The 54,414-nt window shown below is 44.5% G+C and overlaps 18 non-coding genes across 18 annotated transcripts; 11 read left to right on the top strand and 7 right to left on the bottom strand.

Annotated features, from left to right (window-relative positions):
• Window positions 1-11,864: 11,864 nt before the first annotated feature.
• trnai-aau (transfer RNA isoleucine (anticodon AAU)) lies at window positions 11,865-11,938 on the bottom strand. Its single transcript has one exon. It is a non-coding gene; the product is annotated as a tRNA-Ile (tRNA).
• Window positions 11,939-16,261: 4,323 nt separating this feature from the next.
• Window positions 16,262-16,343, bottom strand: trnas-gcu (transfer RNA serine (anticodon GCU)). The gene has a single exon. It is a non-coding gene; the product is annotated as a tRNA-Ser (tRNA).
• Window positions 16,344-24,363: 8,020 nt separating this feature from the next.
• Window positions 24,364-24,437, top strand: trnai-aau (transfer RNA isoleucine (anticodon AAU)). The gene has a single exon. It is a non-coding gene; the product is annotated as a tRNA-Ile (tRNA).
• A 1,270-nt stretch (window positions 24,438-25,707) lies between these two features.
• trnas-aga (transfer RNA serine (anticodon AGA)) lies at window positions 25,708-25,789 on the top strand. Its single transcript has one exon. It is a non-coding gene; the product is annotated as a tRNA-Ser (tRNA).
• Window positions 25,790-26,002: 213 nt separating this feature from the next.
• Window positions 26,003-26,073, top strand: trnag-gcc (transfer RNA glycine (anticodon GCC)). The gene has a single exon. It is a non-coding gene; the product is annotated as a tRNA-Gly (tRNA).
• Window positions 26,074-26,632: 559 nt separating this feature from the next.
• trnai-aau (transfer RNA isoleucine (anticodon AAU)) lies at window positions 26,633-26,706 on the top strand. The gene has a single exon. It is a non-coding gene; the product is annotated as a tRNA-Ile (tRNA).
• Window positions 26,707-27,976: 1,270 nt separating this feature from the next.
• Window positions 27,977-28,058, top strand: trnas-aga (transfer RNA serine (anticodon AGA)). Its single transcript has one exon. It is a non-coding gene; the product is annotated as a tRNA-Ser (tRNA).
• A 213-nt stretch (window positions 28,059-28,271) lies between these two features.
• trnag-gcc (transfer RNA glycine (anticodon GCC)) lies at window positions 28,272-28,342 on the top strand. The gene has a single exon. It is a non-coding gene; the product is annotated as a tRNA-Gly (tRNA).
• Window positions 28,343-28,901: 559 nt separating this feature from the next.
• trnai-aau (transfer RNA isoleucine (anticodon AAU)) lies at window positions 28,902-28,975 on the top strand. Its single transcript has one exon. It is a non-coding gene; the product is annotated as a tRNA-Ile (tRNA).
• A 1,799-nt stretch (window positions 28,976-30,774) lies between these two features.
• trnav-aac (transfer RNA valine (anticodon AAC)) lies at window positions 30,775-30,847 on the top strand. Its single transcript has one exon. It is a non-coding gene; the product is annotated as a tRNA-Val (tRNA).
• Window positions 30,848-31,421: 574 nt separating this feature from the next.
• On the bottom strand, window positions 31,422-31,493 carry trnah-gug (transfer RNA histidin (anticodon GUG)). Its single transcript has one exon. It is a non-coding gene; the product is annotated as a tRNA-His (tRNA).
• A 201-nt stretch (window positions 31,494-31,694) lies between these two features.
• trnae-uuc (transfer RNA glutamic acid (anticodon UUC)) lies at window positions 31,695-31,766 on the top strand. The gene has a single exon. It is a non-coding gene; the product is annotated as a tRNA-Glu (tRNA).
• Window positions 31,767-38,937: 7,171 nt separating this feature from the next.
• Window positions 38,938-39,019, bottom strand: trnas-gcu (transfer RNA serine (anticodon GCU)). The gene has a single exon. It is a non-coding gene; the product is annotated as a tRNA-Ser (tRNA).
• Window positions 39,020-40,212: 1,193 nt separating this feature from the next.
• Window positions 40,213-40,354, top strand: LOC148637123 (U4 spliceosomal RNA). The gene has a single exon (XR_015931647.1). It is a non-coding gene; the product is annotated as a U4 spliceosomal RNA (small nuclear RNA).
• A 6,444-nt stretch (window positions 40,355-46,798) lies between these two features.
• On the bottom strand, window positions 46,799-46,872 carry trnan-guu (transfer RNA asparagine (anticodon GUU)). The gene has a single exon. It is a non-coding gene; the product is annotated as a tRNA-Asn (tRNA).
• Window positions 46,873-47,998: 1,126 nt separating this feature from the next.
• Window positions 47,999-48,071, top strand: trnar-ucg (transfer RNA arginine (anticodon UCG)). The gene has a single exon. It is a non-coding gene; the product is annotated as a tRNA-Arg (tRNA).
• A 1,546-nt stretch (window positions 48,072-49,617) lies between these two features.
• trnas-uga (transfer RNA serine (anticodon UGA)) lies at window positions 49,618-49,699 on the bottom strand. Its single transcript has one exon. It is a non-coding gene; the product is annotated as a tRNA-Ser (tRNA).
• A 4,550-nt stretch (window positions 49,700-54,249) lies between these two features.
• On the bottom strand, window positions 54,250-54,323 carry trnai-aau (transfer RNA isoleucine (anticodon AAU)). The gene has a single exon. It is a non-coding gene; the product is annotated as a tRNA-Ile (tRNA).
• Between the last annotated feature and the right edge of the window lie 91 nt (window positions 54,324-54,414).

The following is a 54,414-nucleotide window of genomic DNA, read 5'->3' as shown; positions in this document are numbered from 1 at the left end:
GACAGTGAACTAGCTATCCCAGTACTGGGGCAGCTCCCCGAACCCCTAGCAAGGGAAGGGGGGAGTGAGCAGGTGTCCTACACCCAAGCCCAGCGAACGATTGTAAACATGCCGATAGAGGGATTCCTCAATCAGGAAGTGTGCAGGGTGGACCTGAACAGTGAGAATGGGGTAACAATCCCAGATCACTCAGGTGCTCCAGATGACCACTCAGCCGAGGGTCAGGCATGCTCCACCGCTGCACCGCCCCCTGCAGGGTTCCTAGAGCACAGGCATGAACAAATCGAAAAAGCAGATGCCCTGGAAAAGGAGGAGCAGCATCAGCAGCTGCGTCAGATCTCCCCATATTTCCAGGATGTTGGTGCCCAAGATGCCACAGGGCATACTGAGAAAGACACCATGTACACGCTGCGCCAGCTTAGAAAGGCGACAGTCATTCAGAAGGAGATGACTGGGATCAGCCACCCGAAAAGACTTTTGGGAGGACTGATTGCTGCCGCCACTGTTGCACGTTTGCTTTTTTCTGGTAGGTTTGTGTGCTACTGGCACTCTCACCCTGACTGCCCCAAGAAGGCAGGGGTCAGAGATGCCGGAGGGTAGTGACAGACTGTATCGACAGCAGCAAAAGTTGGAAAGCTTAGGGAAAACCCTACAGGCAATTTCCTATGCAACAGGGTTAAACCTTATTCCCCAACCAGTGGACATGATTGTTGGTGTTATACAGTGGGTTTATGCTTGTGTGCAACAGGCCAGAATGTTGACACAAGACCTATTAAGGGAGCTTAGTGCCACTGTAGCCAGTCTAACCACGGCACGATTCCCAACCCACTTGATTCCACTCTTCTCAGTAGAGGAGTATGTGACATTAACCCCATCGCTCATAGCTCACCCAGAAGGCAATCCAAGATTGAATTTGGTTCCAAATCTTGAGATGGGTATGGCTACCAAAGCTATCCATTGGCTGTGTCTAAACGATTCACCAATGAAGGGTGTAAAGCTACTATCGAGCAGAGGGAGGTTAATGAACCCCATGAAGAGCAGGTAGGAAGTAAATGGCTGGTCAGCACACCACATTTAACTGACACTATGACTTGTGACAGGCATGATACAGCTACCACAATGCAGCTACCTAATCAAACAGTTTTCCTGCAAGTTCCCGAGGAGGCCATAGTACAGCATGGTAACTTAACACTGTACGGTCTGGAACCAGACAACATAAGACCAAACTTGAGGTCATGGATGCCTTCAGGTGCCACACTATTGAATTGGATAGAAATCCAAGAAACAGTAAGCCCTGAAGAGGTACAGGTAGTTAGTTTGCTTTAATGGAACAAACCTCCAAACCACCCTAGCAGATACCCAACACAGGTGTTGTGGTTTATCGCGGGGCTGGGAACAGGAACTGGTTATATTTTAACACTGCTGCTGGGAAGCTGGATCATGACTGACAGTGTACTCTGAATGCTGTACTCTTGCATCAAAATGTAATCTGGGTAGCATGAATGAGTCAAAGGTAGCATGTCAAAAGAAAGGAAGTGATTTCTCCCCAAATATCTACTACAGAGGTATCAGATATTGACAGTGAACTTCCTGATGTGTAATTCCTAGACCTAGATAATGTCTCCTACCGTGTTTATACATACTCCAGATGTTATTCATCCTGTTTGTATCCAACACTGGTTCCGGTATGAATTCTCGAGGAGTAATGTGGACATTTAAGATTAATGTTCTAATGGCAAGGGACATCACTTAACTCTGTTTTGTTTTGAAGGCAACAACGCCTCAGGACCTCGTGACCTTCAAAAAGGGGGGATATGTAGCGGCGAGGCTTATTAATAAGGCAGAATTAAGTGTTCTGAGCCTTCCCAAATGAGGCCCCATTTCTCTGTTCATCTCTGTGGTGCAGCCACAGAGAAACTGTTCTGCAGGGTGATTTAAGGTCCTAGGACAGCTCCCAAAGGGGGATGCACTTAGCTAAGCCTGGCTATCATGATCAATGGTCATCCATTGGCGCCTATCTGTCTAGGGAGTGCCAGTTGGACATCTGGACTGCATTACTAAGTGTCAGGACTAAGTGACTCATATCTCACCTTGATCAATCAATCAGGGACTGGTAGGGCCGAGTAACCCACGTGGGACTCTGATGCCTATGGAACTTTCAGCCAATCAATGAGCTGAAGTTCCTCCAGGTAAAAACAGGCAACACAGAGAGCCTGTGAGATTCAGTAAGATTCAGAAGGGAGGATTCAGAGGATTCTGTGGACAATTCTAAAGGGAATTCAAAGGAGAATTCCAGAGCAGGACGGCCCAGGAGCAGAAGGCTCCCAAGGGCAGGACATTCTCGCAGCACGCCTCCTGACCATCCTGAGACTCAGCCCGGACAACCACGGAACGGCCAGTGTGTCCGAGTGCCAGAACTTTCCTTTGTTCTAAGAGTCTAGAGCGGAGGTTGCCAGAGAATAACCAGAGGATCCACCCGAGGTTAGCACCAGCAGCAGGCCTGCCTTGTGAACAGGTCGGAACTGTGGACAGCTGAATCACTATTCAGAACTAGCTCTTCATCAGAAACGAACCGGTCCTCTTCCTGACTTGCTCGGACCCACAGTCATCTTTTCTCCTGTGCACAAACTTTGCTAGTTAAAGCCAACACTAACTAGCCGGTCAGTGAGCATCAGCAGCGCACCGTCGCAAGCCGCACAGCACAGCCTGGCACGGAGCCAGAGAGCGCGGATTGGACAGCAACAGCCTGCAACTGTTTCTTTGTGCCCGCAGGAAGATCTGAATCCCCAAAGATTGGATGAGTATTCAACTTCAATGCATTACAGCTCGAGAATTCAATTGTTATCCCAACCAGTTGATATCAATTTAATTCCTAAGAGTTATGTACTTGTTTGAGTATCTAATGTAGAAGTTATAACCAAGTTCATTAACGAAACGGTCTTAATGAAATATATACTGAACGTATGTCCTCTTGATATGTGTAACACTTCGTAACTGACTGAATATATATCTTTTGTATTCTGATAACGCTCTCGATAAGATCTGTTAGGTTTACATGCATATTTTATGTATTAATAAATGTATCCTCGTGTATTAGTACCTGTGTGTGCGCGTTGTTTGAGTTATGTCGCATGGTTGGATTCTAAAGCCATCAAAAGAATCAACTTTGTGATTTACTGCTACAATTAATAATTGTCTCAGTAAATGCCCAAACCCTACAGAACTGGTGCCTTCAGAGAGCCACTACATTTAATTTTGCTATGGCAACATTACATATTTGGCGTCCCTGAGCCGGTTTTCTTACATTATTTGGCGTCCCTGGGTGGGCGTGGCAAGACTGAAATGAGTCAACCAAGCGGAATAATTCAATATAAAACGCCGCTGGTTTCATACACAACAATACGGTGTGCTGAAAGCCGAAAGAAAAAAAAGTTCCCCTTGCTCTTTAAGCAGTGCTTGATTGTTTTGTGATCTTTTGCGATCTACCGGGTTGATTGCATACTTGATCTTGTGGTTTTCTGTGGTAAAACTATGATTTCGTACTTAAAAGTAATACTCTTTAAGTTTAACGATGGTTGCTAAAAGGTCTGAATTCGAGTCGCTATTTAGCACTCTCTCTAGCAGCGACAGGTCTGACCACGATCTCTTCCATATCTCCGTCAGCGGAGAAGCTAGAAGGATAAATCTCCATTCTCTGAGAGAGCTAGCGAAGGACATAGAGAGATTTGACCCCGCAGTGTCAGAGAATAATATCGAGAGTTATATTCAGGACCTCAGGTATACCCTGCAGTATCTGCCAAACGCCACAGAACAGGAGAAAGTGTTTCTGGTCAGGAAAACTACCAGCAGAGCTGTACATGAGTGGATGGCTAGGCAGAAGAAAGAAGTCTGTAATGATTTTGAGAAGCTTTGTCAAGCACTTATTGAAGAATAAAGTGCGTTTATTGACCCGACTGCTGCGATAGCCGCCGCTCTTAACATTAAGCACGAGAGAGCAGAGTCCCCTCGCGAATATTACGAGAGACTTAGACGAACTTATTTTGCAGGGCGAAATGATGAGGGTTGCGAAGAGAACACACATTTCAAGGGTTTATTCATTGCGAATCTCCACCCGTCAGTCAGAAAGATGATCTTAATGCATACAGATGCACAGACCATGAAAATGACTGATATTAAGAGATTCGTGCAGAAAGCCTGGGAGTATGATGTCCAAAGTCGCTCTGAGCAAAAAGCTGTTAAAGTGACTGTGTTTGCCGTCAGAGCCAGCAGGGTTAATTCCCCCCTGCTCGAAGGAGCACAGGCTCCTGAGCTGGCTAAGCCCCGTTCCAAAGCATGCACACAGGACTGCACCCAGCGTCCTAAGTGCCATGAGAACACCGGGGGAGGGAAAGGGCTAGATAAAGCTGAACAAAAGGATTCAGTAGCCGCCCACCTGGCCAGGCTTGAACAAGCTTTATTAGGACAGGGACAACCGCTCCCCAAGGCTGCCGGAAGCGTGAATGAGCTGATACTCTCCACTGGAGGAGGCGGAGACCCGCCCCCTCTCCCTCCCTCAGTCTATCTGATTGAGCGGAAGGGTTCCTGCCTGGATGAATTCAGCCACTCCCAAGTCAGTGCTGACTCCACCCCTGAAGTCACAGAGCAGGCAGTAAAACACAGAGGAAAAGCAAGTAGCTTTTACCTCAAAGCTGCCATGGGAGATGTCTTACACAGTGAGACACTGATTGACACTGAGGTTGAAAGGTGTTTGATGTCACACGGCAAGCTCAAACGGGTTGAAAAAGAAAAGGGCATGCGACTCAGAGAGGAACCTTTGGTGGATCACCAGAAAGGCAAAGTGTGGAAACAGGTCAAGGCTCCTAAGCCTTCTGTACAGAAGGAAAGGGGGGCCAAGAGGCAGACTGTGCTCACACAGTGCCCACCGAACACATAAGCCTATGTGGAGATTCCTTCTGTTCCCTCTGGACAAGAAATAAAAATATTTCCTTGTTCCCCGGATATACAGGGAAGTCGTGTCCCGGCCAAGGTCCCAACAGCCTCCATGCCACAGGAGCGGTGCTCCAAGCAGCCGCCTGATCCACCAGGTAAAGCACACACCTTTTACATCCCTAAAGAGGAGCAGATCTCCCCACCTGGCGATGAAAAGGAGCTTTCCCTGTGCACCCTGGCACCCAAGAGGGGTCAGGAACACCACCCTGCAGTGGTGGAAGGGATCCAGATGGCAGGAGAGCAGGTTGGTGATGTAGCCCTCACCCTTAGCCCTGAGAGGTCCTCTATTAGTGAGGATCTGCTTGAGCAGCTGTCACAGGGCCACCGCCAGGTGCCCCTGGTGCAACATTCACAGGTTAGACAGGAGGCCCAGCTGGACGCTGAGACTACTGCACTGTGGACACACCTGATCCCAGATGCCGATTCCCTCTGCTGTGACCCAGGGAACCTGCAGTCAGGTAACATTATTTCTCACAACTACCAGGTAGTGAGTGAGACTGACCTGATTGTTCCTGCCTCAACGGCAGGGTTGCCAACACACCCAGTCCCCCAGAAGGGACAGGGAATGAAAGCCGAGCCGGGTTTCTTACAGCCACCAGCTCAGTCTGTCAGTCTGAGTCTGACCAACAGTGGTTCAGCCAGACTGGAGCTGGATGGTCAAGTCACCCGCCTGCCAGTGCAGGACATCGCAAAGAGGGGTGTCAGAATCCCCGCCTGCACTGACATGGGCCTGGTGAGTGATAGTAAGTTCAAAGACAGTGAACTAGCTATCCCAGTACTGGGGCAGCTCCCCGAACCCCTAGCAAGGGAAGGGGGGAGTGAGCAGGTGTCCTACACCCAAGCCCAGCGAACGATTGTAAACATGCCGATAGAGGGATTCCTCAATCAGGAAGTGTGCAGGGTGGACCTGAACAGTGAGAATGGGGTAACAATCCCAGATCACTCAGGTGCTCCAGATGACCACTCAGCCGAGGGTCAGGCATGCTCCACCGCTGCACCGCCCCCTGCAGGGTTCCTAGAGCACAGGCATGAACAAATCGAAAAAGCAGATGCCCTGGAAAAGGAGGAGCAGCATCAGCAGCTGCGTCAGATCTCCCCATATTTCCAGGATGTTGGTGCCCAAGATGCCACAGGGCATACTGAGAAAGACACCATGTACACGCTGCGCCAGCTTAGAAAGGCGACAGTCATTCAGAAGGAGATGACTGGGATCAGCCACCCGAAAAGACTTTTGGGAGGACTGATTGCTGCCGCCACTGTTGCACGTTTGCTTTTTTCTGGTAGGTTTGTGTGCTACTGGCACTCTCACCCTGACTGCCCCAAGAAGGCAGGGGTCAGAGATGCCGGAGGGTAGTGACAGACTGTATCGACAGCAGCAAAAGTTGGAAAGCTTAGGGAAAACCCTACAGGCAATTTCCTATGCAACAGGGTTAAACCTTATTCCCCAACCAGTGGACATGATTGTTGGTGTTATACAGTGGGTTTATGCTTGTGTGCAACAGGCCAGAATGTTGACACAAGACCTATTAAGGGAGCTTAGTGCCACTGTAGCCAGTCTAACCACGGCACGATTCCCAACCCACTTGATTCCACTCTTCTCAGTAGAGGAGTATGTGACATTAACCCCATCGCTCATAGCTCACCCAGAAGGCAATCCAAGATTGAATTTGGTTCCAAATCTTGAGATGGGTATGGCTACCAAAGCTATCCATTGGCTGTGTCTAAACGATTCACCAATGAAGGGTGTAAAGCTACTATCGAGCAGAGGGAGGTTAATGAACCCCATGAAGAGCAGGTAGGAAGTAAATGGCTGGTCAGCACACCACATTTAACTGACACTATGACTTGTGACAGGCATGATACAGCTACCACAATGCAGCTACCTAATCAAACAGTTTTCCTGCAAGTTCCCGAGGAGGCCATAGTACAGCATGGTAACTTAACACTGTACGGTCTGGAACCAGACAACATAAGACCAAACTTGAGGTCATGGATGCCTTCAGGTGCCACACTATTGAATTGGATAGAAATCCAAGAAACAGTAAGCCCTGAAGAGGTACAGGTAGTTAGTTTGCTTTAATGGAACAAACCTCCAAACCACCCTAGCAGATACCCAACACAGGTGTTGTGGTTTATCGCGGGGCTGGGAACAGGAACTGGTTATATTTTAACACTGCTGCTGGGAAGCTGGATCATGACTGACAGTGTACTCTGAATGCTGTACTCTTGCATCAAAATGTAATCTGGGTAGCATGAATGAGTCAAAGGTAGCATGTCAAAAGAAAGGAAGTGATTTCTCCCCAAATATCTACTACAGAGGTATCAGATATTGACAGTGAACTTCCTGATGTGTAATTCCTAGACCTAGATAATGTCTCCTACCGTGTTTATACATACTCCAGATGTTATTCATCCTGTTTGTATCCAACACTGGTTCCGGTATGAATTCTCGAGGAGTAATGTGGACATTTAAGATTAATGTTCTAATGGCAAGGGACATCACTTAACTCTGTTTTGTTTTGAAGGCAACAACGCCTCAGGACCTCGTGACCTTCAAAAAGGGGGGATATGTAGCGGCGAGGCTTATTAATAAGGCAGAATTAAGTGTTCTGAGCCTTCCCAAATGAGGCCCCATTTCTCTGTTCATCTCTGTGGTGCAGCCACAGAGAAACTGTTCTGCAGGGTGATTTAAGGTCCTAGGACAGCTCCCAAAGGGGGATGCACTTAGCTAAGCCTGGCTATCATGATCAATGGTCATCCATTGGCGCCTATCTGTCTAGGGAGTGCCAGTTGGACATCTGGACTGCATTACTAAGTGTCAGGACTAAGTGACTCATATCTCACCTTGATCAATCAATCAGGGACTGGTAGGGCCGAGTAACCCACGTGGGACTCTGATGCCTATGGAACTTTCAGCCAATCAATGAGCTGAAGTTCCTCCAGGTAAAAACAGGCAACACAGAGAGCCTGTGAGATTCAGTAAGATTCAGAAGGGAGGATTCAGAGGATTCTGTGGACAATTCTAAAGGGAATTCAAAGGAGAATTCCAGAGCAGGACGGCCCAGGAGCAGAAGGCTCCCAAGGGCAGGACATTCTCGCAGCACGCCTCCTGACCATCCTGAGACTCAGCCCGGACAACCACGGAACGGCCAGTGTGTCCGAGTGCCAGAACTTTCCTTTGTTCTAAGAGTCTAGAGCGGAGGTTGCCAGAGAATAACCAGAGGATCCACCCGAGGTTAGCACCAGCAGCAGGCCTGCCTTGTGAACAGGTCGGAACTGTGGACAGCTGAATCACTATTCAGAACTAGCTCTTCATCAGAAACGAACCGGTCCTCTTCCTGACTTGCTGGGACCCACAGTCATCTTTTCTCCTGTGCACAAACTTTGCTAGTTAAAGCCCACAGTGAGCATCAGCAGCGCACCGTCGCAAGCCGCACAGCACAGCCTGGCACGGAGCCAGAGAGCGCGGATTGGACAGCAACAGCCTGCAACTGTTTCTTTGTGCCCGCAGGAAGATCTGAATCCCCAAAGATTGGATGAGTATTCAACTTCACTGCATTACAGCTCGAGAATTCAATTGTTATCCCAACCAGTTGATATCAATTTAATTCCTAAGAGTTATGTACTTGTTTGAGTATCTAATGTAGAAGTTATAACCAAGTTCATTAACGAAACGGTCTTAATGAATGATATACTGAACGTATGTCCTCTTGATATGTGTAACACTTCGTAACTGACTGAATATATATCTTTTGTATTCTGATAACCCTCTCGATAAGATCTGTTAGGTTTACATGCATATTTTATGTATTAATAAATGTATCCTCGTGTATTAGTACCTGTGTGTGCGCGTTGTTTGAGTTATGTCACATGGTTGGATTCTAAAGCCATCAAAAGAATCAACTTTGTGATTTACTGCTACAATTAATAATTGTCTCAGTAAATGCCCAAACCCTACAGAACTGGTGCCTTCAGAGAGCCACTACATTTAATTTTGCTATGGCAACATTACATATTTGGCGTCCCTGAGCCGGTTTTCTTACATGTGAAAATAACATTTTAGCATCATATTATTACATACAGGTCTCTAGCTTCAACACAGTGATATATATATATACTCAGTGATTTATTGGTACATGCCCAGGTCAATAATCAGAATGAGGATTTATTTCCAGACGGGCTACAGGTAGTGTTGTGAAATACTTCAACACACTGGATCGCAGTTTTAGACCCCCTGCACTCTTACTCCTTAAAAACCAAAGAAATGAAGATATGTAGCAATCACATTGCAACAGGGCTGACAGTGACTTAATGCTTATACTAGTGGACTTCTGGTACCTTTAGGGTACGGTGTTCCCTGAAGGGCTCTCAAACCCCGCATTTCAGATGCCTAGCTGTATCGCTGATGTGTTGCACCTCAGAATCACTTTTAAACCTTACCTCTGGTATCTTTAATCCCTATTGCTCAACGCATGGTGAAAGTATTGCATAAATGTGTCTGAAAATGAGCAATGGGCACCTGAGAGACTCATTTGCCTGTTTCACAAATGATCATATTTGACTATAGATTCTGTTTGGGATTCAGTTGTGCATTCTGACAGCAATCGCTTTCAAAAAACGATACATTCTGGATGAGGTCAAGGTGCAGGAACACTGTATTTAGGATGTGTTTGCACTTATTCTGTGTCTCTAGCTTCAACACAGCGATATATGTATATGCTCAGTGATTTTTTGGTACATGCCCAGGGCAATAATCATTATGAGGATTTATTTCCAGATGTGCTAGGGGTAGTGTTGTGAAATACTTCAACACACTGGATCGCAGGTTTAAACCGCCTGCACTCTTACTCCTTAAAAACCAACAAATGCAGATATGTAGCAATCATATTGTAGCAGACACTCATTTGCCTGTTTCACAAATGATCATAATTTACTAGAGATTCTGTTTGGGATCCGGATGTGCATTCTGACAGCAATCTCCTTATCGCGGCTTTGCCCTTCTTGCCTCTTTGGACAATATCTCCATCTTGTGGTCGTTGTTGGTAATGTCTAGACAACATCTCCATCTTGTGGTCGTTGTTGGTAATGTCTTCTTATGCCCTTTTTTATTTTAATTCTCTATTAGTTGATTCTAGAATCTCTACAATGGAGATGAAAACATCAGTTTTATAGCAGACAATATGACATTATTTATAGTCCAATTAGAAACTTATTACCCTGTTTTTAACATAATAACAAATTAAAATTGATTAAAACTAAGTTTGGAACACCAGGGAACATAACAAATGATTTTTAGGAAAACCATGAGGTTCTCTGTGTCCGATGCCTGCAAGGGGAGAAAGCTAGAATCCTTTGATTTTTTCAAAATTTGAAAATAAACATCATATAACAACAGCTTTCATTCCTAGGAGTGAAAAATAACCATTTTTGAAGACATAGTAGTTTCTAAAACACTACAATAAAGTTAAAAACATCAGTTTTATATTACATTATTTTTAGTGAAATTAGTCATTTTTTGCACTATTTTTAATAAAATATCTAATTAAAAGTGATTAAAATTAAGTTTGGAACAACAAGGAACACAAAAAAAAAAGATTTTCAGGAAAACCATGAGGTCCTCTGTGCCCGATGCCTGCAAGGGGAGAAAGCTAGAATCCTAAAAAAAAGTTATCAATTCTAGAGCCTAAGAGGAAAACAAGACAAATGTATATCTCCAAATAATTTTATGTGCTTCAGAAGAGCCCAGGAAAGTTTTTTGCATACATGAAACCACGCCCGTTTGCACATAAGCAGACATGGTTGCACACACGACTGCATGAAAGCACACGTGCAAGCGAAGTCATCCTGTTGAGCATTTGAAAAGCCGCACCACGCCGCACTTGAAATAGCTCTTACATTAGTGATAGATGCAGGAATCGCCTTTTTATTTACGCTCTTACCAACGCGATGGAAAGCAAAACAAAGCAAAGCAGAGCAAAACAAAACGAACAAACGAAAACCCTCACGTCCCGCACTTGCATATAACGCCGTTACGTGCCCAAGAGGTATTCTACGTCATCCTAGCACTGCACCCCGGGGCGTAAGGTATATGGGAACGAGCACACGCCACGAATCGTCTCGAATCACTCCCTACAGCTGTAAGGCGCCTTGAAGCCTGCACCCCCAACATTCTTCTTTGCGCATCTGTGAAAGGTAAACTCTTGAGCAAACTCTGAACCAGCTCTAAGGAAACTAATCTGATTAGACGTTACTTTGACTCATCTTTTTACTCTCAGTGCTGGATTGCTCAAACTCCAGCTAGGGTTAGGTTTAACATTCCCACACTACTTAGACACTTTGTTTACGCTCAGTGCTGGATTTTGGGAACTTCAGGAGGAGTGGGAATTTTCTCCTATCTGTCAATTCTGTTTTGTTTTGGAGACTCTTGGCTGCCTATATTGTACAGTGCAGCGTGAAGGAAACATTTTCCAAAACTGTGTCAGCTCAGAAGTTGTAAGAAAACCTCTCCAGCTGCTTTACCTCTCTTCATTTTTGTCATTTAATGTGACAATCGATGTATAACTGGAGCCTCACATATGCAAATGGTGAGGCTCCAGTTCGACACCACTTTACAGTATATGACAAAAGCATGGCAGACTGTGCCGGACCAGCTGGTAACTTCCGCTTATTTTGACCATATTAAACATTGGAAATCTTCCCACTTGCATTTGTGACACTTGATTTTGGCTCCACCTAAGACACTCTTAAATCTTCAAACACTTTTCTCTTCTCCCGCAACACTCTTGTCTGTCGGCACTATGTGGCAGTGTTGCATGACAACCCCTCTCACCACGGAAAGGAACCTAACAGCTTTGGTAAGAGAGGAGAAAAGGACATGGCCCGTACGGGGCTCGAACCCGCGACCTTGGCATTATTAGCACCACGCTCTAACCAACTGAGCTAACCGGCCTCGTGACAGTGCCCCTCTCTGTGCTGCAAAAAATCGAACTCAGGGAATTTCTTTTGTCCTCCTTTGAATAGAAAGCCGTGTAATTCAGTGTACGGGCTTTCTCATGCAGTTTCATGATTTCACAGCATTATTCAGCTGATTTTAAATGTACCTAAAGGAGAAACATTATTGAAGACCATCAATTACCAAGAGCTTTTGTCAAAGGTTTTGGTGGTCATTTCTAATGACCACAGAGCACTATGACCTCGGTTTTACATCTCATCCAAAAGACAGCGCCCCTTTACAACACAGCTTCTCCGTCACTATATTGGGAGATTGGGACCCGCACAGACCTCAGGGTGAGCGCCTCCCCGCTGGCCCCATTAACACCGCTTCCAGCTGGAAGCTTTGTTTTTCCCTGTAGCTCACCCTCATCCAGGTACTGACCTGGCTCACACCTGCTTAGCTTCAGTGGGTTTTCAGTTGCGAGTTGCAAAAGTTGGGATGCAAGTGATGGAGCTCTTCGCTGCAAAAGCCACTGCATTGGCCAGGAATCGAAACCAAGCCTCCTGCGTGGCAGGCGAGAGTTCTAACAATGAACCACCAATGCTCAATGCCTGTACCTTCAAAAAAGACGCTTTTTTGGTGCTGTGTGAAAAAAGCGTCGACATCTACTTCCAGCTGCAAAATGCCATCCGCGGACGCTGTGAATTTATTTATTTAGACACTGCTCAGAATCCCCTGTAAGATTCTCCTTCAATTCCATTTTGCAGTGCTTTAGCTCTTTCAAAAGGCTTCGCTTTGCTTACCAAAGGCTTGTGACAGCATTTGAAAACACTTGCCACTGCGTTGGCCGGGAATCGAACCCGGGTCACCTGCTTGGAAGGTAGCTATGCTCACCACTATACCACCAACACATGCCCGGGGGAGCCCTCCAGGACACCACCAGAGAATGCTCACGATTTCAGAAGCTGTCTCCGGGACGTGCTGATTCCACACATCCTGAATAAATCATGTTATTGTTAGTTGCTGTAGCTAGACGTTCAAATGAGTTTCATGGCCAGATGGACTGTTTCCTCAAGTGGTATAGTATTGCAGTAAGACAGCACGATGCCTGCAAGACTATGTCACGCTAAACGCCACAGATTGTGTTTGTCCGTTCGTGTCAGTCGTCCTGCAGCCACGGGAAGTGGGACACAAACATGCTGCAATGCTTTCAAGACATTAGGATTTGTTTGTGCAACATCCGAGAAGAGTACTTGTGGCTTGAATGTGACTGAGCAAGGTGTTTAAAGACAGAGACTGAAAACTGTTAAAGGATGAGTCAAAGTAACGTCTAATCGGATTAGTTTCCTTAGAGCTGGTTCAGAGTTTGCTCAAGAGTTTACCTTTCACAGATGCGCAAAGAAGAATGTTGGGGGTGCACGCTTCAAGGCACCTTACAGTTGTAGGGAGTGATTTGAGACGATTCGTGGCGTGTGCTCATTCCCATATACCGTACGCCCCGGGGTGCAGTGCTAGGATGACGTACAATACCGCTTGGGCACGTAACGGCGTTATATGCAAGTGCGGGACGTGAGGGTTTTGCGTTTGTTCATTTTGTTTTGCTCTGCTTTGCTTTGTTTTGCTTTCCATCGCGTTGGTAAGAGCGTAAATAAAAAGGCGATTCCTGCGTCGACCTCTAATGTAAGAGCTATTTCAAGTGCGCCGTGGTGCGGCTTTTCAAATGCTTAACAGGATGATTTTGCATGCACGCGTGCTTTCATGCAGTCGTGTGTGCAACCATGTCTGCTTACGTGCAAACGGGCGTGGTTTCATGTATGCAAAAAACTTTCCTGGGCTCTTCTGAAGCACATAAAATTATTTGGAGATATACATTTGTCTTATTTTCCCCTTAGGCTCTAGAATTGATAACTTTTTTTTCATTTTTGGCATTTTTCATCATTTTCCAGAAAGTGGTTTCAAGCCCGATATCATGCGAAGAAACTTCAGGATTCGTGGATCAGTCAATGGATTTTCTTCAAAGTTGGATTTTTGCACTCTGTGGACCAAGAGATGTTGTTCTACAATGTTTTTTTTTTTCAAATTTAAAAATATCATTTTTTCATGGAGCTTTGAATGGAATGGATTCACCCTCCTTTAGCCAGGACAGAGCTCCAGGAGCCTGGGTAGGATTCTAGCTTTCTCCCCTTGCAGGCACCTGGCACAGAAGACAATATTTTTTTCCTTAAAATCTTTTTTTTTGTGTTCCTTGTTGTTCCAAACTTAATTTTAATCACATTTAATTAGAGATTTTATTAAAAATAGTGCAATAAATGACTAATTTCACAAAAATTAATGTAATATAAAACGGATGTTTTCAACTTTATTGTAGTGTTTTAGAAACTAATATGTCTTCAAAAATGGTTGTTTTTCACTCCTATGAATGAAAACTGTTGTTATATGATGTTTTTTTTTTCAAATTTTAAATGATCATTTTTTCATGGAGCTTTGAAGGGGATGGATTCACCCTCCTTTAGCCAGGACAGAGCTCCAGGAGCCTGGGTAGGATTCTAGCTTTCTCCCCTTGCAGGCACCTGGCACAGAAGACATCATTTTTTTCCTTAAAATCTTTTTTTTTTGTGTTCCTTGTTGCTCCAAACTTAATTCTATTCACTTTTAATTAGAGATTATATTAAAAATAGTGCAATAAATGACTAATTTCACTAAAAATACTAAAAGTAATATAAAACGGATGTTTTTAACTTTATTGTAGTGTTTTAGAAACTAATATGTCTTCAAAAATGGTTATTTTTCACTCCTAGGAATGAAAGCTGTTGTTATATGATGTTTATTTTCAAATTTTGAAAAAGCAAAGGATTCTAGCTTTCTCCCCTTGCAGGCATCGGACACAGAGAACCTCATGGTTTTCCTAAAAATCATTTTTTATGTTCCCTGGTGTTCCAAACTTAGTTTTAATCAATTTTAATTTGTTATGTTACGAACAGGGTAATAAAGTCTTAATTGGACTATAACTAATGTCATATTGTCTGCTACAAAACTGATATTTTCAGCTCTATTGTAGAGATTCTAGAATCAACTAATAAAGAATTGAAATAAAAAAAGGGCATAAGAAGACATTACCAACAACGACCACATGATGGAGATATTGTCTAGACATTACCAACAACGACCACAAGATGGAGATATTGTCTAGACATTACCAGCAACGACCACAAGATGGAGATATTTTCCAAAGAGGCAAGAGGGGCAAAGCTGCGATAAGGTAAAATCATTTTTTGAAAGAGATTGTTGTCAGAATGCACATCCGTATCCCAAACAGAATCTCTAGTAAAATACGATCATTTGTGAAACAGGCAAATGAGTGTCCGCTACAATATAAAGCGCTTTGAGTGGAGTGTCCAGAAAAGCGCTATATAAGTGTAAGCAATTATTATTATTATTATTAATATGATTGCTACATATCTGCATTTGTTGGTATTTAAGGAGTAAGAGTGCAGGTTTAAACCTGCGATCCAGTGTGTTGAAGAATTTCACAACACTACCTCTAGCACATATGGAAATAAATCCTCATAATGATTATTGCCCTGGGCATGTACCAAAAAATCAGTGAGCATATATATATATATCACTGGGTTGAAGCTAGAAACACAGAATAACTGCAAACACATCCTAAATACAGTGTTCCAGCACCTTTGACCTCATCCAGAACGTATCATTTCTTGAAAGGGATTGCTGTCCGAATGCACATCTGAATCCCAAACAGAATCTCTAGTAAAATACGATCATTTGTGAAACAGGCAAATGACTGTCTCAGGGGCCCATTTCTCATTGTCAGACACATGTATGCAATGCTTTCACTGTGCATTGAGCAATAGGGATCAAAAACACCGCAGGTAGAGTTAGAAGTCATGTTCTATGATCATTTCTTTCAGCATTAGGGACTAAATATACTAAATGTATGATGCTAAAATGTTATTTTTACATATATTAATGTAATAAATGATTGCTTATGCTTTATAAACAAATCTAATTATAATAAAAGCTTAAGTTTTGTATTTATCTTGTACCATAGAACATGATTTTCTTTGTATTTCAAGCCCACAAAGTGTCCAAATGATGCACCTTTGACCTCATCCAGAACGTATCATTTCTTGAAAGGGATTGCTGTCCGAATGCACATCTGAATCCCAAACAGAATCTCTAGTAAAATACGATCATTTGTGAAACAGGCAAATGACTGTCTCAGGGGCCCATTTCTCATTGTCAGACACATGTATGCAATGCTTTCACTGTGCATTGAGCAATAGGGATCAAAAACAGAATGGAAACAGACATGGAAACCAACGAGGATGGGATTTGAACCCATGCGTGCAAAGCACAATGGATTAGCAATCCATCGCCTTAACCACTCGGCCACCTCGTTAACAAAACTGGGCTGTCCCAACTGGGTTGGCGCGCTCCAGATGATCTTTTTCTTTTTTTTCCCTCGTACTCGAGGGTCATTTTCCTGTTCCACATGCGATTTCAACATTTTCCTTGGGAGATGTGAAGCCAGCAACCCACTGCTGTGGTTCAGTGGCCAGCGTGGAGTTCAGTGGCCCTGTTGTACACAGAAAGCACATTGAGCTCCTTGGACATGAAAAGTTCCAGATAAAAGCCATTTGTCATCCTTTCTCTTGGTGTCGATGTTGCTATTGTATGTAAAGGTGGCAACTTGCTCAGCGAGCAGGCGGAGCACACACCGAATGCAGATGTGTCTGAGTGGTGTGTCCAAGTGGCTGCAAAAGGACAGCACTCCCGGGGCACTGTGGCTTAGTTGGTTAAAGCGGCTGTCTAGTAAACAGGAGCCCCTGGGTCTGAATCCCAGCAGTGCCTTTTTTTGTTCTGTCTTCTCGAACAGAACTGGTCATTATGGACAACCGCCTACGGCTAGACTTAATTAAATGCAAGTATTCATTTCCTGTCTTTAACACGACTTGTTTTTCTTAAAATGGATGCAACTTGCAAAACATGAAATACAAACCTTGCTAATCAGCGCTAGCAGCTGGCAAAAAAAAAGAAGTCAGCAATTTTTTTTTTCTTTAACCTTAACCCTCCTAATGGAGACGAGTTAAACGACCGAGTCTATGCAGCTTAAACGGTGCGCACGTCGGGTTCTTAGCTGAAAGGGTGGTAAATCACGCTCACCCCAGTCCTTAATCTTTTAAAGAGGATACAAAATTGAACCTAGTCGCCACATCACATACATCCTGTTCAATGATAAAAAGGTAACATCTATCCTCGCTCCAGAGTAAATCTCACGTTGAGGGCATATTTTTTTTCACTTTACCGTGAATCGGGCTCGGCTGCACAGAGGAGAGAGCAGAGCAATGAGTTCACGGGGACAGGGGAGTCACACGCTGGTGGTTTGAATACGCGGAAGATCACTGAGGGATCCACAGTATATGGACCCTCCGTGCGCAATCAGTCCGCACTCCGGACTCTGAATCCTGCCATCCGAGTTAAGATCTCGGCAGAACCTGAAGCGCAGTTCCTTCTTAAAACGTAATCTGGTGAGCATTTCTAGAATCGTACTTGTATAGATGCAGCCTTTAATGTGTTGCTAGGTTAAAATTGATGACTTCTTGTATTTCAGTAGGCAACTGCCCTCTTGATTTCAGATTGAATTTCTTTATTACAGGGGCGCTTTTATGATGACAGATTCATGTTCAGGTACTTTGCTTGATGGAGGAAGCTCATTTCGGACTCTGTGATCTGCTCACCTGGAAAGGTCTGCTGTACTACTACAAGAGAGAAGTAGAGTCTGGAAGAAGGGACAATTTTATGATGCTTTGGAAGGTAGTTTTTTTTTCTTTGAAATCGAAATGAATCAGAATATCAGAGCAAAAGACAAACTCTTGGTTTGGTTTAAAGAGATATGGTTTTAAAACAGAAAATGTAGAAAACAGGTGTTTCTCACTTTTGGAAAAGAATGGACCGGGGGTATTTTACTAGTTGCAGTGCTGAGCTCACCGGGTTGCAGTCCTGCAGTGTTGCACCAGGGTCAGTGGTGCAATGGATAACACGTCTGACTACGGATCAGGAGATAGTAGGTTCGACTTCTGCCTGGCTCGGGTCGTTTTTAAACGCTTCAGGCTACTCCCTAAGTAGCCTGTGCTACTAACTGTATTGTAATCGTACCCAATAAGAGATTTCCTTCATGTAAATGAACTGCACCTGACAGCTTTAGAAAAACACCTGGGCTCAGTACGGTGCTGAGAGCTCAGCGTTGCTGTTGTTCTAATTAGCACGCACTGCATCGGCTATGAACCCGAACTTTTCAATTATTCCGATCAGTAAGTCAACACGTAGTCCACATGAAAGGTAGAAATATTCTCTTGTCTGTCTCTTGTTTGTATAGAACTGAATGTCACTGACAATGTACTGTTAGTTTTAATTGAAGAACGGCATTTGTGTTCAAATATACCAGACAAGTTTACGTAACTGCTCATGCGACACTCAGTTGTAATTAGTCAAGAAATAAAGTCGAACAGCTGCGGGTTTGATTCTGAACGTATGAGATTGCAGCGCCTTTTACTTCCATTGACAAATGATAGAGATTCGAAGAGAGATCCTTCAGACCAGCAAGCAAACCCACGGCTATTTCGGTTTTCTATCCAGGCAACGTTGGTGTCTGCAATAGCATACATGAAAGCGTGATGCAATTTCTGTGGCTACATTTGTTGCACGTCATGCACAGTAAGAGTGTTTCTAACACCAAATAAAAAGTCAACAATTAGCGATCACGCCTTCGCCTCAGTTAACCCACTGAAACCCTTGCTGTTAACAGTTCTTTACTGCGTGCTTTACGAGCACCTACATATCGTGTCGGTTCTTTCAGCTTTATTCATTAGGTTTTCAAAGGCATAAGTAGAGCACCAGAGGTGCGAACGCAGAATGTGTGGTAATCTGAAGAACTGCTTTCCATGGCAGCGGGTCCAAGCGATTTAGCGTTTTTATAGTACCGGGAAAGGAGAAGCGGCACTTTGCCTTTGCCGCGCAGGCACAAGGCGACGTGCGGCAGACGCCGGAGTCGGCAAGTTCCGAACCTGCGCGGGGAAGCCCCAACGCATTTCGAGTCCATCGCCTTAACCACTCGGCCATGCCAAAAGCGAGCTCGCTACCGCCGCATTCCTCCTATAATCTAACACGGAGTGCGAGGTGGCTGCGGAAACCTTTTTAAAGTCGCTCTCCGTTAAAAAAAAAAATACTGTAACGCAACGGGGGCTCAGGCGGGCGCCCTTGCCGCATCTGTTCGGCCCCATCCCGACTGGAGGCTCGAACCCGGGACTTCCACGTCTCTCTGCAGCGACCTAGCCCCGTGAGCTAAAGAGAGATCTCTCCACAGCCCAGTAGCTGTGGTCCTGCTATCACAGGGAAGGGCGGTGACGTCACCCGCTCTGGTACGCCGGCTCTTACACACACTGCTTGTCGGCCGTAAGCGTTACACTCTCCCCCGCTTAAATCGCCGTCCCCGGCGAAGGGCTATCCCATCCCACTTCTGACACCAATGTAACGCAACGGGGGCTCAGGCGGGCGCCCTTGCCGCATCTGGTCGGCCCAAAGTATAGGTGGCTCGAACCCGGGACTTCCGCGTCTCTCTGCAGCGACCTAGCCCCGTGAGCTAAAGAGAGATCTCTCCACAGCCCAGTAGCTGTGGTCCTGCTATCACAGGGAAGGGCGGTGACGTCACCCGCTCTGGTACGCCGGCTCTTACACACACTGCTTGTCGGCCGTAAGCGTTACAATACCTTTCACAAGATTCGTGCCGGCAGACAGACATGCCTCAGAGGGTTTAAGGCTGGCTTCACGTTCAAATGATAAAGTCCCCCAGTCCCGATGTCAAAATGCAACTTTGGCAGACAGAAAAAACATCAACAAATCACAAATGTGGAAAAGGATTTTACAAGCTGCACCACACTGCACTTTTAAAGCATTTACATTCGTGTTAGACGCAGGAATTGCCTTTGATTTGCGCGCTTACGAACGCCATGGAAAACGAAACAAAACTAAAGCCCTCAGCTCCTGCACTTGATTATAATGCCGTTACGTGTCGAAGCAGGAATTTACGTCATCCTACCACTGCAACACGGGGAATAGAGGGAAATGAGCACAATCCATGTGCATCTGGGGTTCATTTCTTATTTACATTTAATTCAAGGGAAAGGCTTGGGTCAGTTTCAGACGGCCTCCAACAGCGAGATTCAAGCGTCCCACCTTCAGCCCAATCTGCGCCGCCAGAACGCCAATGGCTCCTCTGGTCTCCGGGGTGCGGTTGTGACTCCGTAACCTAAAGTGTTGGTGGCAGACAAATGGAGACTAACAGGTGATGTCCTAGGACATGACTACATTGTGACACTCGGTGGGGATGGTGACCATTGCTTGGAAAAGAGTGCGAGGCCCCTTTAGAAAAACATTTTGTTAACAGGCATTCTGCCTCAGCCTAAACACCTATAGCTTGCAAAGCACATGCTATTAGACAGGCACCTCTGCAAGACCTTAAGAGTCTCTTAAACTAGTGATAGAAAGGTGTTCCCAATGGGCGATGTTCGGCTTTCAAATCATCTCTCCGTGGAAGCGCCGAGATGCAGCTGTTTAAGGCTTAGAAGCAGCTGACTGTTTCACTACCTAGCTGATCACTGTCAGTCAGGGAGCTCAGAGGTGAAAAGCCTGTCTGAGAGACAATTCGTCGTCGATCAGTTCAATATGTTCCGTACCAGCTCGGCGCACCTGAGATCATCTTGGTAGCCGTGTAGCTCAGATGAGTGAGAGCGTGTGTGTGTGTACCACCGTGATTGGATGCCGGTCCTTCTCAGGTCACAGTAAACCTTCTGCTGCCTAACTTCCCTAATTTTGGGGATCCCTTTGAAAAAGCAAAGGAAAAAAAAAACTGGCTCTCATCAGCGTGATTGACCCTACCCAGTGGCCTAATGGCTAAGACACTGGCCTCCTAAACCAGAGATTGTGGGTTTGAGTCCCATCTGGGGTGCTCCTGTCCCATTTTGAGCGTACAAATGTCCTTGTGATTTGCAAAGCTACAACCCCACCTTACTCAGTGAGCGTCTCTGCTTTTCTCTCACATACAGTTGGGAGAAAAACTTTTGTAAACAGCCCTTCGGAATGATGTGGATTTCTGCATGAATGGCTCCTAACATGTGATCTTATCTTTATCTAAGTCATAATAATTAATAAAGAGAGTCTGATTTAACAAACAACACACGCCCAACATTTGACATTGCTGTTTCTTTATTGACCAAATGGTTTAAACAATCAAGGTCATTGATGGAAAAAGTACGTGAACCCTTATATTAAGGAGCTAGTGGAACCTCCTTTATGACAAAAACCTCAATCCCCACTTTCTGTAGCGGCTGGTCAGACCTGAGCAGCGGTTAGGAGGTATTTTGGCCTATTCCTCTATGCAAAACTGTTTCAGTTCATGTATATTTTTGGGATGTCTTGCGCTGAACGGCCTGCTTCAGATCACGCCACAGCACTTCAATGGGATTGGGGTCAGGACTCTTACTTGGCCATCCCAAAATATGGAATTTCTTCTGTTTCAGCCACTCTGTTGTTGATGTACTCCTTTGTTTTTGTCATGCTGCATGACCCAGCGTCTTTCGAGTTTTAGATCACAGGCAGACACCCTGACATTCTGCTGTAGAATTTCCTGATACATCTTGGAATTCATCGGTCCCTCGATGATTGCAAGCCGTACAGCATCCGCCATGCTTCCCAGGTGGGATGAGGTTTTGGAGTTGGTATGCAGTGTTTTGTTATCTCCAAACATAACGCTGTGCACATTTACCAACAAGTTCAACTTTTGTCACGTCTGTCCACAGAACATTGTTCCAGGAGTTGCTGTGGAACATCCATGTGGTCTTTAGCAAACTTGAGAGGGGCAGTGGTGGTTTTTTTTGGGGGGAGAGCAGTGGTTTCCTCCGTGGTGACCTCGCATGATCACCACTCAGATTTCTGTTCAGATTTCTTCTTATGGTGGACTCATGGACACAGACGTAAGACAAAGTCAACCACCTGTTCGCTAGATCCCATACCCACTCAGCTAGTCAAAGATTCCCTCGAAGGACTGGCAGGACCTATAATTAGTATGATGAATGCATCGCTTGCGTCAGGCGTTGTACCTGATCAATTTAAGGTAGCGGTTGTTAGACCGCTCCTTAAGAAGTCAAATTTGGATCCACAAGTTCTTAACAACTACAGGCCTGTCTCAAAGGTCCCATTTCAATCTAAGTTTTGAGAGAATAGTTGTTGCCCAACGTCAATCGTATCTGGATTCAAATAATATACTTGAGAAATTTCAGTCTGGTTTCTGAAACAGCATTAACAAGAGCCTTAAATGATATTCTCTTAGCTACTGATGCGCGGAATGCAACAGTGCTAGGTTGCAACAGTGCTAGGAATGCAAACGTTAGGTTGCGCTTCTTCATGCTGCATGGTCGGCATGAGTGGAGCTTTTTAAACGTCTGTACTTAGTGCGCCTCATAAGAAATCGTTTGTCCCCGTTCAAAAGAGATTGTGCGATGTCCTGCAGCGTTCGCAAAGCAAACCTTTGACAGTTTGAAAAGAGGAATTTATTCTGCTTCCTGTGCGTGCAGTAGTTACAAAGTTGAACGTCTTTACACGATCTGCTGCAGTTTTCAGTGGGCGGGCTTTGTCAGATGGCTTGGAAAAACGCACTGTGTTTCGGCTCGGGAAACATCATGAGCAGTGTCCTGCATGTTTTCTGTGTATAGCTGTCTTTTAACGCATACAGAATTCATTCGAAATCATTGATTTCTCCAATTAACAAAGGTCCCTTAAAGGATGAGTCAAAGTAACGTCTAATCGGATTAGTTTCCTTAGAGCTGGTTTAGAGTTTGCTCAAGAGTTTACCTTTCACAGATGCGCAAAGAAGAATGTTGGCGGTGCCCGCTTCAAGGCGCCTTACAGCTGTAGGGTGTGATTCGAGACGATTCGTGGCGTGTGCTCGTTCCCATATACCGTATACCCCGGGGTGCAGTGCTAGGATGACGTATAATACCGCTTGGGCAAGTAACGGCGTTATACGCAAGTGCGGGACGTGAGGGTTTTCGTTTGTTCGTTTTGTTTTGCTCTGCTTTGCTTTGTTTTGCTTTCCATCGCGTTGGTAAGAGCGTAAATAAAAAGGCGATTCCTGCGTCTACCACTAATGTAAGAGCTATTTCAAGTGCGACGTGGTGCGGCTTTTCAAATGCTTGTGGGCATTTCTCTGTTGTTGATTCTTTTTTTGTGTGTAACAAAGTGGCATTTTCATGTCCGGACGGGGAGACTTTATCATTCCGACATGAAGCCACCCTTAAGTCCTCTGAGGCGTGTCTGTCTGCAAGGCTTATATTTTGGAAATGTTTTTTTGAAACGGAGAACGACTTTGAAATAGGCTTCCGCCGGCGCCTCGCGATCCAGGTAAGATTGTAGCAAGAACGCAGCGGCAGTGGGGCTTGCTGTAGTCGTGGCCAAGTGGTTAAGGCGATGGACTAGAAATCCATTGGGGTCTCCCCGCGCAGTTTCGAATCTTGCCGACTGCGTTATCCGCCTCCAGTCGGTGTGTTTCGGCGCAAGCAAAGAAGCGTGCCTCTTTGCTGTTCCTGGTGGTTTTAAAACGCCCAATCGCTTGTACCCGCTGCCTTGGAAATAAGTTCTTCAGCGTCCGCGAATGGCATTTTGCAGCTGGAAGCAGATGTCGACGCGTTTTGCACAGAGCACCAAAAAAGCGTCTTTTTTGAAGGCCCAAGCACTGAGCATTGGTGGTTCAGTGGTAGAATTCTCGCCTGCCACGCCGGAGGCTCGGGTTCGATTCCCGGCCAATGCAGTGGCTTTTGCAGCGAGCGGCTCCATCACTTGCATCCCCTTGCAACTCGCAACTCAAAAAACCCACTGAAGCTAAGCAGGTGTGAGCCAGGTCAGTACCCGGATGAGGGTGAGCTACAGGGGAAAACAAAGCTTCCAGCTGGAAGCGGTGTTAATGGTGCCAGCGGTGGGGCGCTCACCCTGAGGTCTGTGCGGGTCCCAATGCCCCAGTATAGTGACGGAGATGCTGTGTTGTAAAAGGGCGCTGTCTTTTGGATGAGACGTAAAACCGAGGTCACAGCGCTCTGTGGTCATTCAAAATGACCACCAAAACCTTTGACAAAAGCTCTTGGTAATTGATGGTCTTCAATAATGCTTCTCCTTTAGGTACATTTTAAATCAGCTGAAAAATGCTGTGAAATGGGGGGGCACTTCAGGCCAGTGTAGGATTTGGGTTACAAGAACCATGAAACTGCACGAGAAAGCCCGTACACTGAATTACACGGCTTTCTATTCAAAGGAGGACAAAAGAAATTCCCTGAGTTCGATTTTTTGCAGCACAGAGAGGAGCACTGTTGCGAGGCCGGTTAGCTCAGTTGGTTCGAGCGTGGTGCTAATAACGCCAAGGTCACGGGTTCGAGCCCCGTACTGGCCAGGTCCTTTTCTCCTCTCTTACCAAAGCTGTTAGGTTCCTTTCCGTGGTGAGAGGGGTTGTCATGCAACGCTGCCACATAGTGCCGACAGACAAGAGTGTTGCGGGAGAAGAGAAAAGTGTTTGAAGATTTAAGAGTGTCTTAGGTGGAGCCAAAATCAAGTGTCACAAATACAAGTGGTTGGATTTCCAATGTTTAATATGGTAAAAATAAGCGGAAGTTATCTGCCGGTCCGGCACAGTCTGCCATGCTTTTGTCATATACTGTAAAGTGGTGTCGAACTGGGTGTCGAACTGGAGCCTCACCATTTGCATATGTGAGGCTCCAGTTATACATCGAGTGTCACATTAAATGACAAAAATGAAGAGAGTTAAAGCAGCTGGAGAGGTTTTCTTACAACTTTTGAGCTGACACAGTTTTGGAAAATGTTTCCTTCACGCTGCACTGTACAACATAGGCAGCCAAGAGTCTCCAAAACAAAACAGAATTGACAGATAGGAGAAAATTCCCACTCATCCTGAAGTTCCCAAAATCCAGCACTGAGCGTAAACAAAGTGTCTAAGTAGCGTGGGAATGCTAAACCTAACCCTAGCTGGAGTTTGAGCAATCCAGCACTGAGCATAAAAAGATGAGTCAAAGTAACGTCTAATCGGATTAGTTTCCTTAGAGCTGGTTCAGAGTTTGTTCAACAGTTTACCTTTCACACATGCGCAAAGAAGAATGTTGGGGGTGCACGCTTCAAGGCACCTTACAGCTGTAGGGAGTGATTCGAGACAATTCGTGGCGTGTGCTCGTTCCCATATACCGTACGCCCCGGGGTGCAGTGCTAGGATGATGTACAATACCGCTTGGGCACGTAACGGCGTTATACGCAAGGTTTTCGTTTGTTCGTTTTGTTTTGCTCTGCTTTGCTTTGTTTTGCTTTCCATCGCGTTGGTAAGAGCGTAAATAAAAAGGCGATTCCTGCGTCTACCACTAATGTAAGAGCTATTTCAAGTGCGACGTGGTGCGGCTTTTCAAATGCTTGTGGGCATTTCTCTGTTGTTGATTCTTTTTTTGTGTGTAACAAAGTGGCATTTTCATGTCCGGACGGGGAGACTTTATCATTCCGACATGAAGCCACCCTTAAGTCCTCTGAGGCGTGTCTGTCTGCAAGGCTTGTATTTTGGAAATGTTTTTTTGAAACGGAGAACGACTTTGAAATAGGCTTCCGCCGGCGCCTCGCGATCCAGGTAAGATTGTAGCAAGAACGCAGCGGCAGTGGGGCTTGCTGTAGTCGTGGCCGAGTGGTTAAGGCGATGGACTAGAAATCCATTGGGGTCTCCCCGCGCAGGTTCGAATCCTGCCGACTACGTTATCCGCCTCCAGTCGGTGTGTTTCGGCGCAAGCAAAGAAGCGCGCCTCTTTGCTGTTCCTGGTGGTTTTAAAACGCCCAATCGCTTGTACCCGCTGCCTTGGAAATAAGTTCTTCAGCGTCCGCGAATGGCATTTTGCAGCTGGAAGCAGATGTCGACGCGTTTTGCACAGAGCACCAAAAAAGCGTCTTTTTTGACGGCCCAGGCACTGAGCATTGGTGGTTCAGTGGTAGAATTCTCGCCTGCCACGCGGGAGGCTCGGGTTCGATTCCCGGCCAATGCAGTGGCTTTTGCAGCGAGCGGCTCCATCACTTGCATCCCCTTGCAACTCGCAACTCAAAAAACCCACTGAAGCTAAGCAGGTGTGAGCCAGGTCAGTACCCGGATGAGGGTGAGCTACAGGGAAAAACAAAGCTTCCAGCTGGAAGCGGTGTTAATGGTGCCGGCGGTGGGGCGCTCACCCTGAGGTCTGTGCGGGTCCCAATGCCCCAGTATAGTGACGGAGATGCTGTGTTGTAAAAGGGCGCTGTCTTTTGGATGAGATGTAAAACCGAGGTCACAGCGCTCTGTGGTCATTCAAAATGACCACCAAAACCTTTGACAAAAGCTCTTGGTAATTGATGGTCTTCAATAATGCTTCTCCTTTAGGTACATTTTAAATCAGCTGAGAAATGCTGTGAAATGGGGGGGCACTTCAGGCCAGTGTAGGATTTGGGTTACAAGAACCATGAAACTGCACGAGAAAGCCCGTACACTGAATTACACGGCTTTCTATTCAAAGGAGGACAAAAGAAATTCCCTGAGTTCGATTTTTTGCAGCACAGAGAGGAGCACTGTTGCGAGGCCGGTTAGCTCAGTTGGTTCGAGCGTGGTGCTAATAACGCCAAGGTCACGGGTTCGAGCCCCGTACTGGCCAGGTCCTTTTCTCCTCTCTTACCAAAGCTGTTAGGTTCCTTTCCGTGGTGAGAGGGGTTGTCATGCAACGCTGCCACATAGTGCCGACAGACAAGAGTGTTGCGGGAGAAGAGAAAAGTGTTTGAAGATTTAAGAGTGTCTTAGGTGGAGCCAAAATCAAGTGTCACAAATACAAGTGGGAGGATTTCCAATGTTTAATATGGTAAAAATAAGCGGAAGTTATCTGCCGGTCCGGCACAGTCTGCCATGCTTTTGTCATATACTGTAAAGTGGTGTCGAACTGGGTGTCGAACTGGAGCCTCACCATTTGCATATGTGAGGCTCCAGTTATACATCGAGTGTCACATTAAATGACAAAAATGAAGAGAGTTAAAGCAGCTGGAGAGGTTTTCTTACAACTTTTGAGCTGACACAGTTTTGGAAAATGTTTCCTTCACGCTGCACTGTACAACATAGGCAGCCAAGAGTCTCCAAAACAAAACAGAATTGACAGATAGGAGAAAATTCCCACTCATCCTGAAGTTCCCAAAATCCAGCACTGAGCGTAAACAAAGTGTCTAAGTAGCGTGGGAATGCTAACCCTAACCCTAGCTGGAGTTTGAGCAATCCAGCACTGAGCGTAAAAAGATGAGTCAAAGTAACGTCTAATCGGATTAGTTTCCTTAGAGCTGGTTCAGAGTTTGTTCAACAGTTTACCTTTCACACATGCGCAAAGAAGAATGTTGGGGGTGCACGCTTCAAGGCGCCTTACAGCTGTAGGGAGTGATTCGAGACGATTCGTGGCGTGTGCTCGTTCCCATATACCGTACGCCCCGGGGTGCAGTGCTAGGATGATGTACAATACCGCTTGGGCACGTAACGGCGTTATACGCAAGGTTTTCGTTTGTTCGTTTTGTTTTGCTCTGCTTTGCTTTGTTTTGCTTTCCATCGCGTTGGTAAGAGCGTAAATAAAAAGGCGATTCCTGCGTCTACCACTAATGTAAGAGCTATTTCAAGTGCGACGTGGTGCGGCTTTTCAAATGCTTGTGGGCATTTCTCTGTTGTTGATTCTTTTTTTGTGTGTAACAAAGTGGCATTTTCATGTCCGGACGGGGAGACTTTATCATTCCGACATGAAGCCACCCTTAAGTCCTCTGAGGCGTGTCTGTCTGCAAGGCTTGTATTTTGGAAATGTTTTTCTGAAACGGAGAACGACTTTGAAATAGGCTTCCGCCGGCGCCTCGCGATCCAGGTAAGATTGTAGCAAGAACGCAGCGGCAGTGGGGCTTGCTGTAGTCGTGGCCGAGTGGTTAAGGCGATGGACTAGAAATCCATTGGGGTCTCCCCGCGCAGGTTCGAATCCTGCCGACTACGTTATCCGCCTCCAGTCGGTGTGTTTCGGCGCAAGCAAAGAAGCGCGCCTCTTTGCTGTTCCTGGTGGTTTTAAAACGCCCAATCGCTTGTACCCGCTGCCTTGGAAATAAGTTCTTCAGCATCCGCGAATGGCATTTTGCAGCTGGAAGCGGATGTCGACGCGTTTTGCACAGAGCACCAAAAAAGCGTCTTTTTTGAAGGCCCAGGCACTGAGCATTGGTGGTTCAGTGGTAGAATTCTCGCCTGCCACGCGGGAGGCTCGGGTTCGATTCCCGGCCAATGCAGTGGCTTTTGCAGCGAGCGGCTCCATCACTTGCATCCCCTTGCAACTCGCAACTCAAAAAACCCACTGAAGCTAAGCAGGTGTGAGCCAGGTCAGTACCCGGATGAGGGTGAGCTACAGGAAAAAACAAAGCTTTCAGCTGGAAGCGGTGTTAATGGTGCCGGCGGTGGGGCGCTCACCCTGAGGTCTGTGCGGGTCCCAATGCCCCAGTATAGTGATGGAGATGCTGTGTTGTAAAAGGGCGCTGTCTTTTGGATGAGATGTAAAACCGAGGTCACAGCGCTCTGTGGTCATTCAAAATGACCACCAAAACCTTTGACAAAAGCTCTTGGTAATTGATGGTCTTCAATAATGCTTCTCCTTTAGGTACATTTTAAATCAGCTGAAAAATGCTGTGAAATGGGGGGGCACTTCAGGCCAGTGTAGGATTTGGGTTACAAGAACCATGAAACTGCACGAGAAAGCCCGTACACTGAATTACACGGCTTTCTATTCAAAGGAGGACAAAAGAAATTCCCTGAGTTCGATTTTTTGCAGCACAGAGAGGAGCACTGTTGTGAGGCCGGTTAGCTCAGTTGGTTCGAGCGTGGTGCTAATAACGCCAAGGTCACGGGTTCGAGCCCCGTACTGGCCAGGTCCTTTTCTCCTCTCTTACCAAAGCTGTTAGGTTCCTTTCCGTGGTGAGAGGGGTTGTCATGCAACGCTGCCACATAGTGCCGACAGACAAGAGTGTTGCGGGAGAAGAGAAAAGTGTTTGAAGATTTAAGAGTGTCTTAGGTGGAGCCAAAATCAAGTGTCACAAATACAAGTGGGAGGATTTCCAATGTTTAATATGGTAAAAATAAGCGGAAGTTATCTGCCGGTCCGGCACAGTCTGCCATGCTTTTGTCATATACTGTAAAGTGGTGTCGAACTGGAGCCTCACCATTTGCATATGTGAGGCTCCAGTTATACATCGAGTGTCACATTAAATGACAAAAATGAAGAGAGTTAAAGCAGCTGGAGAGGTTTTCTTACAACTTTTGAGCTGACACAGTTTTGGAAAATGTTTCCTTCACGCTGCACTGTACAACATAGGCAGCCAAGAGTCTCCAAAACAAAACAGAATTGACAGATAGGAGAAAATTCCCACTCATCCTGAAGTTCCCAAAATCCAGCACTGAGCGTAAACAAAGTGTCTAAGTAGCGTGGGAATGCTAACCCTAACCCTAGCTGGAGTTTGAGCAATCCAGCACTGAGCGTAAAAAGATGAGTCAAAGTAACGTCTAATCGGATTAGTTTCCTTAGAGCTGGTTCAGAGTTTGTTCAACAGTTTACCTTTCACACATGCGCAAAGAAGAATGTTGGGGGTGCATGCTTCAAGGCGCCTTACAGCTGTAGGGAGTGATTCGAGACGATTCGTGGCGTGTGCTCGTTCCCATATACCGTACGCCCCGGGGTGCAGTGCTAGGATGATGTACAATACCGCTTGGGCACGTAACGGCGTTATACGCAAGGTTTTCGTTTGTTCGTTTTGTTTTGCTCTGCTTTGCTTTGTTTTGCTTTCCATCGCGTTGGTAAGAGCGTAAATAAAAAGGCGATTCCTGCGTCTACCACTAATGTAAGAGCTATTTCAAGTGCGACGTGATGCGGCTTTTCAAATGCTTGTGGGCATTTCTCTGTTGTTGATTCTTTTTTTGTGTGTAACAAAGTGGCATTTTCATGTCCGGACGGGGAGACTTTATCATTCCGACATGAAGCCACCCTTAAGTCCTCTGAGGCGTGTCTGTCTGCAAGGCTTGTATTTTGGAAATGTTTTTTTGAAACGGAGAACGACTTTGAAATAGGCTTCGACTCGGGGGCTTTTCCACGGTCTGTGTGAGGAGGGGCGGGTGTGTCCAGCAGCTTATCGAGCGGAAGCCTGGGGCGGCGGAGAGCTGTGATCGTGCAGACCTTGAGGTGTCACCTCTTTGTCTGCTTTCCCGCCTTCCCTCCGCCCAAGCTCTGCTCCAAAGTAGCCCGGCAACCCCTCACACCTGCACGTGTCACAACCTAAGGTGTGGTCATGAGACACCCATGGGGTGTTGTTCTGTTCTTGCTAATTGTTTCCTGCCCGTCGCAGGCAGGAGTCCATGCGAGGAAGATGCGCTGGACAGAGCTCAGAGGGCGCACCTGGGTGGCTTTCCTTCTGAGTGACGTTCCTGCAACACTCTCCCGCTACTCTTGGTGCGCTCATGCCGCAACACAGGAAGGCTGGAGCAGGTGGCTGTGGGCTCTGTGCACCGCCGAAATAGCTCAGCTGGGAGAGCGTTAGACTGAAGATCTAAAGATCCCGGGTTTCGGTGTTTTGTTTCATCGCGCCCTTTGTTCCTCTCTCCAGCGCCCCCTGCCTAAAGTGACGCGTCCCTTTCTCAGCCCGAAACGCAAGCGAGACACCAGCAGCAGTCCCTGCAGGTTTCCGTGGTGTAGCGGCTATCACGTTCGCCTAACACGCGAAAGGTCCCCGGTTCGAGACCGGGCGGAAACAGCCTCGTTTTGCACGCTCCTGTACTTCACAGAGGTATTGAGCGACCGGTCATTTGTTCCCAATGTATTTCCGGTGCCTTCATGCACTCTTGTACCAAACGCACGTTCCTTCTGTATGCGGAGCCGATCATTTGCAATTGGGCTGTGCCGACAGATCAGGACGAGCTCTGTCGGCTCAATAGCAGCGCAGGACCTGCAAGAACAACAGAAAGATTAGCATCCAGCGGGGGCTTCTTAGTGAGCCCAAGATCTCATCAAGAATCGGCTCCAGCAACAGGGCTGGGCGCATTGTTCCATTCTCCGACCACTCTCGGTGTAAACAAGTCCCTCCTGGTCTCTGCTTGAATTGCACTTTCCTGCGTTTGCTTTGGTGTAACTGGCTTCCCCTGCATGGGCGAATGTGAAGAAGATCCTTAGTAAGTCATTGAAGAAACCCGAGAAGAGGTCGGAGTGGTCTCTGTCGTTCATCAACGATCCAGTCAGGCAGTACTCCTCTGTAAAGCGCCGTTCGTTCACATCAATTGGCTTTTTTTTGCCTTCATTCGTGCAAGTAGTAAAAGCAGACGCCCCTATTCTGCCGTGACCCGGATTCGAACCGGGGTTGTTGCGGCCACAACACAAAGTACTGACCACTATACGATCACGGCGAGTTACCGATACACACGTGGCAGGGCGGAAAAGGCTGTGCTCTCTTCGTGTGACATAATTCGGGAAAGTCCTGACGTTGCATTTCAACTGAGCCCCAGTATACATCGACCCTTCGACACTCTGAGTGACAGCTCTCTTGCGTGTTTTCTCATATTTATGTAGTTTGCTTGCATGATGCCCGGAACAGCAGGGTTGTGCACTCCCATATGGTCTAGCGGTTAGGGTTCCTGGTTTTCACCCAGGCGGCCCGGGTTCGACTCCCGGTATGGGAACGTGTCAATTTTGCCTCCTGCTTTCCAAAAGATCAGCACTGTGTACGAAGGAGCCGCATTAAAACTACTCAACGTGCAAAACGTGCGAGAAGAGGGGGCGCTTGTTTCCAGCCGAAACTTCACGCGTGTGAGACGAGCTGACCATCGCTGCAGGAGGTGGGAGGGTCACTCTGGTAGACAGGGCTGACCTTCGGCAATAGGATTTATACTCTCCAAGATGATATTTGCACTTTCTGGAGAGGCGATTTTCTCCACTTCAGTAGCCCGATTTCGTCGATTGCGTGGAGAGGGCTGTAGAATGTGGCGCCGTCTTTCCTGCTCCGTCCATGACAGGCGTGCTGGTCTCTGGAGAGAGAGCATGGTCCATCAGCGCATCCCAATAAAGGCACTGGAAGCAGCTGAATCGCATTGGTGAAGCTCAGCGCTGGGCCGCTGGGCACATCTGACCACAGTTTCCGTAGTGTAGTGGTTATCACGTTTGCCTCACACGCGAAAGATCCCCGGATTGAAACCGGGAGGAAACAGACCAGACTTCTTCTGTCGCCACGCACAAAAGGGGATTGGGGATTCGCCTAGTGCTGTGATCGAACAGACCCACTCACCTCTTAGTGTGGCGGGATCTGCACAGTGCATGTCGCAGCGCATCCTGCTTTCACTTCAATGCGCGTCCTGACGTACCCCGGTCTCCCGCGTGACAGGTGGGGACAGGTGACAGGTCCACGTGACAGGTCCTATACTAACGAGGAAGACATCGCTCTCTCCGACCCCCGGCATCGTGTCCCGACCCACCGTGCTGGAAGCCGACTCGTGCTGTGATTCCTTTACGGAGCAGAAATGACAACCGAGGAGCCGAGAGATCATTTCAGCATTTCGCGTCTGAACGGAAAACACAAACGACCAACTCGGAATGATTTGCCTTTGACGCTTATCAAAGCGTTCTTTGTGCATCGAACAGACCCACTCACCTCTTAGTGTGGCGGGATCTGCACAGTGCATGTCGCAGCGCTCCCTGCTTTCACTTCAATGTGCTTCCTGATGTTGAGTCGTGTGCCGTGCGGAGGCTCTGAAAGCGAGAGCAATGAAAAGGTGCACGACACTGTGAAATAAACATTAATAAACGCATATATAACGTCGAAAACACATCTAACACTAGGAGTATACAGCACTCTGCACAGTGTACGAAGTAAATTATTTTCGCAGTAATTAATTATATTTACTATATTTATTATACACGTGTAAATTAATTACTGCGAAAATAATTTACTTCGTACATTGTGCAGAGTGCCGTATACTCCTAGTGTTAGATGTGTTTTCGACGTTATATATGCATTTATTAATGTCGTCGATTTTACGGTTGCAATTCGACGTTGATTATACGTCGAGGCGACGTATATATACGTATAACCTTATTTTCGCCGTGAATATACGTATATTCGACGAATCAATGCCCACAGCTTGGCATACAAGGGTTTTGCGGAGGGGTCTTGCCACCTGCCTGAAAAAAAAAACAGTAAAATGTTTGAGTGCCTATAGAGTTTCTATTTTTATTTTCTTGAGAAAAGTTGATACCATTTCCTGGAAACCCCGTCTCCCATCAGTGCGCGGTGCCCGGGGAAAAATCTGTAGGGGGGCGTCTGAAATTCTGAGCGGGGGTGATATTTCGGTTGAAACGGAGCTGTACGGTGCAGCTACCCAAATGAAATCTCGCAGCTATGCCATTGATTAGTGCTTCATGATAGAAGATATCGACTAGCAATCTGGTATTTGCGATGAAGTTCAGTTTCACATTTTTCGTCACTCTCACTGGAGAGTATTGCCTGGAGCGAAAAGTACCATAAGCGTTCATTTTTGCAGCTACATGGACGTTCTGAATCGTTAAGAAAAAATGTTGTAAAACCAACAGAAAGCACAGACTGCTATAACTAGTCCTAGTTATATAACGATTTTAAGTATAATGATAAACTACTGCAAGGAATCGGTCCACCTGAGCAAACAGGATCGTAATGTTGACACTCAATAACGACACTGATATGTGCAGTTCCTGGACGGATAGCCCTCCTGCCCATCAAACAGACTGAGTGACTGTTCGTGTCATTTAGTGTTGTCTGACCATTGACAAAGTACAACTATTTTTTTAGGGCGCAAATTAAGTTAGGTAAATCTTTTTGCCCAAAACTGAAGGGGCGACATTCCCCCCTCCCCCCGTGATGCCAGGCCTGTCCCCATCCTATTCCATAATGTCATTATATATAATACCATACAACAGTGACCGATCCTTACTAACTACATGCGTTAAAATTGCACATCAGCTCATAGCAGGGGGCACATAGCCGCGATGTATTTTCAATGTTATATTTCAACCATAATATCGACAACATTAATAAACGCATACGTTGAGAAAATATCGAACCCAGCATATTTTCCGCTTATATACCACAATGCATTGCTAGTATTCGTTGGTCACCATTTTGGACACGTTTTTCAAATGTAGAAGTATATCCGCAAATATCTCAGCAATCCTCTTTTGACGAGTAAGTATGAACAATAATAATACTATCTGAATACATACAGATCTTTCTTAATATTATTTTGATTAAAATAGTACGTGAATAAGCAAAAAATGGCACATAAAATAGTGTGAATGGGGAAGATGACACAAAATCGTTTTGCCGTTTCTCTATTCTTATTCTATGTTGTACTTTCAAACTTTGGGTACTCTTTAATTAGGACAGACTTTATTGCTCAACTGCTATGATGCAAGCTAAATTTTATACATTTATTTCAGTTTTGAGCTTAGTAAACCGTTCATTTTTTAGATTATACTAAAGAAGATATTAATCATCATTTATTTGGGAAGTAATATTATATAATTTTCTCCTAGCTGCGGTGCTGAAGTCCCACCCTACATCAACAGAAAAAGAAATAAAGGACCATGCAATGTGTTACTTGAAGAATGCATATGCAAGGCAGGGGGCCAGGAGATCTGGACACTGAAAATAATAGGTTTTTGGTTCTAACTGTTAGGACAATTAGACAGGGTTTGCAAATAGTGGACAAAAATCATCTTAACTTCCATTGTAATATTTTTTTTTCTTGGAAATATAGAAGTTGTACATTTTAAAATGTATATTTGAATCAAAATGTGGTTTTGAGTTAGTGTGTTAATGTAATTAGTTTTGTGTTTGTCATTACTATACTGTATATTGCCATGTTACCAGAATTTGTAGCTGAAGTTCAAGACTAGTTGTGTTTTTTATGATTATTGCCCATATGTTGATTGTTGATTGATTGTATACAATGTATAATTTGAAATACATGTTTCAGGTGTGAATGTGTATTTTCAGAATACATTTCTAAATCTAATCATTGGCTTGGTTTACTTGTTTCTACACCTATAAAACCTATCTTTGATGTATAATAGACCTCTACCCATATACGTATAATAGACCTCTAACCATATACGTATAATAGACCTCTAAAGTTATCCGTATAATAGACCTCTAACCATATACGTATAACAGACCTCTAACCATATACGTATAATAGACCTCTAAAGTTATCCGGAACTCCAACCATATATGTATAATAGTCCTCTAAATTTATCCGTATAATAGAACTCCAACCATTTATGTATAATGAACGTCTAAACATAGACGTATAATTGACGTATAACTTTAGACGTATATTAGAATTTCATTCTAGACGAATTGTAGACCACATTTAGACGTCTAAGGTATGCGTTTAATAGACGTATATTATACGTCTTTTGCCCACTGGGTGGGCTCCAGATGCACATGGAAGAAATCAAGTGTTTCATCCGAGCTGTTTCAAAGACTGCCCAAGAGCTTTCCTTTCACAGAGGCGCAACGATTAATGATGGGGGTGCACCCTTCAATGCGCCTTACGACTCTAGGGAGTGATTGAGACGATTCGTAGCGTGTGCTCATTTCTCTCTATTCCCCGTGTTGCAGTGGTAGGAAGACGTAAATTACTGCTTCGACACGTAACGGCATTATAATCAAGTGCAGGAGCTGAGGGCTTTAGTTTAGTTTCGTTTTCCATGGCGTTCGTAAGCGCGCAAATCAAAGGCAAGTCCTGCGTCTAACACGAACGTAAATGCTTTTGAAAGTGCAGTGTGGTGCAGCTTGTAAAATCCTTGTCCACATTTGTGGTTTGTTGATGTTTGTTCTGTCTGACAACGTTGCATTTTGACATCCGGACGGGGGGACTTTATCATTTGAACGTGAAGCCAGCCTTAAACCCTCTGAGGCGTGTCTGTCTGCCGGCACGTATCTTGTGAAAGGTATTTTTTTTTTAACGGAGAGCAACTTTAAAAAGGTTTCCGCAGCCACCTCGCAGTCCGTGTTTGATTATAGGAGGAATGCGGCGGCGGCGGCGGGCTCGCTTTTGTCGTGCTCGAGTGGTTAAGGCGATGGGCTCGAAATGCGTTGGGGCTTCCCCGCGCAGGGTCGAAACCTGCCGACTCCGGCGTCTGCCGCACGTTACCTTGTGCCTGCGAGGCAGAGGCTAAGTGCCGCTTCTCCTTTCCTGGTACTATAAGAACGCTAAATCGCTTGGCCCTGCTGCCATGGAAATACATTCTTCAGATAACCACACATTTTGCGTTCGCACCTCTGGTGCTCTACTTATGCCTTTGAAAACCTAATGAATACAGCTGAAAGAACCGACACAATATGTAGGTGCTCGTAAAGCACGCAGTAAAGAACTGTTAACAGCAAGGGTTTCAGTGGGTTAACTGAGGAGAAGGCGTGATCGCTAATTGTTGACTTTTTATTTGGTGTTAGAAACACTCTTACTGTGCATGACGTGCAACAAATGTAGCCACAGAAATTGCATCACGCTTTCATGTATGCTATTGCAGACACCAACGTTGCCTAGATAGAAAACCGAAATAGCCGTGGGTTTGCTTGCTGGTCTGAAGGATCTCTCTTCGAATCTCTGTCATTTGTCAATGGAAGTAAAAGGCGCTGAAATCTCATACGTTCAGAATCAAACCCGCAGCTGTTGTTCGACTTTATTTCTTGACTAATTACAACTCAGTGTCGTATGAGCAGTTACGTAAATGGTATATTTGAACACAAATGCCGTTCTTCAATTAAAACTAACAGTACATTGTCAGGGACATTCAGTTCTATACAAACAAGAGACAGACAAGAGAATATTTCTACCGTTCATGTGGACTACGTGTTGACTTACTGATCGGAATAATTGAAAAGTTCGGGTTCATAGCCGATGCAGTGCGTGCTAATTAGAACAGCAAAGCTGAGCTCTCAGCACCGTACTGAGCCCAGGTGTTTTTCTAAAGCTTTCAGGTGCAGTTCCTTTACATGAAGGGAATCTCTTACTGGGTACTCTTACAATGCAGGAAGTAGCACAGACTACTTAGGGAGTAGCCCGATGCGTTTAAAAACAACCCGAGCCAGGCAGGAGTCGAACTTACAATCTCCTGATCCGTAGTCAGACACGTTATCCAGTGTGATACTGCAGGACTGTAACCCAGTGAGATCAGCACTGCAACTAGTAAAATATTACCCCCAGTCCATTCTTTTCCAAAAGTGAGAAACACCTGTTTTCTACATTTTGTCTGTTTTAAAACCATATCTCTTTAAACCAAACCAAGAGTCTGTCTTTTGCACTGATATTCTGATTCATTTCGATTTCAAAGAAAAAAAAAACATTATCTTCCAAAGCATCATAAAATTGTCCCTTCCTCCAGACTCTACGTCTCTCTTGTAGTAGTACAGCAGACCTTTCCAGGTGAGCAGATCACAGAGTCCGAAATGAGCTTCCTCCATCAAGCAAAGTACCTGAACATGACTCTGTCATCATAAAAGCGCCCCTGTAATAAAGAAATTAAATCCGAAATCAAGAGGGCAGCACAGTGGGCAAAAGACGTATAATATTCGTCTATTAAACGCATACCTTAGACGTCTAAATGTTGTCTGCAATTTGTCTAGAATCTCTGCACAGTGTTCGAAGTAAATTATTTTCGCAGTAATAAATTTACACGTGTATAATAAATATAGTAAATATAATAAATTTATTACTGCGAAAATAATTTACTTCGAACACTGTGCAGAGTGCCGTATACTCCTAGTTGCGGCACACACGATACATACAGTAAAAAGCCTCAGGCACTGTGTTAGATGTGTTTTCGATGTTATATATGCGTTTATTCATGTCGTCGATTTTATGGTTGCAATTCGACGTTGATTATACGTCGAGGCGACGTATATATACGTATAGCCGTATTTTCGCTGTAAATATACGTATATTCGACGAATCAATGCCCACTGGGAAGGCGCATTGAAGGGTGCACCCCCATCATTAATCGTTGCGCCTCTGTGAAAGGAAAGCTCTTGAGCAGTCTTTGAAACAGCTCGGATGAAACACTTGATTGCTTCCATGTGCATCTGGAGCCCATTTCTTATTTTCACTTCACGCCGCCCAAAGCATTTCTAAAACAGGAGATTCGCATTTGGGAATGCGCCCTGCCCTACAAATAAAACAGGTCTGCGGGTCTGAAAGCTGCTCCACGGAAAACAGTTCTGTTGCGCTTTTGATCAAAGGGAGATTCGCTGTTCTTACTTTTTGATGACATAACACCCAAAGGGGCTTCTTTGGAGCTGGATTCCAACCAGCATCCTAAAGTTTCTTGGCGGTATCCTTTACAGTACTCTGTTCGGTCGACAAGGGACAGAAGGGGGCAGCTTTCCTCACACATACAGTGCAATGTACTGTAGTGTTCCCCTTCATTGAATTCGCAGTTCTGCATCAGACATCTAACTCGTTTCCTTAGCTTGGATTTAAGCCACGAAGCAGGCTTCTACTGTATAAACGTCTAGAGGAATCACAAACTATTTGAGAGGCCACCATCCCAGGGGGAACTTACAAAGTCTATCCCTATGCACCTAGCGCAGTCTCTCAAGAGACTGTCAAAAATCGCTTTCTCCGTTTGCGTTGCAAGTAAGTGGAAACGCGGTCTCAACCCAGAGCCACTTGGCAGCAGTGGCACGTAAATACTGTTACTGTCACTGCTCGATACCGACGTTAGCCTACTATACCATGTTCAGCCACCGCTAGAAAATGTACAGCTCTAGATCTGGAGCAAACAACAGGAGGGCCAACGTCACACGTCAGACATGGAAACCGACGAGGATGGGATTCAAACCCATGCGTGCAGAGCACAATGGATTAGCAGTCCATCGCCTTGACCACTCGGCCACTTCGTCAACAAAACTGGGTTGTCCCAACTGGGTTGGCACACTCCAGATGATCTTTTTCTTTTTTTTCCCTTGTACTCGAGGGTCATTTTCCTGTTCCACATGCGATTTCAACATTTTCCTTGGGAGATGTCAAGCCAGCAAGCCACTGCTGTAGTTCAGTGGCCAGTGTGGAGTTCAGTGGCCCTGTTGTACACAGAAAGCACATTGAGCTCCTTGGACATGAAAAGTTCCAGATAAAAGCCATTTGTCATCCTTTCTCTTGGTGTCGATGTTGCTATTGTATGTAAAGGTGGCAACTTGCTCAGCGAGCAGGCGGAGCACACACCGAATGCAGATGTGTCTGAGTGGTGTGTCCAAGTGGCTGCAAAAGGACAGCACTCCCGGGGCTGTTTCAATGTAACAGATTTACTCCAGGGAAAGGCAGCATTGAGAGTAGCTCAAGCTTTCAGCACTCGTATCGGACTGCGTGTATGCAGACACCGCTCAGAATCCCCTGTAAGATTCTCCCTCAATTCCGTTTTGCAGTGCTTTAGCTCTTTCAGAAGGCTTCGCTTTGCTAGTCACAATCCAAGGCTTGTGACAGCATTTGAAAATATTCACCACTGCGTTGGCTGGGAATCAAACCTGGGTCAACTGCATGGAAGGCAGCTATGCTCACCACTATACCACCAACGCTCAAATGAGTTGCATGGCCAGATGGACTGTTTCCTCCAGCGGTATAGTATTGCAGTGAGACAGCAAGATGCCTGCAAGACTATGTCACGCTAAACGCCACAGATTGTGTTTGTCCGTTCGTGTCAGTCGTCCTGCAGTCACGGGAAGTGGGACACAAACATGCTGCAATGCTTTCAAGACGTTAGGATTTGTTTGTGCAACATCCGAGAAGAGTACTTGTGGCTTGAATGTGAACTGTACGTGCCCGCCCCCTTTCCACTGTAGTGCATGAGTTCCTCCCGGCATGCCCTTCGTCATTGTTCTGTCATCTTGTATTTAAAGGGTTGTATTTCTGGTGCTGAAAATAAGCAACTGTTTTCTCACAACGGCCTTTGTTCCCGACGGAGCCCTTGTCTGTCATGAAATTCTTCAAAACCTCAAGCTAGAAGAAGAAGACGACAAATATGAAGCGTTACAGCAACGACATGCCATGAGACGATCGATAACAATTTTCATAGGATCCCTGCGGTTGCCTGGCAACCGTCAGCTTTGCGCAGTGGCAGTATCGTAGCCTGTGAGGTTTAGCCGAGGCGCGATTATTGCTAGTTGAAAACGTTTCCCAATACCCTGCTTCCGCCGGTTTGCAATACAATCGGCGAAAGCAATGTTTGACAGTCTCGTCAGAGACTGAGCAAGGTGTTTAAAGACAGATTTGGTCATGGTGACATCATGGTAGAAAGAAACGAGCTTGTTACGTCTCAACAGAAACGCTCTTTAGCTCTTTCAGCGTTATGCAGAGAACAGCGTCTGTCGAGATCACTTTTGAGTCAGCGCGAACCGCCGTGTGCTGTCAGTTTGATTTCATATTGCTCGTAGCGGCGCCCGGCTTTTGTCTGTCAAACGTTAGGTTGCGCTTCTTCATGCTGCATCGTCGGCATGAGTGGAGCTTTTTAAACGTCTGTACTTACTGCGCCCCATAAGAAATCGTTTGTCCCCGTTCAAAAGAGATTGTGCGATGTCCTGCAGCGTTCGCAAAGCAAACCTTTGACAGTTTGAAAAGAGGAATTTATTCTGCTTCCTGTGCGTGCAGTAGTTACAAAGTTGAACGCCTTTATACGATCTGCTGCAGTTTTCAGTGGGCGGGCGTTGTCAAATGGCTTGGAAAAACGCACTGTGTTTCGGCTCGGGAAACATCGTGAGCAGTGTCCTGCATGTTTTCTGTGTATAGCTGTCTTTTAACGCATACAGAATTCATTCGAAATCATTGATTTCTCCAATTAACAAGGGTCCCTTAAAGGATGAGTCAAAGTAACGTCTAATCGGATTAGTTTCCTTAGAGCTGGTTCAGAGTTTGCTCAAGAGTTTACCTTTCACAGATGCGCAAAGAAGAATGTTGGGGGTGCACGCTTCAAAGCGCCTTACAGCTGTAGGGAGTGATTCGAGACGATTCGTGGCGTGTGCTCGTTCCCATATACCGTACGCCCCGGGGTGCAGTGCTAGGATGACATACAATACCGCTTGGGCACGTAACGGCGTTATATGCAAGTGCGGGACGTGAGGGTTTTCGTTTGTTCGTTTTGTTTTGCTCTGCTTTGCTTTGTTTCGTGGTCAAGAGGCGTAAGGTAAGTCGTAATCCAGGGAGAACACTGGTGGCAAACAGTCCGAGGTGAGAGGCGAGGTCCAAAGTCGAAAAGGCAGAAGGGGAGTCCAATATCCAGAATAAACGAGGTAATGGAAAAACGCCAGGTAGAGCTCTCAAGGAGTAGACTCAATACCGAGCAGCGGGAAGCAGGTAAAGATGGTAAAAATAGCACTGCGTACCGCACGGTGGAGTGTGTGCAGGTGGGTTAACTCGTGCGGCGGCGTTTGTTAATAATCACCCACTGCTGGTGCTGATTAGATCGCTTATGAGTTGGTCTTAACTGCCTGGCGGTCATGACAAGCTCCTCTTTAAGCTGTGGTTTAGTTTTGCGTTCATGTGTTTCTAGAGCAGTTATTTATAGGGGTGGGTGGGTCTTTCACAGAGGCTCAGGACAAATCCCCCACATGAAATTTTACTGTGTGCGTTCAGACAGTCACAGGTCAAGAGCCAGGCAGGAGGACAATGGACAGAAGAGCCAACGAACTAAAAATAAAAGAACGAATATGAAAAAGCCACCATCTTTTTCTTTTTGACATTTTCCGACTTTCATGCAAGCCAGGACAAAGTTGCTCGTACAGATGCAGCCATTCAAAGTAAGCGGTACAGACACGTACAGCAGGTAAGATGACACGCGATACCGCGGTGCGTGATTGGTTGACCGACAGGGGCACTCGTGGTCCGTTGGTCTGTCGTAGAAAGACTTACTGTAAACGTCTTTACTGTGCCCGTTGTAGATATTGAATTTTACCACTGAAGGGAAATCTTAGTAGCTGAGCATAAAAAGAATAGGAGCATACTGTAACGCGTGTGAAGGCCATAAACGATATTAATTTTGGAACGTAAACATACAGTATATAGCTGGTCTTGGTACTTTAAAGAAAAAAATACACACCAGTATTCCATTTCTCCCTAAACATTGTAAGCTTCGAAGTCTTTAACTAACGTGATACCGGAGTCAACAAGCATACTTTTAGAATTTGATTAAAAGGGAATATAATATGGAATCGCGTATCTAAAGAATTTAATAACGGTATGATTATATCCGTGTACTGCGGCAGAGCTATGTAGGGCTGTTTCGCCTGCCTGATCATGCGAGCTGTCTTGTAGCCTACTGGTCTAGGTGCGTGACTACCAACTGGCAGGTTGTGTGTTCGAATCCAGCTGCTGCTGGACTTTTCATTTTTATTTATTTATTTTTTAATCGCGTAACATAAACATATTACCGTATGCAAACTGTACTGTATACAGTATGTATATGTATATTTAATGTCTTAACTGTGCCCGTTTAATTGAATTAAAAAAAAATATTTAACACGATTAAATATTAAGCTGTTTACATCTTCCGCCTGAGAACAGTCACCCGTTGCTACCCAACGCAGAATGGTGATTGGCTGACCCCTCTGATTGGAGAAAAAAGACGTGCTGGTGTGCTATACCAGGAAGAGGATTTCTTTCTATTCAAAACGTGTATTTTAAAAGTTTAAGAAGTAAAAACCTTACAGCGTACACAGATTTCTAAACTGATCAGGATCGTTATCTTTGTCTTATGCATAATAATGTTCACCGCTCTGTCCAGCAAATTAATAATAAACTTTATTTTATATAGCTTTTTAAACGAATAAGTAATTAGATTGCTCATAAACCTAATCACTTGCTTTTTCTTTTTATTTAGGCTCAGATTTCAACTATAGATCGTATTATTAATAACCATAATAACAACCAACCAACAAAAACAACCATATAAACATAATACCAACCAAAAACATAGATAACAACCACAATACAAAATCAAATAATCAAACCATTTTACACTCGCAAAGTCCTCCAATTATCATAATCCCGCCCCTTATGCAAAACCAAACCTTCCTCCCATCCCAGTTTATCCTGTTTATCATAAACAAAATCCACCTCAATTTTCAACATAAAACATTACACAAAATCAATACCTCAACACTCCATACTCAACAACGATAATTCACAAACAGCCAGAACATGTAACTACACATTCCCAAACATACCTACTTTCCATAGCCCCGCCCCTTATGCAAAACCAACATCCCTCCCCTGTTCTCTCTTTCCCCTGGCGGTTGTAATTGTTTTTATTTTCAAATAAATTTTAGCAAAGTCATGTATTTTAAAAATCTTAAGATTTTTCTATTTATGTCTTTATTTAGTGGTTTCATTAGTGACAAAGGCTAAACTTTCTTGGAAAAATGTCTTTTATGTAAACCATGTTTGCTATTAATTCATTCAGGGCTAAAATATGTTCATTGTCTTCTAATGAAAGAAGGGTTCCTTTCGCCGTAGTCGGGAGCCTAGCCTTTAACTAGTAAGTACTGTATTTACTGGGTTTTTGAGGGGGTGTCTTTCGCTGGAAATCTCGCCTCTTACTTTGAAAATACCCGTGAAACCGGTTCAATTCGTCACAGCCAGCACTCCTGCAGAGAGTTGGGTTGTACAGTACTTGCAGTGTATACAGTACACGCGTTATGCTCTTCGTTAATGTCTGTGAAGTTTTATTTAATCTCTGAGCCATACTGATTCTTCTGGAAGCACACCAGTATTCCACTTTCTCCCTAAACATTTTTAGGATCAGAGTCTTACATGTGGTTATTTCGAAAACGTTTGTACGTGCTCCTTCTTACCATGTTACTGTTTACCGTTACTGACCATATTAAGTTTAAGTGCCTGTGGGCACTTTTCCTGTCCGTGGGGGGTGGACCGTCTTTCATTAGAAGGTTAGTCTGTTCTACTCTGAGAATGTAGAGGGGGTGGGAAGTGCCCGCGGTCATTTAATTAGTATTAAAATCTTAGTTATCTTTCTAGTTCACAGGTTTGCATGCATAATTTAATTTTGAAAGCCACTGAGACATCAGGTACTACTGTTGTATTTATGAAAAAGAAACAAAACAAAAAACATACTAACAACTGTGCCATCCTACTCCTTAGTTAATACATTTTATTATTCATAAACAGTTAACATTGTTAGCAAAATATTTTGAATTATATTTAACCCTATTTTTTCTTTAGTTTTGTATTTAACTTATTATATGATAGTCAGACTTAATGTATATTAATGTATATTTGAACAATGAAAATATATTTTTACAAGATTTTACATTAAGCACTTAAAATTAATATGGTTAATAATAGTAAACTGTAACATGCTGTAACAAGATCGGTTAAACTTCGAAGAAAATCCTTTCAGAGAAAATGTTTCAGGTGTGAAGAACAAACCTGTTCCCACACACCCTGCCCCCACTACCATTAGAATATACACAAACATTTTAGCGTTTCATTCTGAGCAGAAGACCCTCACACCTGAAGAGTGCTGGCTGTGACGAATTAAACCGGTTTTACAGGTTTCAATCACAGATTGGGACTCAGTAAAGTAACACACAGCGCCACTGGATTTGATAATACTGTACCTAACCAAAATCAGCAATATGGAAACAGAACCTGTGTAATTGTTGATAGATGATGTACTCATAACATTTTTTCAAGACGAACTACAACATTTAAAAAATGACTTGTATGTACTTGATATCTCTAATCAATCCACGGGTTCCAGCACAAAACGAAACTAAAACGCATACCGTTTCGCGCTTCTTATTAGTTGCTCAAAAGTAATTTGACCGTATGAAATGCATAATATAAACCTAGAAACATATACGTGAGCAGTACTTAAGCACTGTAGTATCGGTGTTAAGACATACCTCTCAAATACTGTAAATCAAGTTAAAAATATCTCAAGACCGATTCTGGTCGTAATGAAACCATGTTTCGTGTATGTTTTCTTTTTCATCTTGAAATAACTCATTTCTAAATACCTTTTTCACTGTTAACATCTTGTAGCAACTTTGCGACAAAATATACACTCTGACAGTTCATCCTGCTACCAACATTAAATAAAACAAATCTTAAGATTTCTATATTTATGTCTTTATTTAGTGGTTTCATTCGAAGCTTACAATGTTTAGGGAGAAATGGAATACTGGTGTGTATTTTTTTCTTTAAAGTACCGAGACCAGCCATATACTGTATGTTTATGTTAAGATTTCCCTTCAGTGGTAAAATTAGATATGAATATTCAATACTTAAACGGGCACAGTTAAGACATTAAATATACATATACATATTGTATACAGTACAGTTTGCATACGGTAATATGTTTATGTTACGCGATTAAAAAATAAATAAATAAAACTGGAAGGTCCAGCAGCAGCTGGATTCGAACACACAACCTGCCAGTTGGTAGTCACGCACCCAGACCAGGAGGCTACAAGACAGCTCGCATGATCAGGCAGGCGAAACAGCCCTACACAGTTCTGCCGCAGTACACGGATATAATCATACCGTTATTAAATTCTTGAGATACGCGATTCCATATTATATTCCCTTTTAATCAAATTCTAAAAGTATGCTTGTTGACGTATCCGGTATCACGTTAGTTAAAGACTTCGAAGCTTACAATGTTTAGGGAGAAATGGAATACCGGTGTGTATTTTTCCTTGTGATATTTTAAGCTCTAGTTGAATGATAGGTGTCGCATTTTAAATCATTCTCGTAGTAGAAATTATGAAACGCCCTGTTAAAAGCAAGGAAGTTTTTATGCCCCGTTGAAGTAAAACAAAATGCCTGACAAAGTATGGCTTGGACAGATTCCAAGTGCTTGTACAAATGTGCTAAAGAAATTATACTTTGAGTATACAGCTTGTCCAAAGTCATCCATTATTAATACTATTAGTAATATCTTCAGTAAAGGCTTTGATGCATAAATATTTCTGATAAAGGTAGGTTGTGTACTTTTGTCCAACTGAGCAATCTTGCTTTCATAAAATATACCAACATTTGAATGACTGATGATTAACATGCTGTGATACACAGTTCAAAATTAAAGGCTCGAATGCTGTACATGAGAGGTTAAGCTCCCCCTGGCGGTTTTACAAGGCGACGCCGGATAGCTAGTCACGTGACACACGTGATACCGCGTGATACCCCGGTGGGCGTGTCGCGGTATGCCGTGAAATACCTCACCCATTTTGAATGGCTATATCTGTAGCTACTTGTGGATTCAAATACTTTATCGAGTGCTTTGATGAGTTTTTGCAATTTGATTGTCGTCCTGTCAGCCTGTTTCTGTTTTTTTTTTCAATCTAGTGATGGAAAGTAAGAGGGAAATGATGGAGCAATCCATAACCGCTCCGGAAAAATGGCAGAAAGAAATGGCCCGTCACTAAGGACATTTGTGAAGCAGAGGAGTGACATCACCACAAAGTGACTTATTCTGCTGATCGTTTTGGTGAATAATGATTGAGGCGCGTTAAGAGAAAGGTAGCTGCGTCAGCATGCTTAGGCTGCAAAGGATCAAACAAAGGTTTACTCCATGCTGAAAAGAGAAGAAAAGAAGCACAACGTTTCGACTGTGGAGCCTTCTGCGCCATCTTCTTTAGCGGTGATGATGTTTACATTGGAAAAACTGAGACATGCGTCTCTGGGTGGGCTTGAACCACCAACCTTTCGGTTAACAGCCGAACGCGCTAACCGATTGCGCCACAGAGACTGACGGCCGCTTGTGCTCCCTACATTTGCAGGTTTATGGTCAAAGAAAACAATCACTTGCGCTTCTTGCAGCCGGCAATCTTTTTCCACTGACAACCAAGAAATGGATTTCATCTTTCACAAGCTGTATGGATTTCTTCAAAAACAAGTTATTCCAGAAAGGAAATGAATTCTTGCATTAAACTGAACCAAGCTGTACATGTTTGTCTGAAATGAGACATTCGGCACAACAAGACACGGAGAGAGGCACCACTGGTATTCAGACCCACGATCGCCTGCTTACTAGGCGGGCACTTTAAGCCACTAGGGAGCACCGCACTTTTACAGACACTTGGACACATCTGCGTTCGGTGTGCACTTAACATGCTCTCTGAGCCCGTTGCCTCCGTCCCATTTAATAGCAGAACTGACGCCAAGAGAAATGATGAGAAATGGCATTTATCGGGCACTTTTCATGTCCAAGCTGTGCATTCTTTGGCAACACCATTTTTTCTTTTGTTTAATTTCTATACTTATTGATAGAATAAAAACGATATGTCATGTACTGTAAGGGAAATGTCTCTTTTTTTTAATGGGGAAAGCTAGCACCAGCAAATGTTGTGTTTAGAAGAAGTGATTTAACATGACACGTGACCTAATTTACCGGAGCAAAAGCTCACCCAGCAAGCCCTGCTTTACTTCTACAGGAGAGAAGTACTGTAGAGTCTGCAAGATGTTCAGCTGGGTAGCTACGTCAGCATGCCTCGGCTGCAAAGGAACAAGCAATGGGTTTATTGCATGCTGAAAAGAGAAGAACGGAAACAGCGTTTCGACTGTGAGGTCTTCTCACACCTGTAAAAGGCTCCATGGTTTTCTTTCTTCTCTTTTCAACATGGAATACACCTATTGTCTGCAAGATGTGACAATTTCATGGTGTTTTGGAAGAAAACCTTTTTTCTTTGAATTCAAAATCAATCGGAATTTCAGCACGACACATCAACACTTTTTCTGTTTTAAGGAGATGATATTTTAAACCTGATAAAAATAGTAGGAAACACAAGTTTCTTGCTGTGAAAATTTAGATGGGGAAGTGTACTACTAGTAGCAGTGTAGAGCTCTCTGTGGTGGAGTGCAAGCGCATGTTCTATGGGCCAGTGGCGTAATGGATAACGCGTCTGACTTCGGATCAGAAGATTGTAGGTTCGAGTCCTGCCTGGCTCGTGAGGCTTTTAAACCTCTCAGGTTCCTCGGTAACAGGTTGCCGTCATGTATATGAACTATAGAAAAGCATTTGCCACAACCCGTAAATTAGCACGCAAGTGCGGGCTAGTGAACACAGAACTGTATGGAGATCATCTCCAGCTCCGAGCTCAATTGCAATGAAAAAACATGCAGAGCAGCTGAATTTGTGCTCGGTAGGGTGGGGAGGACTCAGCATTGCTATTGTTCTAATTGGCATGAACTGCAGGGGATCTGAATCAGAACATGTCAGTTAGTTCGATCATTGCGTCAATATGTAGGGCACGTTAATACAGAATTATTACTTTGTCTGTCTCGTCTTTGTATATAGCTGAATGTCCCTGACAATTTCATGTTAGTTTTTAAGAACGACATTGGTGCTAATATATACATATATAGCATATAAGGAACACGTAAAAGTTTAGTCCATGCTAAAAAGATAAGAAAACCGCCACAACGTTTCATCTTGGAATAAATCTTTACTTGTTGTTTTGCAGCCTACCCATTCTGACCTAACTCCTCCCTTGAAATTCCCTAACAGATAAGGGTACGTAACGGCTCATGCGATGCTCAGTTGCAATTTGTCCCAAAACAAACAAGAACAGCAGCTGAGGGTTTGAGTTTGAACATGCACTGTATTAAAGCAGCTTTTATTTCCATTGATAAATGCTAGATATTCCTACAGAGATTCTCCAGGTGAGTACGCGATTCCTGTTTCTGTTTCTATTTCTGTTTCATATATAAATATATACAGTATATATATATGTTACATGTGTCTCTGCAATAGTACAAATGTGTTATACACTATCAGGGGCTGCTTTTTTGTGCACCTCATCTACAACAAGGGTTTTTTTTCATTTATGTTTGTGGACCTTCACTATTTGAGGAAGTGAGTTAGATAAGAAAGTTACAGGTATGGTGAGCAATGACTGACAAAGGCACGTACTGCGTATTCCTTACAGAAGTGTAAGCAATTTGTTCTAAAAAACACCGGCTAAAGTCCAACATCGTTAGCAATCTTATTACTTAAACAGAATTAACATCAATAAACTGTAAGGTGCTGGTACATGCGAGTAGATTTGATCTTCTATTAAACAAAAATGCAATTACAGCTCTAAAAAGGTCAACCTAGACTTCTGTAACAGATCTGTTCAGGTCATCGCTGTTCCTCTGACCTTGTGAGTCTTTGGAATTTTAAAAGTGTATTTTGCTTGCCTTTCATGTGGTCTGTGTACAAGTCACTGTGGCGTATGCGGTCCTACACAGCCTTGCTATAGACGTGACGAGCCTCCGCTATGTTGCAATGGAGAACAGGTTCAGTACGGAGCTGCCGAGAAAATTCAGCTGGAAAGCTCGTTGCAGAAAAGCATCGGTATCTGTGTCCAGCGGCAAAGCGTCCTTCGTGGGTGCTGAAGAATCGATTTCACAGGCTGCGGGTCCAGGCGATTTAGAGTGTTAAAGGTCCCAGCGAAAACGAAACGGCGCTGGTCCTTTTACACGCACGCACGCAACCAAATGCAAAGGACGCTGTAGTCGGCAGGATTTGAACCTGCGCGGGGAGACCCCAACAGATTTCAAGTCCGTCACCTTAACCACTCGGCCACGACTACAGCGAGCGCCGTGGCCGCTGCCTTCTTGCTACAATCGAACAGGGAGTGCGAGGCGGCGGCGGCAGCGGAGGCAACTTTTTTCAAGTTCGCTCTCCGTTTAAGAAACCTTTTACGCCATACGTGCAAGCACACACACACACACCTCAGAGGACTTAAGGGTGGCATGATAGTCAAGTTGGAATGATAAAGTCTCCCCGTTCGGACATGAAAACAGAACGTTCTTAGACAGAAAGCAATCAACAACGGAGACATGTGGACGACGATTTTAGTCACTGCACTTTGAATAGCATTTTTGCTCCAGTTACAGGAGATGCACCAATGGCCCTTGACCTACGCTCTTACCAATGCCTTGAACATTCAAACAAAACAGCCCTCAAGTCCTGCGGTTTAATATAACGCTGTTACGTGTCGAGGCAGTATTTGACTCTGTCCTACCGTTGAGACACGGGGCGTATATGGAAACGAACACATGCTACGGATCGTCTCTAATCGGTCCCTACAGTTGGAAGGCTCCTTGAAGCGTGCACCCCCATCATTCATCTTTGCGCATCTGTGAAAGGTAGACTCTTGAGCAATGTTTGAGCCAGCTCTAAGGCAACTAGTGCTATTGGATAGAGACCTCTGGAAGATCCTAAGAGTCTCTTAACACCACTTCCAGCAGCAAGCTTAATTGTTCGCTGGAGGTCTCCCACCCAGGTACTGACCAGGCAAAGAATCACCACTACATTGAATGAGGAAATTAATCCTGAAATCCAATTACATATCTCAAGGTAAGACAAATCCATAAGAACATGTCTTAGTATTACTTCGTTTATCCTATTCCATAATGTCATTATATATAATACCATACAACAGTACGATCCTTACTAACTGCATGCGTTAAAATTGCACATCAGCACATAGCAGGGGGCACATAGCCGCGATGTATTATCAATGTTAAATTTCAACCATAATATCGACAACATTAATAAACGCATACGTTGAGAAAATATCGAACCCAGCATATTTTCCGGTTATATACCACAATGCATTGCTAGTATTCGTTGGTCACCATTTTGGACACGTTTTTCAAACGTAGAAGTATATCCGCAAATATCTCAGCAATCCTCTTTTGACGAGTAAGTATGAACAATAATAATACTATCTGAATACACACAGATCTTTCTTAATATTATTTTGATTAAAATAGTACGTGAATAAGCAAAAAATGGTACATAAAAATAGTGTGAATGGGGAAGATGGCACAAAATCGTTTTGCCATTTCTCTATTCTTATTCTATGTTGTACTTTCAAACTTTAGGTACTCTTTAATTAGGACAGACTTTATTGCTCAACTGCTATGATGCAAGCCAAATTTTATACATTTATTTCAGCTTTGAGCTTTCAGCTTTGTCCAACCTTGAACTCACCGGCCATGGTTAACACGTGTTGGATTTTAACGGGCTCTGTGTGTTCGATGTACATAAGCCACTGAATGCTGGGTGTAGAAAATCGTTTTTGCTGGTGGTGGTAATTGTCATGGGGTAGCAACGCTATCGTCTCTTCCTGTAAAAACATAAGTCTGAACATGGCCATGCAGACACTAGCGATGGTCACAAACTGAAAGGGGTCGATGCACACAACGCAGGCGGCCCCTGACTCAGTCACGCGTGTCTGTCTGGTCATATTCATGACCTTGTCCCAAAACCTGACACAGCCTTCTCTTAGAATTGCCACATCCAACTGGCAGTAACGTTTCAACTCTCTCTGTAAGTTAAACACACTTCCCTTGCATTCTTCATACCAAACCAAAAACTCGGCTTTCTCCCTCTGCAGCATGTAGTTAACGCCGTAAAGTTCTGGCGGCGGCATCGGGCTGACATAATTTTGGTTTTCTGAAGTGTTCATCAAGTGTGGAAAATGACCCTTACCCCCGGGGAACCCCATGGCGGCCGACAGTTTGCTTAATTTCATAGGTAGAAAGTTTAAAGAATCGATAAATCTGATGTTCAGAGCTTTTACGGTCATACACATTATCTTACCACCCTGATTAATTAGTTCAACGTCCATCTTTTCATCTTACAACTGTCTGATTACTAGGTAATTGTCATATCCCTTGCCATTGTGCGATATGAATGTATGGTTTTTGAAACGTCTATCGATAAATTTACACACAAAATCCTTTAGACAAGTTTCACCATAAAATTCCCAGCTTCGTTTATTGTTAATATGAAGGGCATGGATGTAATTTGGTATGTGTGTCCCCGTTTCTTGCATGCATTCAAAGTCGAAAAAAATGTACTTGTTTGAAATTTTGGGGTTGTCCAAAGGCAGTATGTAGCACAAATGTGTGTCAGGGGTGTCGATCACGTTGTTACAATGCGAGCACAGTTTCTCTTTACATTTGTGACTAGAGAGGTTATAAACCTCACATTTCTCACAAAAGACCCTGCGCTCACACTTACTAACACCCGTCGCTGCATTCCGAAAGTGTCTCGCCAAACATTGAGAGCTACGACAAAAGACCTTACAGGCCGGACAATTCTGAATTTCTGCATCAATTTCGCAACACTGGGGATCTAAACAGGTTTTACAAGTTTTAACACAGGCGTGTGCGTTCTTGTGGCTATACGCCGCATGGTAGTTAGTGCAAAAATATGCCGCCCCCACAAAAGCTTTAAAATTTAAAACCCCATAAAAATGCTCTTCATGCAGTAGAACAAAAAGTATTTTAGAATTAGGTGGTGTGGGCCCCGTTGTAAAATATTTCCAATCACCCTGGTCATGGTACAAAATTTTAATGACCACCTTTAAATGTTTTTCAAAAGCAGTAATGTCTGACAAACTAATTTTCTGATTCTCTGAAAAACCCAACTCTTTGTGCATTCGTTTAGCGCCCTGTAACATTTCCCCATTGGTACAACCTTCATTCAACAAACCGTACACACTCCCAGTGAAACACAGATTACCGCCCGTGTAATGTAAGTCGATAAGGTGCGCTTTTTTCTGAGCAATTACCCAGAACGGATTTAAATCTTCGACGGGCACCCCCCTGCATATTCCTAACTATCGTCACCACTAATCGGAGGCTGTCATCGGTGAGAATTTCTGTGTGGCTCTGTAAGAGGTCTGAGATGTGGCTTAAAAAATCAGCAGCATTTAATTCTCCGGGTTGTCTCCTGCGTGAGAACAAGGGTTTGTTAAAACCACCCGCAGTCAAACGCAGCTGTACAAAATCATTCGCCCCGATGTTTGGAGAAAGTTCATCCAATATTCTCTGGACTGCACCATGCACATGTTTAGTCATTTATCCCGGTGGGTCTTCGCCAGTGCACCATGAAATAGCATTATCAGGTAACGAAATCCAGAGGTTAGATCAGCATCTTCTTTAGAAAAAAACGTCTAAGAGTCTAGCGGCGTAAACCTGGATCAGTTTTGGAAACACTGAATGTACACTTGCTAAAGCGGCTCTTAGATTCTCTAAACCCCGCTTTTTATCCACCTCATTAGTGCCCACCTTTGATACTAACTGTGCAATATACCGCACTGAGTCTCCCACATCACCAAACACCAAGTCTTTAGGCGTGTTATTATTTCTCTCCGAAGGCTTGACACGTTTGGTTTTGATCAGCGTCTTAACAGCCGTCTCCGATGCAGTCACCACCTTAGGGTCCGACGTTTCCACCACACTTTTTTCACCGCTCGTCGATACAGCTGCTGTGTGAATAACGCCAATGCTCCATATCTCAAAATCAGAAAACTACACTGTGATAAAAATAAAAGACTTTTCAACACAACAATCAATTAAATCTAAATGGTCAAAATCAGAAAACTATGATAACTATGATAAAAACGCCACATATGTGGCACATCCTTACACAAAGGGCTGCGGGTGAATGGAAAAAGTTACCCGGACATGTTGTTACACCGGTTTCCTTTAAGACTGTGGTGGTGCTACTGGGTTAAGCGGCATGGTTAACGGCATACAGACCCCTGGCACAGACCACTTGTGCCAGGGGTCTGTATGCCATTCCCAAAATCCACCTGCTGGATTTTGGGAACTTCAGGATGAGTGGGAATTTTCTCCTATCTGTCAATTCTGTTTTGTTTTGGAGACTCTTGGCTGCCTATGTTGTACAGTGCAGCGTGAAGGAAACATTTTCCAAAACTGTGTCAACTCAAAATTTGTAAGAAAACCTCTCTAGCTGCTTTAACTCTCTTCATTTTTGTCATTTAATGTGACACTCGATGTATAACTGGAGCCTCACATATGCAAATGGTGAGGCTCCAGTTCGACACCACTTTACAGTATCTGACAAAAGCATGGCAGACTGTGCCATGACCGGCAGATAACTTCCGCTTATTTTTACCATATTAAACATTGGAAAACCTCCCACTTGCATTTGTGACACTTGATTTTGGCTCCACCTAAGACACTCTTAAATCTTCAAACACTTTTCTCTTCTCCCGCAACACTCTTGTCTGTCGGCACTATGTGGCAGCGTTGCATGACAACCCATCTCACCACGGAAAGGAACCTAACAGCTTTGGTAAGAGAGGAGAAAAGGACCTGGCCCGTACGGGGCTCGAACCCGTGACCTTGGCGTTATTAGCACCACGCTCTAACCAGCTGAGCTAACCGGCCTCACGACAGTAATCCTCTCTGTGCTGCAAAAAATCGATCTCAGGGAATTTCTTTTGCCCTCCTTTGAATAGAAAGCCGTGTAATTCAGTGT

Source organism: Lepisosteus platostomus, unplaced genomic scaffold (assembly GCF_059453375.1).
Source record: "Lepisosteus platostomus isolate fLepPlt1 unplaced genomic scaffold, fLepPlt1.hap1 Scaffold_134_H1, whole genome shotgun sequence".
NCBI lineage: Eukaryota > Metazoa > Chordata > Actinopteri > Semionotiformes > Lepisosteidae > Lepisosteus > Lepisosteus platostomus.
The sequence above is the reverse complement of the archived record's forward strand: the minus strand, read 5'-3'. Positions and strand labels throughout refer to the sequence as shown.